Below are 72,089 nucleotides of genomic sequence, written 5' to 3'. Positions count from 1 at the left end.
TAAAACCCAACCATAGCATTAAGATATATTGGTCCCCCTTCAATCCCGTATGCATCAATTTCTTTGCTAGGCTGAAGCTTCTGTCACTCTTGCCCTCCAATACATAGTCCTATCAACATACAACTAACCCTATGGTGTGATCCACGTGCGCGCTCATATGATGGGCACCAAAGGACAGCAATATAACCACAAGCAAATTAAATCAATCATAGCAATTCATCAACCACCGATAGGACAACGAAAATCTACTCAGACATCATAGAATGGAAACACATCATTGGATAATAATATGAAGCATAGAGCACCATGTTCAAGTAGAGGGTACATCGGGTTGCGGGAGAGTGGACCGTTGTAGATAGAGGGGGGGGGAGGTGATGGAGATGTTGGTGAAGATGGCGGTGATGATGATGGCCCCCGATGGCGTTCCGGCGCCACCGGAAGAGAAGGGGAGAGGGGGCCCCTTCGTCTTCTTCTTCCTTGACCTCCTCCCTAGATGGGAGAAGGGTTTCCCCTCTGGTCCTTGGCCTCCATGGCGTGGGAGGGGCGAGAGCCCCTCCGAGATTGGATCTGTCTCTCTGTCTCTCTCTGTTTCTGCGTTCTCCGTCTGCTGCCCTTTCACCGTTTCGTATATAAATGGAGATCCGTAAGTCCGGTTGGACTGGAATCTTCGCCGTGATTTTTTCCTAAAAATTAGCTTTCTTGCGGCCGAAGAAGGGCATCAACCGCCTTACGGGGAGCCCACGAGGGTCAGGGGCGCGCCCAGGGGGTGGGGCGCGCCCCCCTGCCTCGTGCCTCCCTCGGGCACCGTCTCGCGTGGATTTTTCTTCCGGAATTCTCCAAATATTCCAAAAATATTCTCCGTCCGTTTTTATCCCGTTTGGATTCCATTTGATATGGGGTTTCTGCGAAACATAAAACATGCAACAAACAGGAACTGGCACTGGGCACTGGATCAATATGTTAGTCCCAAAAATAGTATAAAAAGTTGCCAAAAAGTATATGAAAGTTGCATAATATTGGCATGGAACAATCAAAAATTATAGATACGACGGAGACGTATCAGCATCCCCAAGCTTAATTCCTGCTCGTCCTCTAGTAGGTAAATGATAAAAAAGATAATTTTTGATGTGGAATGCTACCTAGCATAATCTTGATCATGTATCTAATCATGGCATGAATGTTAAGACACGAGTGATTCAAAGCAATAGTCTATCATTTGACATAAAAACAATAATACTTCAAGCATACCAACCAAGCAATTATGTCTTATCGAAATAACACGCCAAAGAAAGCTCATCCCTATGAAATCATATAGTCTCGCTATGCTCCATCTTCACCACACAAAGCATTCAAATCATGCACAACCCCGATGACAAGCCGAGCAATTGGTTCATACTTTTTAACGCGCTTCAGCCTTTTCAACCCTCACACAATACATGAGCGCAAGCCATGGATATAGCACTATAGGTGGAATAGAATATGATGGTGGGGGCTATGTGGAGAAGACAAAAAGGAGAAAGTCTCACATCGACGCAGCTAATCAACAGGCTATGGAGATGCCCATCAATTGATGTCAATGTGAGGAGTAGGGATTGCCATGCAACGGATGCACTAAGAGCTATAATTGTATGAAAGCTCAAACTGGAAACTAAGTGGGTGTGCATCCAACTTGCTTGCTCATGAAGACCTCGGGCATTGAGGAAGCCCATCATCGGAATATACAAGCCAAGTTCTATAATGAAAATTTCCACTAGTATATGAAAGTGATAACTCAAGAGACTCTCTATATGAAGAACATGGTGCTACTTTGAAGCACAAGTCTGGTAAAAGGATAGTAACACTGTCCCTTCTCTCTTTTTTTCGTTTTTTTCTTTTCTTTTGGGCCTTCTCTTTTTTTTGGCCTTTCGCTTTTTTTCGTCAGGAGTCTCATCCCAACTTGTGGGGGAATCATAGTCTCCATCATCCTTTCCTCACTGGGGCAATGCTCTAATAATGATGATCGTCACACTTTTATTTACTTACAACTCGATACTAGAACAAAGATATGACTCTATATGAATGCCTCCGGCGGTGTACCGGGATGTGCAATGATCTAGAGTAGCAATGCCATCAAAAAACGGACAAGCCATGAAAACTTCATGATAGCTATCTTACGATCATGCAAAGCAATATGACAATAAATGCTCAAGTCATGTATATGATGATGATGGAAGTTGCATGGCAATATATCTCAGAATGGCTATGGAAATGCCATAATAGGTAGGTATGGTGGCTGTTTTGAGGAAGATATAATGAGGCTTATGTGTGATAGAGTTTATCGTATCACGGGGTTTGGATGCACCGGCGAAGTTTGCACCAACTCTCGAGGTGAGAAAGGGCAATGCACGCTACCGAAGAGGCTAGCAATGATGGAAGGGTGAGAGTGCGTATAATCCATGGACTCAACATTAGTCATAAAGAACTCATATACTTATTGCAAAAGTTTATTAGCCCTCGAAGCAAAGTACTACTACGCATGCCCCTAGGGGGATAGATTGGTAGGAAAAGACCATCGCTCGTCCCCGGCCGCCACTCATAAGGAAAGCAATCAAAGAACACCTCATGCTCCGACTTTGTTACATAACGGTTCACCATACGTGCATGCTACGGGACTTGCAAACCTCAACACAAGTATTTCTCAATTTCACAATTACTCAACTAGCACGACTCTAATATCACTACCTTTATATCGCAAAACTATTGCAAGGAATCAAACATATCATATTCAGTGATCTACAAGTTTTATGTAGGATTTTATGACTAACCATGTGAATGACCAATTCCTGTCATCTCTCTAAATAGATATAAGTGCAGAAAGAGAGTTTAATTCTTTCTACAAAAGATATGCCCACGCTCTAACAAGTATAAGTGAAGCAAAAGAGCATTCTACAAATGGCGGTTTTCTATGTGAATAGAAACAGGCAATCCAAACTTCAAATGATATAAGTGAAGCACATGAAGCATTCTATAAAGCCATACTCAAAAGATATAAGTGAAGTGCAATGAGAATTCTATAAATCAACCAAGGACTATCTCATACCAGCATGGTGCATAAAAGAAAAATGAAAACTAAATGCAAAAGATGCTCCAAGATTTGCACATATTGCATGAACGAAACGAACCCGGAAACATACCGATACTTGTTGAAGAAAGAGGGGATGCCTTCCGGGGCATCCCCAAGCTTAGACGCTTGAGTCTCCTTGAATATTTACTTGGGGTGCTGTGGGCATCCCCAAGCTTGAGCTCTTGCCTCTCTTCCTTCTTCTCACATCGAGACCTCCTCGATCATCGAACACTTCATCCACACAAAACTTCAACAGAAAACTCGGTAAGATCCGTTAGTATAATAAAGCAAATCGCTACTCTAAGTACTGTTGCAAACCAATTCATATTTTGTTTTGGCATTGTGTCTACTGTAGTTTAACTATTCCATGGTTTAATCCACTGATATAAATCAATAGTTTCATCAAAACAAGCAAACTATGCATCAAAAACAGAATCTATCTAAAACAGAACAGTCTGTAATAATCTAAACATTCACCATACTTATGATACTTGAAACATTCTGCCAAAATGAGGAAAAATAAACAATCTGTATAGCAAGACAGTGCAAAAAGAATCAGAACCGTTTGATGTTCCAGTAAAAAATTAAAAATCACGCACTACAGCCAAAGTTTCTGTACTGCATCGTACAAACCAACAAACATTGTAAACATCCTAAAGGCAAACCTTGGCACATTATTTTTATTTTTAAACTCTATAAAATAACACAACAGAAATAAATGACTCTCTAAAACTTCCGGGTTGTCTCCCTGGCAGCGCTTTCTTTAAAGCCATTAAGCTAGGCATATAGTGCTCAAGTAGTGAATCCACCAGGATCCCAAGGTATATCAAAGCCAATTTTAATTAGCAATGATTTGGCATTTAGTAATGAGCACAAAGTAACATATATCATGTAATGACTAAGTCTAACTCTCTTCCTATGCATCGGCATGTCATAAAAGAACAATTCATGCACACATAGTAAAGGCCAATGCATAGTATAAACAGTTTCTTGCAATTTTATCATGTGGGAAACATAGAGAGGTGGAAATATAGTTCCTCTCTCATAATAATTGCAAGTAGGAGCAGCAAGCACATGCATATTATATTCATCAAAATCATCATGTGTATTAGTAAAAGGCAACCCATCAATATAATCCTTAATAAGCACAAACTTCTCCAATATAGTGTAGTTTGGAGAATTCAAAAAGATAATAGGACTATCATGCGTGGGTGCAATAGCAACAATTTCATGTTTAACATAAGGAACTATAGCAAGTTCATCTCCATAAGCATCATTCATATTGGCATCATGGCCACAAGCATAGCAAGCATCATCAAAAAGGGGTATTTCAAAAGAATCAACGGGATCATAACAATCATCATAGCAATCATCCTTCGGTAAGCACGAAGGGAAATTAAACAATGTATGAGTTGAAGAGTTACTCTCATTAGAAGGTGGGCACGGGTAGCTAATCCGCTCTTCCTCCTTTTGTTCTTCGCTCTCCTCCTCATCGTTTTCATCAAATGAGCTCACATTTTCATCAATTTATTCTTCCATAGACTCCTGCAAAATATTAGTCTCTTCTTGGACAGCGGAGGAGTCCTCAATATATGGTTTAACATAGGCATTAGAAGCATAATTATCATAACAATATTCAAGTATGGCAAAATTTTCAGACTTGTAAAGAGTAGCATCATACTTTTCAATCAAAGAAGCAATTTCATAAGCACCCTTAAAAGCAACAAATTCTTCGATTTGTTGAACATCATAGTAACTATAAACACCCTTAGCATACGAAGATACGGTTCCATTGTCACTAAACTCACATTGATAGGGAAGGTATTTCTTAGGGTTTTCAGAACAACAAGTAAAATCATATATTTCACATAAATTCCAAGCATAGCATTGCAAGCGATGAATTTGACCCAGTAAAAGTTTCCCTTTTTCAGATATATGGTGCCGCACATAACAAGCATGCTCATCTAAAGATTTGCCCTCAACTAAGCTAGTTGGGGTTTTAGCACGAGCACATAGGGATCGAAGATGATCCAAGTAATAAGCTTAAGGAGTGTGGTAGATTTTGAGTGGTTCTTCAACCATTGGTTCAGTAGGTACAACTAATTTTTTTGGTATTTTGCATTTCCTACCCATAACTAAAGATAGAAAACAACTAAGAACAACAAATAAAAATTACTTAGTGATAAAGCAAACAAGCACACACGAGAATATTCACCCCACGCTATTGCTCCCCGGCAACGGTGCCAGAAAAAGGTCTTGATAACACACAAGTATAGGGGATCAATTGTAGCCTGTTTCGATAAGTAAGAGTGTCGAACCCAACGAGGAGCTAAAGGTAGAACAAATATTCCCTCAAGTTCTATCGACCACCGGTACAACTCTACGCACGCTTGACGTTCGCTTTACCTAGAACAAGTATGAAACTAGAAGTACTTTGTAGGTGTTGTTGGATAGGTTTGCAAGAATATAAAGAGCGCGTAAATAAAAAGTAGGGGCAGATTAGATAAAGACACAATAAAGTTAATATAGCGAGTGTGGAAAAGTGGTGGTAGGAGTTGTGAAATTGTCCCTAAGCAATTGACTACTTTACTAGACCGATAGCAAGTTTTATGTGGGAGAGGCCACTGCTAGCATGTCATCCTTGACTTGGAATTCTATGCACTTATGATTGGAACTATTAGCAAGCATCCGCAACTACTAACATTCATTAAGGTAAAACCCAACCATAGCATTAAGATATATTGGTCCCCCTTCAATCCCGTATGCATCAATTTCTATGCTAGGCTGAAGCTTCTGTCACTCTTGCCCTCCAATACATAGTCCTATCAACATACAACTAACCCTATGGTGTGATCCACGCGCGCGCTCATCTGATGGGCACCAAAGGACAGCAACATAACCACAAGCAAATTAAATCAATCATAGCAATTCATCAACCACGGATAGGACAACGAAAATCTACTCAGACATCATAGAATGGCAACACATCATTGGATAATAATATGAAGCATAGAGCACCATGTTCAAGTAGAGGGTACATCGGGTTGCGGGAGAGTGGACCGTTGTAGATAGAGGGGGGGAAGGTGATGCAGATGTTGGTGAAGATGGAGGTGATGATGATGGCCCCCGGCGGCGTTCCGGCGCCACCGAAAGAGAAGGGGAGAGGGGGCCCCTTTGTCTTCTTCTTCCTTGACCTCCTCCCTAGATGGGAGAAGGGTTTCCCCTCTGGTCCTTGGCCTCCATGGCATGGGAGGGGCAAGAGTCCCTCCGAGATTGGATCTGTCTCTCTGTGTCTCTCTGTTTCTGCATTCTCCGTCTGCTGCCCTTTCACCGTTTCGTATATATATGGAGATCCGTAACTCTAATTGGACTGAAATCTTCGCCGTGATTTTTTCCCTAAAAATTAGCTTTCTTGCGGCCGAAGAAGGGCATCAACCGCCTTACGGGGAGCCCACGAGGGTCAGGGGCGCACCCCCTGCCTCGTGCCTCCCTCGGGCACCGTCTCGCGTGGATTTTTCTTCCGGAATTCTCCAAAGATTCCAAATTCTCCGTCCGTTTTTATCCCGTTTGGATTCCGTTTGATATGGGGTTTCTAAGAAACATAAAACATGCAACAAACAAGAACTGGCACTGGGCACTTGATCAATATGTTAGTCCCAAAAATAGTATAAAAAGTTGCCAAAAAGTATATGAAAGTTGCATAATATTGGCATGGAACAATCAAAAATTATAGATACGACGGAGACGTATCACTTGACCATGCCGAACCTACGAACCATGAGGAAGCGATGATGAGCCTAGATTCTGCAAAATGGCTTGAGGCCATGAAATCTGAGATGGGATCCATGTATGAGAACAAAGTGTGGACTTTGGTTGAGTTGCCCGATGATCGGCAAGCCATTGAGAATAAATGGATCTTCAAGAGGAAGACCGACGCTGATGGTAGTGTTACTATCTACAAAGCTATACTTGTCGCAAAAGGTTTTCGACAAGTTCAATGTGTTGAATACAATGAGATTTTCTCACTCATATCGATGCTTAAGTCTGTCCGAATCATGTTAGCAATTGCCACATTTTATGAAATCTGGCAAATGGATGTCAAAACTGCAAAGAGTTGTATCACTGGTGCGCGTCGGTCCTAAACAAACAGTTTAAAACCCCTTTCCGTGACGGCATTTGGAACCGTCGCCAAGTGAGTGTGGGCGATAGGGGGGTCCTTCCCACACGACCCAGAAACCGTCGGGGATAGGGCCCCTACAGTACTCCTACTCGTTTCTGCTTGCATTGCCATCGCAGTCGGTATTCTGTGGTGCTACGTTTATGATGCGTGGCCCATCACAAACGGTTCACTATTATAGAACGTGTATGATGCGCGGCCCATCACAAATGATTCACCGTTAAGAAGATTAGCTAATCGTCGTACGAGTGTCGGACAGGATTACGAAACGTCGGACCATCGTAACATCGTCGTACACGACAACTATCGCATACGCTTTTCTGTGGTGCAATGTTTACGATGCATACTTCATCAGAAACAGTTCATGGTTGCGAATCGTGTATGATAAGGCAACTAACACAAACGTTTAGTTCCCGCACCGTTTGTGATATTGTCTGACATCGCACACGCTTTGCAAACGGCAACTGTGTGCATGCTTGCACACGTTTCCTCTCTATGAACCATCTCGGATTATGGTGGATATCGCAAACATTTGTGTTTTACCAACCGTGTGTGCCGTAACAACCTGGAGAGCGTAATTTCACTGTAATTTAATTGCTGCTTTTCCAAATTGTACCGGATTTGGATTTGAATTTGAATGTATGCTACAACTTTATCCATATCCATCAGGTTCAAACAACCAATGCATTATTCGATTCATAGGTACATATGTTCAAGAATTACATAAGAACCAAATAAAGAATGATGAACCACAGCTGTATACTTGTACTATTAAAGACGGTAAAGAAAGAGGCGAAATATATTCTGGTTGCTGAACAAGGTGAAGCGGAATGCCCATATTGTGCCCTCCTCCATGCAGAAGGCACGCACGACTCTAGTCCAACCCCTTGTGATGGCCGACCGCCCATCCTTCATGGTCTTCATGAAAACATCTAGATAATCATCGTGTTCTGGTAGAAATACTTTAACCTTTGCATGCCCACCAATCATGTAGTTTGAGAGGTTGATACGTCTCCAAGGTATCTATAATTTTTATTGTCCCATGCTATTATATATTCTGTTTTGGGTGTTTAATGGGCTTTATTATACACTTTATTATTATTATTGGGACTAACCTACTAACCCAAGGCCCAGTGCAAATTGCTATTTTTTTGCCTATTTCAGTGTTTCGCAGAAAAGGAATATCAAACGGAGTCCAAACAGAATGAAACCTTCGGGAGAGTTATTTTTGGAACAAACGTGATCCAGAGGACTTGGAGTGGACGTCAAGAAATCAACGAGGAGGCCATGAGGCAGGGAGGCGCGCCTGCCCCCCTGGGCGCACCCCCACCCTCGTGGGTCCCTCGTGGCTCCACCGACCTACTTCTTCCTCCTATATATACCTACGTACCCCGAAACCAACCAGGAGCACCACGAAACCGTATTTCCACCGCCGCAACCTTCTGTACCCGTGAGATCCCATCTTGGGGCCTTTTCCGGTGCTCTGCCGGAGGGGGCATCGGTCACGGAGGGCTTCTACATCAACACCATAGCCTCTCCGATGATGTGTGAGTAGTTTACCACAGACCTTCGGGTCCATCGTTATTAGCTAGATGGCTTCTTCTCTCTCTTTGATTCTCAATACAAAGTTCTCCTTGATCTTCTTGGAGATCTATTCGATGTAACTCTTTTTGCGATGTGTTTGTCGAGATCCGATGAATTGTGGGTTTATGTTCAAGATTATCTATGAACAATATTTGAATCTTCTCTGAATTCTTTTATGTGTGATTGGTTATCTTTGCAAGTCTCTTTGAATTATCAGTTTGGTTTGGCCTACTAGATTGATCTTTCTTGCCATGGGAGAAGTGCTTAGCTTTGGGTTCAATCTTGCGGTGCTCGATCCCAGTGACAGAAAGAGAAACGACACGTATTGTATTGTTGCCATCGAGGATAAAAAGATGGGGTTTATATAATATTGCTTGAGTTTATCCCTCTACATCATGTCATCTTGCCTAATGAGTTACTCTGTTCTTATGAACTTAATACTCTAGATGCATGCTGGATAGCGGTCGATGTGTGGAGTAATAGTAGTAGATGCAGGCAGGAGTGGGTCTACTTGTTGCGGACGTGATGCCTATATACATGATCATGCCTAGATATTCTCATAATTATGCACTTTTCTATCAATTGCTCGACAGTAATTTGTTCACCCACCGTAATACTTATGATATCTTGAGAGAAGCCACTAGTGAAACCTATGGCCCCCGGGTCTATTTTCCATCATATAAATTTCCAATCTATTTTATTTTGCAATCTTTACTTTCAATCTTTCTCATAAAAATACCAAAAATATTATCTTATCATCTCTATCAGATCTCACTTTTGCAAGTGGCCGTGAAGGGATTGACAACCCCTTTATCGCGTTGGTTGCAAGGTTCTTATTTGTTTGTGTAGGTACGAGGGACTTGCGTGTGGCCTCCTACTGGATTGATACCTTGGTTCTCAAAAACTGAGGGAAATACTTACGCTACTTTGCTGCATCACCCTTTCCTCTTCAAGGGAAAACCAACTCATGCTCAAGAGGTAGCAAGAAGGATTTCTGGCACCGTTGCCGGGGATTCTACGCACAAGTCAAGACATACCAAGTACCCATCACAAACTCTCATCCCTCGCATTACATTATTTGCCATTTGACTCTCGTTTTCCTCTCCCCCACTTCACCCTTGCCGTTTTATTCGCCCTCTTTTTCTATTCGTCTCTTTTTGCTTGTTCTTTGTGTCGTCGTGTGTTAGATCGTTAGTCGTCATGGCTAGTTCTTCTATCATTGTTAGTACTCCCGATCACGAAGTTCTTAATTTTAAACAAAGGGAGGGAGAAAATCTAAAAGATGCTTGGTATAGAATTTGCAATGCTCAGAATAGATCTACTCGGAAGGAATCCACTTCTGTTCTTCTTCGCAACTTTTATGTAGGCATCACTCCTTGAAATAGATATATTCTTGATACCATTGCCGGAGGGAACTTCTTGGGTAGCCATACTTTTGATTCTTATAATGCTATGTTAGATTTGTTTGGCTCACCACCTCTTTTGGTTGATGGAACTATTTTAACTTTGGAACATGTGATGCAAAGGCTTGAAATTATTGAAAATAAAGTTGCTACCGTAGAGTTGATTGAAAATTTGGATAAAAATATCCACAACCAAATTACCCAATATGGATCTAGGGTAGGAGTTGCTTTTAAATTTTTTAAAGAAAAGGAACATATAGTTAACGAGAAGATAGATCAAGACTCCGCGAGGATTGATAAAATTGAGGATATTATTACCAACTTAGGGTCCGCCTTTTCTTCCGTGCAAAATACTCCAAAACCTCCTAATGCTAAAATTGCCAAATTGATGTATGTTCCTAAAAATAATGGTGAAACTTCTAGTAAGGAAAATGCGGATCTTAAATCCATAAGTGTTCACCCCGACTTTCTCGCTATCATTAAGGAACCTTTTGCTACAAATGATTTTCTCGATTCTTTGCCTAGGAGTTTGATCATTAATAAAAATAAGGAAATTCCTAAGGGTTATAAGTGTTCAATTGAGAAATTGCTTGCCAAAGATAGCAATACCTAGATCTATCCTTGCCTTTATGCCTAGCTAGGGGCGTTAAACGATAGCGCTTGTTGGGAGGCAGCCCACTTTTATTTTTGTTTCTTGCTTTTTGGTTCTGTTTAGTAATAAATAATTGATCTAGACTCTGGTTAGATGTGGTTTTATGTTTTAATTAGTGTTTGTGCCAAGTAAAACCTATAGGATCTTCTTGGATGATAGTTATTTGATCTTGCTGAAAAAGTCAGAAACTTTCTGCTCACGAAAACAATTGTTAAAAATCACCAGAACGTGATAAAATGCTGATTCCAATTGCAGTAGTTCAATAAACAAATTATCTAGGTCTTCCTATTTTGGTAGATTTTTCTGCGTCACAGAAGTTTGCGTTAGGTCCAGATTACTACAGACTGTTCTGTTTTTGACAGATTCTGTTTTCCGTGTGTTGTTTGCTTATTTTGATGAATCTATGGCTAGTATCGGAGGTTATGAACCATAGAGAAGTTGGAATACAGTAGTTTTAACACAAATATAAATAAAGAATGAGTTCATTACAGTACCTTGAAGTGGTGTTTTCTTTTCTTTCGCTAACGGAACTCTTGAGATTTTCTGTAAAATTTTGTGTTGTGAAGTTTTCAAGTTTTGGGTAAAGATTTGATGGATAATGGAACAAGGAGTGGAAAGAGCCTAAGCTTGGGGATTCCCAAGGCACCCCAAGGTAAAATCTAAGGACAACCAAAAGCCTAAGCTTGGGGATGCCCCGGAACGCATCCCCTCTTTCGTCTTCGTCCATCGGTAACTTTACTTGGAGCTATATTTTTATTCACCACATGACATGTGTTTTGCTTGGAGCGTCTTGTATGATTTGAGTCTTTGCTTTTTAGTTCACCACAATCATCCTTGCTGTACACACCTTTTTAGAGAGACACACATTAATCGGAATTTATTATAATACTCTATGTGCTTCACTTATATCTTTTGAGCTAAACAATTTTGCTCTAGCGCTTCACTTATATCTTTTAGAGCACGGTTGTGGTTATATTTTATAGACATTATTGATCTCTCATGCTTCAATTATATTATTTTGAGAGTCCTTTAGAACATCATGGTAATTTTCTTTGGTTATAAAATTAGTCCTAATATGATAGGCATCCAAGATGGATATAATAAGAACTTTCATATAAAGTGCATTGAATACTAAGAAAAGTTTGATACTTGATAATTGTTTTGAGATATGAAGATGGTGATATTATAGTCATTCTAGTTGAGTAGTTGTGAATTTGAGAAATACTTGTTCTACAGTTTGTGATTCCCGTAGCATGCACGTATGGTGAACCGCTATGTGATGAAGTCGGACCATGATTTATTGATTGATTGTCTTCCTTATGAGTGGCGGTCGGGGATGAGCGATGGTCTTTTCCTACCAATCTATCCCCCCTAGTAGCATGTGCGTAGTACTTCGTTTCGATAACTAATAGATTTTTGCAATAAGTATGTGAGTTCTTCATGACTAATGTTGAGTCCATGGATTATACGCACTCTCACCCTTCCACCATTGCTAGCCTCTCTAATACCGCGCACCTTTCGCCGGTATCATACACCCACCATATACCTTCCTCAAAACGGCCACCATACCTACCTATTATGGCATTTCCATAGCCATTCCGAGATATATTGCCATGCAACTTACCACCGTTCCATTTATTATGACACGCTTCATCATTGTCATATTGCTTTGCATGATCATGTAGTTGACATCGTATTTGTGGCAAAGCCACCTTTATAATTCTTTCATACATGTCACTCTTGATTCATTGCATATCCCGGTACACCGCCGAGGCATTCACATAGAGTCATTTTTTTTCTAAGTATCGAGTTGTAATTCTTGAGTTGTAAGTAAATAAAAGTGTGATGATCATCATTATTAGAGCATTGTCCCAAGTGAGGAAAGGATCATGGAGACTATGATTCCCCCACAAGTCGGGATGAGACTCCGGACTAAAAAAAAGAGAAAGAAAAGAGGCCATAAAAAAGAAGAGAAGAAGGCCCAAAAAAATGAGAGAAAAAGAGAGAAGGGACAATGTTACTATCCTGTTACCACACTTGTGCTTCAAAGTAGCACCATGATCTTCATGATAGAGAGTATCCTATGTTGTCACTTTCATATACTAGTGGGAACTTTACATTATATAACTTGGCTTGTATATTCCAATGATGGGCTTCCTCAAAATTCCCTAGGTCTTCGTGAGCAAGCGAGTTGGATGCACGCCCACTTAGTTTCTTTTGTTGAGCTTTCATACACTTATAGCTCTAGTGCATATGTTGCATGGCAATCCCTACTCACTCACATTGATATCTATTGATGGGCATCTCCATAGCCCATTGATACGCCTAGTTGATGTGAGACTATCTTCTCCTTTTTGTCTTCTCCACAACCACCATTCTATTCCACCTATAGTGCTATGTCCATGGCTCACGCTCATGTATTGCGTGAAGATTGAAAAAGTTTGAGAACATCAAAAGTATGAAACAATTGCTTGGCTTGTCATCGGGGTTGTGCATGATTTAAATACTTTGTGTGGTGAAGATAGAGCATAGACAGACTATATGATTTTGTAGGGATAACTTTCTTTGGCCATGTTATTTCGAGAAGACATGATTGCTTTATTAGTATGCTTGAAGTATTATTATTTTCATGTCAATATTAAACTTTTGTCTTGAATCTTTCGGATCTGAACATTCATGCCACAATAAAGAAAATTACATTGAGAAATATGCTAGGTAGCATTCCACATCAAAAATTCTGTTTTTATCATTTACCTACTCGAGGACGAGCAGGAATTAAGCTTGGGGATGCTTGATACGTCTCCAACGTATCTATAATTTTTTATTGTTCCATGCTATTATATATTCTATTTTGGATGTTTAATGGGCTTTATTATACACTTTTTTTGGGACTAACCTACTAACCCAAGGCCCAGTGCAAATTGCTGTTTTTTTTGCCTATTTCAGTGTTTCGCAGAAAAGGAATATCAAATGGAATGAAACCTTCGGGAGAGTTATTTTTGGAACAAACGTGATCCAGAGGACTTGGAGTGGACGTCAAGAAATCAACGAGGAGGCCACGAGGCAGGAAGGCGCGCCTGCCCCCCTGGGCGCGCCCCTACCCTCGTGGGCCCCTCGTGGCTCCACCGACCTACTTCTTCCTCCTATATATACCTACGTACCCCGAAACCAACCAGGAGCACCACGAAACCCTATTTCCACCGCCGCAACCTTCTGTACCCATGAGATCCCATCTTGGGGCCTTTTGCGGCGCTCCGCCGGAGGGGGCATCGATCACGGAGGCTTCTACATCAACACCATAGCCTCTCCGATGATGTGTGAGTAGTTTACCACAGACCTTCGGGTCCATAGTTATTAGCTAGATGGCTTCTTCTCTCTCTTTGATTCTCAATACAAAGTTCTCCTCGATCTTCTTGGAGATCTATTCGATGTAACTCTTTTTGCGGTGTGTTTGTCGAGATCCGATGAATTGTGGGTTTATGATCAAGATTATCCATGAACAATATTTGAATCTTCTCTGAATTCTTTTATGTATGCTTGGTTATCTTTGCAAGTCTCTTCGAATTATCAGTTTGGTTTGGCCTACTAGATTGATCTTTCTTGCAATGGGAGAAGTGCTTAGCTTTGGGTTCAATCTTGCGGTGCTCGATCCCAGTGACAGAAAGGGAAACGACACGTATTGTATTGTTGCCATCGAGGATAAAAAGATGGGGTTTATATCATATTACTTGAGTTTATCCCTCTACATCATGTCATCTTGCCTAATGCGTTACTCTGTTCTTATGAACTTAATACTCTAGATGCATGTTGGATAGCGGTCGATGTGTGGAGTAATAGTAGTAGATGCAGGCAGGAGTCGGTCTACTTGTTGTGGACGTGATGCCTATATACATGATCATGCCTAGATATTCTCATAATTATGCACTTTTCTATCAATTGCTCGACAGTAATTTGTTCACCCACCGTAATACTTATGATATCTTGAGAGAAGCCACTAGTGAAAACTATGGCCCCCGGGTCTATTTTCCATCATATAAGTTTCCAATCTATTTTATTTTGCAATCTTTACTTTCAATCTTTCTCATAAAAATACCAAAAATATCATCTTATCATCTCTATCAGATCTCACTTTTGCAAGTGGCCGTGAAAGGATTGACAACCCCTTTATCGTGTTGGTTGCAAGGTTCTTATTTGTTTGTGTAGGTACGAGGGACTTGCGTGTGGCCTCCTATTGGATTGATACCTTGGTTCTCAAAAACTGAGGGAAAATACTTACGCTACTTTGCTGCATCACCCTTTGCTCTTCAAGGGAAAACCAACGCATGCTCAAGAGGTAGCAGAGGTAATCTTGAGTAAACTGCTTTGGCAACCTCTGCAAAGGAATAAGATTTCAGACATTGTCATCTAACACAACTCTTTATGGGCAGTAAAAAGAAGGCTCCAGAGTTCTTACTTACCATCCTGCAGTTCGCTGTTGTCTTGGATAAAGTGTAAACAAATAGTTTAATTGCCATCTTTGGACCCATTTTACTAACAATCTTTATCAGCTTCCTCACTTGATGCTGGTTCATTGATATCTCATTGCCCCATACGCAGAAAGGGTCGAAACGCGGATCTTTACCAATGACATATGTACCTAAAAGCACCAAGTTAGTATTAGAAGCTAAACATCAATGGCACAATGATGTAGTACAACACTCTTTTATAATATGTCTATATACATCCGTATGTGGTAGTCCATTTGAAATCTCTAAAAAGACAAATATTTGGGAACGGAGGGAGTATCTTATAACATCCAATATACTCACATATTAGATGAATTAACATCTTATATTATGGGCCGGAAGGAGTTTAGTTCGTTCTTAAAAATTATCTGCTGCTGTACGGGTTATAGTTAGTTTGAGCTAGTTCGGGCTCAAATAGCCCTAAAGTATATCTTAACATGAGGGCTAGTTTGAGCTAGTTGCATCTATAACCCAACCAAAAAAACTAGTATCCAACCCAAGAGGTGCTAATTGGAGCTAGTTCTCCTAGTGCATTTATTGTCAATCTAACCCTGCCATCCAAACAACTCTTTGGATGGAGTTAGTTAAGGGTTAGTAATGAGCTAGAAACTAACTCTAACCTCTAGCTAAGTTGAGTATCCAAACAGGGCTGTGTTGTTGTTGCTGCTGCTCTTCTACGTATATCTAGACATCATTAGAACATTAATGTAACACGCTTCCTTGTTGCTATGTAGCCTAGGATTGCATATTTAGACATTAAGTGCAGTGCATGTTGCTATGTAGCCTCAGATATATTACATATGGCCCTAGTTAACCTAAGAAAAAATGGGTTGCAGATATATTCAGTTAAAAGTCCGATTCAGTGATTAGTCCCTTATCAGTCACCGGCCTATATGGTACCAGCTACGGATATCCTGAAAAGTGAGCAGATATAAGCCATGGGATGAAACTAACCTTGATGGAAAACAGCGGTCGTTCCCAAAATTGTCTTGTGTAGGTACATCAAGAAGCATGCATGTTAAGCACAACAGGCTAAACATCAACCAAAATTACACATGGCAGACAAAATAATCTCCAAAAGATAGCTTCAGTGTGCAGGTTTAAGCACGCTAGTAAAGCAAAACAACTGGAAAGGTGTGCTAACTGCAACAGGCCTAACATTTAACAACAAGCAAACATGGTCATTCAAACTGGTATTGTGTCGGTCTAAGTACACTGGTTATGGTTAAATAAAAATGGAAAGGCGTGTTAACTACAAGATCCAGCAACCAAATGTAGTCATTCATAGTGGTATTGTTGAAACTGGTACTAATGAAATTGAACTGCACAGTTCATACTTGCACATATAGAATATCATGTTGTGAATAACTGGAATAAACAAGGCATACTACGAACAACCAAAGATAGCATTTGAAACTGAACATATGCTAACTACAAACAACCGAACAATCAAAAAACTTTAAAAGAGGCATATGCTAGCTATAACAGGCTTAACAGCAAGCAAATATATGTATTCCTATCGGTATGTTTAAAACTGGATTGATGAAATGTACTGCACAGTACATAATTGCACATATAGAGCATCACATTGTGAACAACTGAAATAAACAAATCATGGATTTCCTCACTTGTCACAGATGGGCTCGTTCCTGTGGGAAGAGCACAGACCCTGGATGCGCTCCATGTTGTCGCAGATGGGCTCCTTCCCCTTGGAAGAGCACGGCTGTAGGGTGCCCTCCCTGATGTCGCAGACGGGCGCTTTCCCCCTTGGAAGAGCATATGGGCTCTTTCCCCTTGGAAGAGCCGGAGAGGGTGCCCTCCTCGTGGTCGCCGTTGATGAGGTCTAACTTGGAAACGGTGGATCCCAAGCCAGCACCGCAGAATGTGTCCTTCAGAAATGACAAAAGGGGCTCGATGGCGATGTAGAATGGCAAATTGTTGACAGCGAGCCAGAGGAGATCAGTGGTGGGGCCATGGATGAGATCGACGGCGGTTGAACCCGAGGGGTTGGGGGCGGGCCACTTAACCTGTGACACAGCCCGCCTCAGGGCGTTGCTGTCGATGACGTCGATGTCGTAGCCGGCGGATGAGACATGCCCGCATACTCTAGCCCGCTGCTTGAGTGCCTGTCGCCAGTAATGGTCGTCAGCTTCCTCGGCGACGTCGGGCGAAGAGACCGCTATACACCTCTTTTGGGCCAGTCGCTCCTCGAGATCCACGGGAAGCGTAGCCGGGAATAGGCTGCGACGCTCTGGAGTGGGGGATGGGGATGGGGATCTGTGGGAAAGGGGGTGTTTGGCAGGCGTCATCTAAGAAACTCAGGGCGGCCTGGGTATGGAGATCGGTGGGTAAGCTGCACGGGCAAATCGGCAAATGTTGACAATGGAGGCCTTGCGGCAGCGGCGGCGTGGACTTTGCTAGGGTTTCGAGCGAGGGAGGGTGTGTGTGTGTGTGCGCGTGCGCACGCCCGAGGAGGTTTTGGTGTGTGTGTGTGGAGGGGGCGCGGGGTGTTTGAGGAAATGACCGGGTACTGAAAATTTTACTACGCGGGAGTGAAATGCCGGGCTATTGAAAATTTTGATGATAGTGCATCAAACGGTCCGGAGATAACAACCGTGTGTTATGAAAAAGAAAAACCCTCGAGGCGGGCAGATATTTTTTATGCAGGCGGGATTGGGAACAAGAAACATCGCACACGGTCCAGAGATAACAACCGTGTGTTATGAAACAGAAAAACCCTCGAAGCGAGCATATATTTTTGAGAGGGGGAGCCTCGTGGAGCCCAATGTACTGTGCAGATGTGTGCGTGACAGGTGCATCGGCGTGCCACATGGTTAGTTTGAGTGAACCATGTCTGTTGCATCATTCGACTTATCTAATGTTCATAAATTTGACGAAAAATGACGCGGGAGAGGGTCAGAACACGAACACACTTGCATGTGGACCAAATTTATGTATCAAAAGGGTGGTTTGATTTTCATAATACCAAATGCAACTTTGATGTGGCACCTCTCTCGCAAAGCGCACGGTATTGCTTGCTCCCACCCTCTCATGTCGGCACGAAGGGAATCCTAAGCTATGAATGCATGCCCCTCCCCCTCGACCGAGGTTCACCTAGCAAAGTGCGAAGTAGCTAGCAGCCCCCCTCCTCCCTCGTGTCGGCACGAAGGGAATCCTAAGTTATATATGAATGCATGCCCCCGCCCCCTCAACCGAGGTTCACCTAGCAAAGTGCGAAGTAGCTAGCAGCCCCCCTCATCCCTCGTGTCGGCACAAAGGGAATCCTAAGCTATATATGATTGCATGCCCCCCAACCGAGGTTCACCGTAGCAAAGTGCGAAGTAGCTAGCAGCCCCCTCCCTCGTGTCGGCACGAAGGGAATCCTAAGCTATGAATGCATGCCCCCCAACCGAGGTTCACACCTAGCAAAGTGTGAAGTAGAGTAGCAGCCCCCCTCCCTCGTGTCAGCACAAAGGGATTCCTAAGCTATGAATGCATGCCCCCCAACCGAGGTTCACCTAGCAAAGTGCGAAGTAGCTAGCAGCCCCCCTCCCTCGTGTCGGCACGAAGGTAATCCTAGCTAAGCTATGAATGCATGCCCCCCAACCGAGGTTCACCCTAGCAAAGTGCGAAGTAGCCAGCAGCCACCCCTCCCTTGTGTCGGCACGAAGGGAATCCTAAGCTATGAATGCACATGCCCCCCCCCAACCGAGGTTCACCTAGCAAAGTGCGAAGTAGCTAGCAGCCCCCCTCGTGTCTGCACGAAGGTAATTCTAAGCTATGAGCTTGCCCCCTCCCCCCCCAACCGAGGTTCACCTAGCAAAGTACGAAGTAGCTAGCAGCCCCCACCCCCCCTCGTGTCGCCACGAAGGGAATCCTAATTAAGCTATGAATGCATGCCCCGCCCCCAACCGAGGTTCACCTAGCAAAGTGCGAAGTAGCAACCCCCCCCCCCACACACACACACTTTCAGTCGGCGGGCCAGAGAGGCATATATCTCACCAAGATGGATCGTAAAACGGACCAAGAATAATCCACCATGGTCGTACAACCTCTCTCTTGTTGTTGGTCAAAATGATGTCCGTCCATGCGACCCCGGAGATGGCTAGCTCGCCAATAATCACGCAAGTAGCTAGTCCCCGAAGACAACCACTACATGCGTGTGGCCCAAACATATGTATGGAGAGGTGTGTTTTTGAGTAACAATGAACAACTTTGATGTGGCACCGTGATTTCGAACTAGAAATCCCCACACTGAGTGAGGGTTAGGTTGACGATGCATATGTATGTTACACCACACTTCAAGCCAACGACGGGGATTCATATATGCATGCATGCGTGCATAGTATATGCGCTCAAACTTAATTAGGTCTGAATCTCACCATGACCTATACTACGATAACACTAACCAAATGAAGAATCCGCCATGGTAACCTATCTTGTTGTTCGTCAAGGTGATCATGGATGTCCACGCGGGCCCACGAATATATAGGCTTGTCGCCGGTAACCACGCGAGGGAGTGTATCGTTCGAAGGCAACCACTACATGCATATGTATGGAGGTGATGCGTGCATGCATGTTTGAATACACAACATTGATCTGGCGCATGTGTCAAAAATCGTACACTAGCTCCCCACACAGAGCAAGATCGATTCATGATGGTGTCGTTGTACTAGCCACTTCGACTCGATGGGAGGGATTCATGCATACACATGCATATGTGTGTGCTCAAAGTGTATCATGCATGTCATCCCAGAGCAAAAATAATAACCCCCTCCTAAGTCAAATTAACCTCTCTTGTTGTCAGGCAAAAAGAAGTGATGGACCAAGCGGGCCCACAGATGGAAAGCATCGATATCGCTGATAACCGCTTAAGTGGGTGCGAGAGGACAACCACCACCGCTTTGAATGTGGGCCAAACATATATATGTTGAATACCCAAAATGCACAACTTTGATATGCCACATGCCTCAAAAACCGTAAACCATGCACCCACACAGAGCGAGGTTCATATCAAGCGTACTACATATGATGGTCCCCTTCCCCCCTCTTCACCGCATACTATATGCTCCTGCCGTAATATATGTACAACCCAAAAGAATCCTCGTCGATGGTGAAATTAATTAACCTCTCCCGACGTAGGTCAAAGTGATGCATGCATGCATGCATCGACGATGGCCTCGTGGGCCCACAGATGGAAGCGTCACACGTGAGTGTCCTAGCTAGGATATATATGCATGTGGCCCAAAAAGGTGTTGTGTGATGTTTGAATAACCAATTTCACAATTTTGAAGTGGCACGTGCCTCGGTAACCAAAAAGTCCCGACACTGAGTGAGGTGTACTTGTTCACGGACGCATATGTATAGTATATATGCTAGTCCCCTCCCACCTCTTCGACGCGTACTATATACCACCATAACACAAACAAAAAAGATTATACCTTGCTGGCCAAATTAACCTCACTGCCGGCTGTTCGTCAAAGTGATGGACGACGACCTTGCGGGCCCATAGAAAGCGTCACACGCGAGTATCGAGTGTCGTGTAGGACAACCATCGACTGCATGTGGCCAAAACATTTATGTATGAAAGGGTTGTGTAATGTTTTAAATAATGATTTCACGACTCTGATGTGGCACCAGCCTGCCTAACAAAACGGCCAACCACACGGTGGCTCACAACTCATAGTGTCCTGCGAGCCACCCGCCACCCCCAGACGCACACACCCACACACACACCGCGAATCCACCGCAACTACGATGCATGTTAAATTAATTGTCCCGCGGTGAACATACATGTTACCAAAGGAGGGACGTTTTAATTTCAAACAATTCACATAGATCATTAAGACGTTTTAGTACATTGATTGATTGGTTTTCTATGGGTATAATGTGCAAAAATCAAATTTGAGCTACATGCACACGTGACAGTGCACCTAAATGGATTGCAAAAACACATGTGTCTCACTGGGTGCATGTGTACTCCCCCTGCAATAATTTTCAAACATTGAGAATCTTGATTTTTAAATTCTAGTACATCCAAAACTTATTTGAAGTTCATGAAACTTATCGTGTTGTCATATGGACACCAATACAAAGTGGCATTGTACCTTTTTTGTCAAATATGAGACCAGTTTTGATGTAATCATTATCTAATTACAGACGGAAGATTATTAATAATTGGGAACCAATATCCCAAACGAATTATTTATTCGAACCGTGAGCGTTAGACCAACAATGAATACGTGCCATGCTTCGTTTAAGCAATAAAGCGGAAGCATTAATCATCCAAATAGAAAAACAATATACGTGCCGCCGCGCGACCCGTGTGGCGTGCGAGCAGCCGTGAGTTGACGAGACGCATGTGAGCAGTCCGCCGCGCAGGCAGACGGGGAGGCGTGCGTGCAGGTGTGTGAATTGACGGAGGCGTGCTCGCTGCGCAGTGTCATCGGGAGGCGTGCGAGTAGCTATGTGAAACTTTGGTAGGCATGCCAGCAGTCCGGTGCGTAGGCTCACCGGGAGGCGAGCCATCGGTTTGACCGCCGCCCGCCTCTCTCCCACAACTCCCACTACTCCAAATTAATGGTGCGCCCGAGCGGCCGCACCCCCATCCTCGCTACGCACACACAATCCTCTCTCTCCGCCTTGCAACCTCGATGCCGCTCTCAGTCCTCAAAGTCGTCAGTGTATGAGGATGCCACCGAAGCGCCCCATCGGAGGGAGTGGCGATGCCGGGTCTGCTAAAGCACCGGAGAGATAGAGACAGAGGTTGCCGTCACCACCGGCGAGTTATCGCTGCACCCTGACGTCATCGATGGCGTCGAGCTTCCACAGCCGGAGGCGGAGTTCCACACCGACTCCGACGACCACTCCGGTGATGACTCCGACAACCACTCCGACGACGACTCCGACTCCGACGGACAGCTGGTTAGTCTTCTATACCCATTTATGTGTCAAATAGATCATAGGGTTTCTCTAGTTACTCATGCCTCCCCCTTTTTGGAATAGAAATCCTATGGTTATGTTCTCCCAATCCATGAAATCTGAGTAAGTTTCGTTAGATCCATGTAGTGTATTGATTGTTTGAATGGTACAGGTGATAAGTGATTAGTTGTTTCATCTGTGCAAATGATTTCTGCTAGTAATCCAACTAGGTTTAGTGTTCGTGCTAATAATTCCTAGCCAGGACTTGACAATTGATTTTGAATGACCTACATATGTTTGTGCCATTATTTTCTTCAAGATTGGTCTGTACATAGATGACTGTGCTTAAAAATCGAGCCATAATATCTGAATATGTATAAATAAATAGCCATAAATTCCTAATCCTACTTCACGGCATGTAATCAGTGATTTGATGCCACATTTGTTTTACTATATGTATATGTGCTGTCTGACGATGTGGACAGCGAGGATGAAGATGCCCAGAGGAGGTACAAGAGGCGAATCCTGAGGGAGCTTTATGCGGGAATGCATAACAGGCATATTAGGCCCTAGAACGACAGCTAAGGATGCCCATTTTGCAACCACAAGATTCATGATGCGTATCTAAGTGTTCTTGCGCATGCAAGAGGATGGGTCGTTGGCTCCTTCAAGCAGAAATATTCTCGCAGGGTGGCGCACGGCGCGTACGCCGAGTACCTGGAGAAGCTTCAGGATCATGCCGGCCGCATGTGAGATGAGATGTGGGATGGATGGAACTATGTACGCTTGAGTATGCTTAATGATGGTTGAACTATGTACTTATGGTTGAACTATACTGATGGACGTGTACACTTATTATCTATGTCTGAATATGTTAAATTTTTTGCCAAATTTTGGTAAAAATTACAACGGGGGACCAACAAACCAGGACGGAGGTAGTACGTCAATCACACATGGTTCCCAAAATTGGAAACGTGTGCAATCACACACGGTTCGCTCTAGCAAACCATCGCCCCCAAAATTCTTTGTGGGACAGAAAAACCTCACCACCCAATTCAAAAAACAAAACCCTCACCATCCCCACGTCACAAAAACCCTCACCCCGCCCGCCACCCACCTCGGCCCCTCCAGTACGTTCTCCATTCACACCTGCACAAGCCTCTCCGCGTCTATGCCATGGCACCGCCTATCGCGGCAGTAAATACTTAGCTCGACGCCTGCCGCCGCCGCCAGGCTGCCGGCACAGCCCACCGCATTTCGCCACTTCCGCTTGCCGCCGCCAATCGCCATTGACTTTCTCGACGCTGCTCGCGGTCGACCCAGCTCCGGTCGGTTGGGGACTCTGTCGTTGAAAGTGCTAGTTATCGACTAGAGGGGGGTGAATAGGCGATTTTTATGAAAGTCTTCAAAACATGGGAGTTTCGAAGACAAACGATAGAAATGAACCTATTGACATGCAGCGGAAGGTAGACTACACTAGACAAGCCATAGTCTAGCAAGTAATGAAGCTAAAGCACGAAGACTATTAGCAGCTAGGTCGTATGGATCAAGATGGAAGATAGTATGAAGCCAAACAACAATAGTCGTCACCCACTGAAGTCAAACAGATAAGACAAGCAAGCAAAAGACTTCACGAAGACAAAGTGTAAATAAGTGAAGGAAGAGATAGAACCAGTTGCTTAGTGAAGACAGTGATTTGTTGGACCAGTTCCAGTTGCTGTGACAACTGTACGTCTGGTTAGGGAGGCTGAGATTTAACTCAGAAGACCGCGTATTCACCTTATTCCCCTTGAGCTAAGGACACCTAGTCCCCGCCCAATCACTCTGGTAAGTCTTCAAGGTAGACTTCCAAACCTTCATAGACTTCGTTCACCGGCAATCCACATTGACTCTTGGATGCTCAGAACGCGACGCCTAACCGGCTGGAGGATTCACAGTCCTCAAGTGTAACAAGTCTTCAGGTCACGCAGAGAGAAAGACTTCAGTGATGCCAAACACTCTTTGGGCTCTGGGTGTTTTGGGCTTTGTCCTCGCAAGGATCTCTCTCGCAAATGCTTCAGAGGTGGGTTGCTCTCAAACAACAAAAGCCATGTACTAACTCTGAGCAGCCACCAATTTATGGTGTAGGGGGTGGGCTATTTATAGCCACTCGGCAACCCGACCTGATTTGTCCGAAATGACCCTGGGTCACTAAGGAACTGACACGTGTTCCAATGGTTAGATTTCAAACACACGCGGAAGCTTAACTTGGGCTACAAGTAAAGCTGACTGATCCGACTCTGGATAAGATTTGCTCTCATTGTCTTCGCTCGAAGACATAGGATTTGGTTGAGCGTCACTTCAGTCACGCTGACTTTGTTCACTTGGACCCCACTTAACAGTACGGTGGTTCCTATGACTCAACAAAGAAGAAAAGGAAACTACGAAACAGCTATGTCTTCGCACTCCATAGTCTTCACGTAAATGTCTTCTCGAGTCATAATCTTCGTTGTGAATATCTTCACATACCACCATTGTCTTCAATGTCTTCACACATTTTTAGGGGTCATCTCCGGTAGGTAAACCGAATCATTGAGGGACTACTACCTGTGTTATCCTACAATTCTCACAAACACATTAGTCCCTCAACCAGGTTTGTCGTCAATACTCCAAAACCAACTAGGGGTGGCACTAGATGCACTTACAATCTCCCCTTTTTGGTGATTGATGACAAACTGGTTGAAGTTTTCAACGGGGATAAAAGTATGTGAAATTATAAAGGATTAAGATATTGTCTTCATAAGTAGCAAAAAGGCTCCCCCTGAAGATGCGCATATAAGTATTTTGCTTTGAATGCAAATGCACATGGCAGGTTGCACTTGTGGAGATCCTCTTCAACTAATGAAGACAATTCATCATGCATGAAAGGATATAACGAAGGTAATGGCATGCACAATGAAAATGGACGTCTGCGAAATGATTTCATGCGGGATTTATCATCGCACATGCGGAATTTATCGTCGCATCATAGAATAGCAGAAAAAGTAGCAGACGACCATCAAGTTTAAGTGTTACAACTCAAAGAACCAAATGTATCAAAAGCGAGAGTTGTAAGCACTTGGCAAAATTATAGCAACCACCCATATGGACCCGCTTGAAGACTATCAACTCATATGCTTCTCCCCCTTTTTTCAGTAAGGACCAAAAAGGTTTGAAGACATAGAGCGTCTACTCATTCCCATGAGGAGTAGGTGAAGCAGCAGGGTCGTCGTTGAGGTTCGGTGGTGCAGAAGAACTTGGTGCAGTGTCGAGGTGCGGCAACGTTGTAGTTGGCGAAGTAGCACCATCTTCATCATCAATGACTCTTGCATTGATAGTTGCCGCAGAGGAGGAGTACTCAGAATCTTCGAGTGAGGGAGTTCGACGCAAGACAACATTCCTCGGAGGAGTGGAATCAAACTTGAATCTCTCTGTGAAGCCTACGAAATGCGGGCGACGCTTTTGGAGAGGGAGTTGGCTGGGCCACAAAGTCGTCATCATCAAGCACCGGAGTGGTGACTTGAGTTGGGGGAGTACTTGGTGATTGTTCTTGACGGGGGGGGGGGGTCTTGAGGGTGATCAGCCCATGAATCATCCTGAGCAATTGGCATCAAAGGACGACCAATGCTGATGAGTTCGTTGTTCGTGAGAACAGGCGATGATACCATTGGGTGCTCAATCTGAGGAAGGACTTCATCATCATTTACATTGTCTTGGGGACCAATGTCTTCAGCTGTGGTGGTGTCAACAGCTGGATCTCCTTCAGCTTCAGGAGCCATTGTGGTAGCAGGCTCGTGAACTAGTAAACGATGCTCTTGGTGTACAGATGCAGGACGAGCAACAGAGATGGGCTCGACAACAAGGGGCTCTGTGGGAGCAGCCCGATCTTTCGTCTTTGTCTTTCTCTTCTTGGTCGGTGGATCATCGTCAGTGGTGTTCTTGTTCTTGCGCTTTCGGGCTTTGGCTGCCCTTATTTTCTTAAGTTCTGAAGAAACTGTGGGGACCTTAGGCTTCGAGCCTGTCATACTAGCAGGGAAGACAATTTGAGGTGCTTCCTGCCTTGATGCTTCAGCTTGTGCCACAGCTGGCTTCTTCTTCTTGGCAGCCATCTTGGGGTCAATGCCAGGACGCCCAAGTGCCTTGCGCTTCTCTGCTTCATTGTGAGCTTGAACACATTTTGCAGCGGAGAGCTTCATACGTTCTCTTGATCCTTTTGCTGCTTCGCGTTTCTGTTGAAACTGCTCTTTGAGGTCATGTAGTATCTGCTTGAAGTTTTGAACATCAGCCACGCTGAGCTTCTCCATGTGCTTCTTGAACTGAGCCTTCTCATAGTCGATTTTGTTCTTCAATTCAACAATCTTCTGAGCCAAAGCCAGCTCATTTGCAATGGCTCCATGGAAGGAGACACTGATGCCAATTGGAAGCTGAAGATCATCGATCCTGAGGTTCGGATTTTCAAACCACTCATCAATGAAGTTATTCAATATGTCCACGTCAAAGAGGGGCAAATCGTTGAAGATTTCCGCCTCTTGCTTGCTCTTTATCAGCAGCTCAAGAGCATCATCGCTAAGATCTTCGTCACTTGATAGATCAATGGCTTCGTTCTCATTCCTCAGAACGGCAGCTGGAGTCAGTGCTTGACCAGAACTCTTGACAATTTTCTTCTGGGGCTTCTCTGTCTTCTTGGAGACACGAGAAAGATCTTCAGAATGCACACTTGGTGCAAGAGGAGCAGTGGCCAGAGGCTTCGCACGCGAAGCGCTTGGTGCAGGAGCAGGTTTCGAAGCCTTTGGTTTCTTTTGCTTTTGTGGCTTCGGCGGAGCAGGAGCTTCATCAGAATCAGCATCATCTCTAGACTGATCCACTGTGGCCTTCTGAGCGGCGATGTAGGAGAGAAAACCATCAAAGTTGTCGAAGGGGCCGATGACATTGGGATTGGCATCACGTGTGCCATCAGCCCTAGGAGTAGAAGGACCAGGATTGAAGTTGCATCCGAGGCTCTTCTTGTTCTTTACTGCACAGTCCTTGGCAAACTTGTAGTTGCGCTTGAACAAACTATCTTCACGACACCATAACAGAGATGATGGGTCGGCATCAGCAGGCTGTGGTCCACGGACCATGCAAGGGTAGAAACCCTAAGCAATAGCTTCAAATTTGGTCTTGGGTTGAAGATTTCTATAGAGAATATCTCCCCAAGGAAGCTTGATGGCATTCTTTTCAGCATATTCCTTGGTGACGAGTTCAAAAGCACCTGCCCGTGAACCAATGATTGGCCAACGATTCTACGCTACCTCAAACTGACGGATTCTGTCCGTAAACGGGCGCCGTCCGGTCTCTTTTGCGATAACGTAGGCAGTGCGCTCAAGGCAGTTGATGCATTTGGTCCGTCCGGTCAAATGTAAACAATTTTTTTGCCACAAAAACTTTGCATACAATTTTACAACCAAATAAATAACATAGTATCCTAATAATAAATAGTTTTACAACCAACTAAAAAACACAAAGTTTGTACTTGAACCATTGCTCGGCCCAATATCTTCGAATCCATTGGATTCGTGTTTTGCGTTGGCCATAGCTCTCTTCATGATCAGTTTTGTATAACTCATAGAGATCTCCAGGCAAATCCATTGAGGTGCCCCCGTGGCGCTGGCTGCCTCCCTTCCTTGCTGACTTTTCTGTGGCCATGTAGTTCAAACTGAATGGCTTCAAAACTTGCAAAGGCTTCCGTCTGCTGGTCAGACAAGAACTAGCTTCGGGAGAATTGATGTGATGCTGTAAGAATTCTGCAAATGAATGCAGACTATGAGAACCAAGGGATTCTCCCACGGACATGTACCTGTGACAACATTAGAGACGCGAGGGAAGGGGAAGAGTTCATATGCATTCTCAGAAGATTTTGAAGATAAATTAGTTTTGAAGACATTGACCTCATAGCGCGAAGACATTCACTTATATGTTAGGAGTTGGTTCCAGATTTGTACGAATCCAAGAATAGGTACAAGTGAGGAATCTAACTATGTGTGTAGCATAAGTGAATATACTAGGCGTGTTATGAGATGCAGAATAGGATAAATCCAAGTTTGTGGGGATAGAAACCACTTTTGGTGAAAAAGGATGAATCTATCGGATCAAAAAGGCAGTAAAAGTGAGTTTTAATTACCACACGAAGAACTGCTAGACGGAGTAGAGAGGAGGCCAAGCAGTTCAATCTTCCGTGCCCTAACTTGGCGATGGAGGACACCTACGGCGACAGCGGAGAAGACGAGGTCCGCGGCCGGCGTGAGGACGGCGTCGGTGAGGTCACGGCAGCTAAGCGCTTCATCGCCGGCGTCGTCGGGAGCTAGCGGTGGCGCTAGGGTTTGTGCGAGGTGGAGAGGTGGAAGAAGTATTTTGACCGCGATGTGATGTGTATTTATAAGGAAAGGGACAGCACAACGCAATTACAGAGGTGTCCCTGGCGGTTCACATCTGAGGGACATGTGGCGAACATGCAACACATTGGAAGTTGTTCCATGTTCCCACGCACGCCTGGACTGTCAGGTGGTCGTTCCGGCTTCTCCGGGTGTCAAGCAATAAGGATAAAGCTTTTAAAACAGATTCGATTTTGTCTCTGTATCTTCTGCAGACAAGGACGCAGAGAAGACATTCGACGGTTTCAATAGAATGCATATGATTTGGATAGATAGAATTTGAGGTAGAAGCATAGAAGAGGTTAGGGTCCGATCACATTCACTTAGTCCAAAAGATTCAAACGAGAAGACATAGCTATAAGTGAATGTTGTAGAGGACAGAACACAAATATATGTATATACCTTAGTAAGACCAAATCAACAAAGTGAAGATCAACATGAAGACAAATCAATGTTGAAGATAAATCAAATGCGAAGACATAGCAAATATAACGCCAAGAGAAACACTTCAAACAAAAGTTTGGTGGTGGCGTTACCCACCGTATAGGAAGTATTAGACCCAGACACGGCGCACAATTATCATGGCGCTCCGAAGTCAAATTCCGCATTAATGGATTCACACTTAGAGTGCATGTCTTCATTGATTGAAGATATACATTATTTCGTGTGTTGCGCATCTAAGTCATCAACATGCATAAGTGTTAGGATGTGTGCCTAATCACAGGACATTTGAGGATTCCAAGATATTTAGCTCACACCGCAACTTGCAAAACCTTTTCTCATCCAAGGGCTTTGTGAAGATATCTGCCAATTGCTCTTCAGTGTTGACGTGAATGATATCAATATCTTCCTTCATGACATGATCTCTGAGAAAGTGATGACGAATTTCAATGTGCTTTGCCTTCGAGTGCTGAACTGGGTTGTTGGCAATCTTGATAGCGCTTTCATTGTCGCAGTAGAGTGGTACTTGTTTCAGATGGATGCCATAGTCCTTGAGAGTTTGCTTCATCCATAGAAGCTGAGCGCAGCAAGATCCAGCAGCAATGTATTCAGATTCAGCTGTGGAGAGCGATACATAGTTCTGCTTCTTTGAAGACCAACAGACAAGTGATCGCCTCAGAAAGTGACATGTGCCTGATGTAGACTTGGGATCCACCTTGTCACCAGCATAATCAGCATCCGAGAATCCAACTAGATCAAACTCTGAGCCCTTTGGACGCCATAATCCTAGTGTTGGGGTGTAAGCCAAGTATCGAAGAATTCGCTTCATAGCTAAGTGATGCGATTCCTTTGGTGCCGCTTGGAATCGGGCACACATGTAAACACTAAGCATGATATCTGGCCTAGATGCACATAAATAAAGTAAAGAACCAATCATGGAGCGGTATACATTTTGATCGAACTCTTTATCATTTTCGTCAGGACCCAGATGACTTTTGGTTGGCATTGGCGTCGTGTAACCTTTGCAGTCTTGCATTCCAAACTTCTTCAGGCAGTCTTCGAGGTATTTCTCTTGAGATATAAAGATGTCGTTGCTTTGCTGACGAATTTGAAGACCAAGGAAGAACTTCAGCTCACCCATCATGGACATCTGATATTGCTCTTGCATCATGTGTCCAAACTCATCACTGTATTTCTGGTTAGTGCAGCCGAAGATAATTTCATCCACATATATTTGGCACACAAACAGTTCACCATCATATGTCTTCATGAAGAGTGTGGGATCCAGGGAACCAGGTTTGAAGCCTTTGCTCTTCAGGAAGTCTTTGAGTGTGTCATACCAAGCACGAGGGGCTTGTTTGAGGCCATACAGTGCCTTGTTGAGCTTGTATACCATATCAGGATGTTTTGGATATTCAAAGCCAGGAGGTTGTGCAACATACACTTCTTCTTCAATCTTGTCGTTGAGAAAGGCACTCTTCACATCCATTTGATACAAAAGGATGTTATGATGATTTGCATAGGCTAGCAGTATGCGAATGGCTTCAAGCCTAGCCACAGGAGCAAATGTTTCATCGAAGTCAATCCCTTCAACTTGAGTGTATCCTTGAGCAACGAGACGAGCCTTGTTTCTGACAACTTGACCATGCTCATCTTGCTTGTTGTGATATATCCATTTGGTGCCTATTATGTTGTTCTTGCGAGGGTCAGGACGCTTGACTAATTCCCACACATTGTTCAGCTTGAACTGTTGAAGCTCTTCTTGCATAGCTTGAATCCATTCCGGTTCCATGAAGGCTTCAACAACTTTATTGGGTTCAGATATTGAGACAAATGCAAAGTGCCCACATAAATTTGCTAGCTGTGTTGCTCTTGAACGAGTGAGTGGACCAGGTGCATTGATGCTATCAATTATCTTCTCAATCTGTACTTCATTTGCAACACGAGGATGAACTGGACGAAGATTTTGCTCTTGCTGATCATTGTGTTCATTTGGAGGATTGGCTTCAGGCTGAGCATTGTCTTCAGGTTGATTAGGCGCAGAAATGATAAGTTCTTCTTCAGCCTGAGCTTCAGATGGTATGATTTCTCCAGTTCCCATGAGCTTGATGGACTCACTAGGTGGAACTTCATCTAGCACATTTGGCAGGTGCTCTCTTTGTGAGCCGTTAGTCTCATCGAACCGCACATCTACAGTTTCAACCACTTTATAGTGAAAGAGGTTGAAGACTCTGTAGGAGTGCGAATCCTTTCCGTAACCAAGCATAAAACCTTCATGTGCTTTCAGTGCAAATTTTGAAGTGTGATGTGGATCCTTGATCCAGCACCTAGCACCAAATACTCTGAGGTAACTGACATTTGGCTTCTTACTAGTTAGGAGTTCATAGGATGTCTTCTTCAGAAGCTTGTGAAGATAAACACGCTTGATGACATGGCATGCAGTATCAATGGCTTCGGGCCAGAACTTTCTTGGATTCTTGTATTCATCAAGCATCATCCGAGCCATCTCAATGAGTGTTCTGTTCTTGTGCTCCACGATGCCATTCTGCTGAGGTGTGTACGGAGTTGAGAATTCATGAGTGATGCCCAATGTGTCCAGGTAAAGGTCGAGGCCGGTGTTATTCGATTATGTGCTGTTGTCACTTCTGATATGCTTGATCTTGACACCATAGTTCGTCATGGCACGGTTGGCGAAGCGTGTGGAGACATCTTGAACTTCAGTCTTGTAGAGGATTATATGCACCCATGTATATCTTGAATAATCATCAAAAATGACGAAGCCATAGAGACAAGCAGTGGTAGTGAGAGTAGAGTAGTGAGTAGGGCCAAATAAGTCCATGTGTAGCAGCTCGAAGGGTTGAGATGTCGTCATGATTGTCTTCGAGGGATGCTTGGCCATTGTCATCTTTCCAGCTTCGCAGGCACCACACAGATGATCTTTCTTGAACTTGACGCCCTCGATGCCTACGACGTGTTTCTTCTTTGCGAGAGTGTACAGGTTCCTCATGCCAGCATGCCCTAGCCTTCGATGCCAGAGCCAGCACTCTGAAGCTTTTGCTAGAAGACATACAGCTAGCTGTGGTCCTGTTGAGAAATCTACCATGTACAAATCATCTTTCCGATACCCTTCAAAGACTAGAGACTTGTCAGATTCCATTAGAACAAGGCAACGATATTTTCCAAATATCACAATCATGTTCAAGTCACAAAGCATTGAGACAGACATTAAGTTGAAACCAAGGGATTCAACAAGCACTTTATCCATGTGCTGATCCTTTGAGATTGCAACTCTACCTAGACCCAATACCTTGCTTTTACTAGTGTCAGCAAATGTGATGTGGCTCTTGTCAGATGGACGTAAGGTTGAGTCCATGAGAAGACTTCGATCACCAGTCATATGGTTAGTGCATCCACTGTCCATAATCCATTCTGAAGCATGTGGTGTCATACCCTACAGTACTGTTAGGGGGATAGGCTTCACCAAGAGTATTGTGAAGCATAAACATTTGACGGACAAGAGGATTATCAAAGCTCAGATCAATGTTAGGACTGATAGGATGATTGGCAAGCGATTCAGGAACAAAATACATAGTAAGACCATTTGGGCATTTTATCTTGTGCCCCACAAGATGTTTTAGGTCCCCAGAAATAGCATCGGACGCCTTTGATTTCTGGATGGAGACCTTTCCCTGCAAAAGAGAGTTAAGTTTTCTTAACCACCCACATTTTCAGGGGTGGCTTCGAAGCAATGAGTCTAAGTGCAGCATCTGAGAACTTCGGCTTTGGAGCCCTAGCAAGTAGCCTTGCAGGAGATGAATAATACTCATGCGAATAAGCAGAAAAGTTCTTAGTTTTATGAACATAGCGGTTTGAAGAAACGCACTCATATTCATACATCTGAGTATGATTCCCCTGCAAAACATTAGCGTTAGGGTGACTCGGGTGAGTCCTCTGTCTGTACGAAGCCTTTGGGCCATATGAAGCCTTTGGTCTGGTGTTTGTATTCTTCCCTTGTGGTGTCATGATGACATTCATAGGAAGATTCTCAAGACAACTTTTGGGTACCCAGATCTTCTTCACAGGCGGTCCATTCCTGCAGTTAGTACCAATATACCTGGCAAACACTTCACCAGTCTGATTCTTAAACAGTTTATAGTTTGCATCAAAGGATTCATTAATGACAATTGGGTTAGCACAAGTCAAGCCAGATAAGGTGGATGGGTCCACTGAAGGTCCCTTTGCAGCAACCCATGTGGTTTTGGGGTACTGCTCAGGCTTCCAGTAAGAACCATCAACATTCATTTTCCTCTCGAACCCAACACCCTCTTTCCTAGGGTTTCAGTTCAGAATCTGCTTTTTGAGGACATCACATAGTGTCTGATGCCCTTTGAGACTTTTGTACATCCCTGTCTCAAGCAATGTCTTCAACCTAGCATTTTCGTCAGCAATAGCAGTGGCATCCTCGGCAGAGGGGTTAGTTACCACATTAACAGTTGAAGATATTGCAACAGTAGCAGCAGTTGAACATTCAGCAACAGAAGTAGCGTTATCACGCTCAAGGCATTTTAGACATGGTGGTTCAAATCCTTCCTGAGCGGGACTGATCTGTTGAGCGCGAAGTGACTCGTTTTCTTTTTGAAGATCTTCATGAACTGCTCTCAATTTCTCAAGTTCTTGCTTCCTTTGAAGATAATCATAGGAAAGCTTTTCATGAGTTGTTGACAATGTTTCATGACGACTTTCAAGTTCCTCATACTTAACATGAAGATTTTTTATGTCTTCAATTAAGGACTGAGATCGGGTCATTTCCGCGTCCAACAGGTCATCGCTTTTGTCTAACAGTTTTTGAATATGTTCCATAACTTTCTGTTGTTCAGTTGCAATTTTAGCAAGTGTTTTGTAGCTGGGTTTGGATTCACAATCAGGGTCATCTTCACTTGATGTTTGAAAGTAAGCATTGCGTGAGTTTACCTTGGCACCACGTGCCATGAAGCAGAAGGTGGGAGCGGAGTCGTCCTTGTCATTAGCATCAGCGTTGGTGACGGAGCCATTGTCTTCAGTGTTGAAGATGGACTTGGCAACGTAGGCTGTAGCTAGAGCCAGACTTGCAACGCCAGAGTCGGACTCCTCCTCAGACTCCACCTCCACCTCCTCAGAAGCAGACTCCTCCTCTGAATCCATCTCCTTGCCAACAAAAGCACGAGCCTTGCCAGATGAGCTCTTCTTGTGTGATGAAGAATTGGAAGAAGACTTTGAGGACTTCTTCTTCTTCTTCTTGTCATTAGAATCATATTCCTTGCTCTTCTTCTTCTTATTGTTCTCATTGTCCCACTGCGGACACTCAGAGATGTAGTGTCCAGGTTTCTTGCACTTGTGGCATGTTCTCTTATTGTGGTCATGAGTAGAAGCTTCATCATTTCTTGAGTTGGACCGTGAAGACTTTCTGAAGCCTTTCTTCTTAGTGAACTTCTGGAACTTCTTCACAAGCATAGCAAGCTCCTTTCCAATGTCTTCAGGATCACCAGAACTGTAGTCAGATTCTTCTTCAGATGAGGAAACAGTCTTTGCCTTCAAAGCGCGAGTTCAACCATAGTTGGGACCATAGATGTCTCTTTTCTCAGATAGCTGAAACTCATGTGTGTTGAGCCTCTCAAGTATGTCAGATGGATCGACTGTCTTGAAGTCAGGGCGTTCTTGAATCATCAGGGCTAGGGTGTCAAACGAGCTGTCAAGTGATCTCAGGAGTGTCTTGACGATTTCATGCTTTGTGATCTCAGTGGCGCCCAGAGCATGAAGCTCATTTGTGATGTCAGTGAGGCGATCAAACGTGAGCTGGACATTCTAATTGTCGTTTCTCTTGAAGTGGCTGAAGAGGTTGCGAAGGACACTGATCCTTTGATCTCTCTGGGTTGAGACGCCTTCGTTGACCTTGGAGAGCCAGTCCCAGACTAACTTTGACGTTTCCAGAGCACTCACACGGCCATACTGTCCTTTGCTCAGATGACCATAGATGATGTTCTAGGCAGTAGAATCCAGTTGAACGAACTTCTTGCCATCAACAGGGGTGACACCTTCACCAGTCTTGGGAACGTCGTTCTTGACGACATACCATAGATCGACATCAATGGCTTCAAGATGCATGCGCATCTTATTCTTCCAGGAGGGGTAATCAGTGCCATCGAAGACAGGGCACACAGCGGAGACTTTGATTATCCCTGCAGTCGACATAGCTAAAACTCTAGGTGGTTAAACCGAATCACACAGAACAAGGGAGTACCTTGCTCTGATACCAATTGAAAGTGCTAGTTATCAACTAAAGGAGGGGTGAATAGGCGATTTTTATGGAAGTCTTCAAAACATGGGAGTTTCGAAGACAAACGATAGAAATGAACCTATTGACATGCAGCGGAAGGTAGACTACACTAGACAAGCCATAGTCAAGCAAGTAATGAAGCTAAAGCACGAAGACTATTAGCAGCTAGGTAGTATGGATCAAGATGGAAGATAGTATGAAGCCAAACAACAATAGTCGTCACACAGTGAAGTCAAATAGATAAGACAAGCAAGCAGAAGACTTCACGAAGACAAACCGTAAATAAGTGAAGGAAGAGATAGAACCAGTTGCTTGGTGAAGATAGTGATTTGTTGGACCAGTTCCAGTTGCTGTGACAACTGTACGTCTGGTTAGGGAGGCTGAGATTTAACTCAGAAGACCGCGTCTTCACCTTATTCCCCTTGAGCTAAGGACACCTAGTCCCCGCCCAATCACTCTGGCAAGTCTTCAAGGTAGACTTCCAAACCTTCATAGACTTCATTCACCGGCAATCCACAATGACTCTTGGATGCTCAGAACGCGACGCCTAACCGGCTGGAGGATTCACAGACCTCAAGTGTAACAGGTCTTCAGGTCACGCAGACAGAAAGACTTCAGTGATGCCAAACACTCTTTGGGCTCTGGGTGTTTTGGGCTTTGTCCTCGCAAGGATCTCTCTCTCAAATGCTTCGGAGGTGGGTTGCTCTCAAACGACAAAAGCCGTGTACTAACTTTGAGCAGCCACCAATTTATGGTGTAGGGGTGGGCTATTTATAGCCACTCGGCAACCTGACCTGATTTGTCCGAAATGACCCTGGGTCACTAAGGAACTGACACGTGTTCCAACGGTCAGATTTCAAACACACGCGGCAGCTTACCTTGGGCTACAAGTAAAGCTGACTCATCCGACTCTGGATAAGATTTGCTCTCATTGTCTGCGCTCGAAGACATAGGATTTGGTTTTGCATCACTTCAGTCACTCTAACTTTGTTCACTTGGACCCCACTTAACAGTACGGTGGTTCCTATGACTCAACAAAGAAGAAAAGGAAACTATGAAATAGCTATGTCTTCGCACTCCATAGTCTTCACGTAAATGTCTTCTCGAGTCATAATCTTCGTTGTGAATATCTTCACATACCACCATTGTCTTCAATGTCTTCACACATTTTTAGGGGTCATCTCCGGTAGGTAAACCAAATAAATGAGGGACTACTACCTGTGTTATCCTGCAATTCTCACAAACACATTAGTCCCTCAACCAGGTTTGTCGTCAATACTCCAAAACCAACTAGGGGTGGCACTAGATGCACTTACAGTCGTACTGAGGGTTCTTTCTCATGGACGACAAGGTAACTAATTTAACGAGATATTATCTCATCTCTTATCCCAGTTCATCTGCCTCCTTTAATCACCCGGCGGAAATCGCCATGAATTCATTTTTATTGGAGCTGATTTGAGGGTTTTCTTTTATTCATAGAATGTACAGTGCGCCGATACTTCAAGACTTCACGACCGCCGCCAGAGATCCCATCTCATCATACCAGATAACTTGAGGACGCGCGCGGTATGTTCAATCTCACCCTAAATTGGTTGGCATGGCCTACTTTCCTGAACATATTCTAAATATTGCTACATTTGGATAAAAGGTGCCACATGCACCATATACGTCAAAGGGGATTTTCCCCCTCTTCTTTCTATATTAGGCAAATTAATGATGTATTGTTCTTTCGATTACTCTCATATTTCCATGACATCATGTTTACCCTATCTATTTAATTATAGACTTTTGTCCTTTGATTTCAACTATTGTACAGTTCTTTCAATTTGGGCCCATATTTGCATGTTACCATATTTTCTTTAACAACCCTACCATTTTCTACAGGACATCCCTCGCTATGCAACAGATTATGTAGTGCACAATTTTTTCCTTTACATACATCAAGGCTCCACGAATGTCATACTGCGCACAAACCATGGATTTACAATCGTTGCTACTGTAAGACTTGATGAACGTGGTGACTCCTATTTTGGCACTGGCTTTTGGAATGAATTGCAAAGTTTTATGTACTGAAAGCTGGCACTAAAATTGCACTGCACATAGAAGGGCCTGGTCATGAGATATATGCTAACTTCCCCGACAAAATCATCCATCCAGACTTTGTTCGAAGTAAGTTTTCTTTTCAACTATCTGCATATGTTGCCTTACCCAGCAATGTCAAATGAATTGTGTAGTATTTAAGCAACCAATTGTTATTCCCTTATCTTACTATATTCCTACCTAATAACTTCTAGTTACCAAACACTTTTCTATTGCCCTGTTTTAACTAAATATTCCCTGTACTCCCATTTCTATCAGAAAGCGCCGCTGACAAGGAGACTCCGAAGGTGGAGAACGGGGCTGCCAACAAGCGGAGGCGGGGCGAGCTAGAACCGCAAGCGACTCCAGCAGGCCTAGACTTAATCAGCAGACTCCCCGATGATATGTTGAGAGTCATCATCTCCCTCCTCCCAATCAAATATGGGGCGCGGACAACCCTCCTTTCCCGGCGGTGGCGCCCCCTATGGAACTCCAGCCCTCTCGAAACACGTAACAGACACATCTAAGTCTAACATACTTCCTATGCATAGGCATCTTATAGGCAAACAAATTATCATAGCAAGCAAAAACTAGCATATGCAAGGAAGAGGAAAGAAACAATAGCAATCTCAACATGACGAGAGGAAATTTAGTGACATGAAAATTTCTACGACCATATTTTCCTCTCTCATAATAATTACATGTAGGATCATAAGCAAATTCAACAATATAGCTATCACAAAACATATACTTAACACGATCCACATGTATGCAAAGTTGACACTCTTCCAAAATAGTGGGATTAACATTAACTAAAGTCATGACCTCTCCAAACCCACTTTTATCAAAAATACCATAAGATTGAACATTCTCCAAATATATGAGATCTAAAGTTGGCACTCTTCCAAACCCACTTTCAATATTATTGCAAACACTATTATCAATCTCATATTCATCATGGGGCTTAAATAAATTTTCAAGATCATAAGAAGAATCACCCCAATCATGATCATTGCAACAAATAATAGACATAGTAAAACTAGCATCCCCAAGCTTAGGGTTTTGCATACTATTAACACAATTGGCATTAAGAGAATTTATAATAACATCATTGTCGGAGTAAATGGCCACGGGTAGCCTAACCGACTGCCCCTGGCTCTTCCAAAAAATTATCAGGCCTTTGGGCCTTCAAGCATTTCAAGAATTGGGCCGCCTTCCCGGGCCGGCTACTTCTGAAGCCGACTCTCAGAAGGCGACCCAGCCTTAGCAACCTCCCCCCCAAGATAACCACGGGATGGCCGACTCCCCAGAGTCGGCCATGAAGAACGCCGACTCCCCAGAGTCGGGCACGAGGAGCGCCGACTCTAAGAAGCCGGCCAAGACCGCACCTACCAAAACTACACCCACGTAACGGTGACAAGACGGGGTGTGGCCAAAGTGCGGCCCACTACCCCCGAAGCCCGAGGCAGGCATGGCCACAGGACGCCGTACGGGACGGCCGTCTCCCGTCCGGCTCGGCACTGTAGCCATGCTGGCCTCAACGTCACCCACGACAGACGCCAGTACGGCCCACGGCGGCGGGCCCCTTTAGCCAGAGAGAGAGGTGAAGGCGGCCCGGCCTCCCCCAGCCGGCCAAGGGCGTAGCCGGCCCCCTGAAGCCGGCTACCCCCTCCCTCGAAGCATGTGCCACATTAAGGAGACAAGATGAGGTAAGGCTACAGTGAGAGCCCTCGGGGCGGCACACTGTAGCCACGCTTACCTCGACGGAGCCCTCGTCATCAGGGACGAGGCTACAGTAAGCAGCCGCCGACAAGACCCTAGGCGGTGGGGCCAGCCTGTCGACCAAGAGGCCAGCAGCCGGCGGGACCCACCAGTCGGCGGGCCCAGAGCGCAGACACTGACGACTGGGCCCCGCGCCCAGCCGGATTACAATTGTACCCCCGGGGGTAGGCCTATATAAACCCCCCGGGGCACCCATGCAAAGGGTTGGCTTCTTAGCATTACACACACACCATAGAGAGAGGGAAGCAAGAGCTAGCCTTGCTCTTCTTCTCCCTTGAACCAAGCAGCTCTAGGAGCATTTGTAGCTACTCTTTCTGATCTAGTGATCATGCGGAGACCCCGCAGAGCAGGACTAGGGGTGTTATCTCCTCGGAGAGCCCCGAACCTGGGTAAGATTCGCCGGCGTGCATGTCTTCGCCTCATCCCGTTTCCAGGCACCGGCGACGTCTTACTGGCACCCACTATGATAAGCCATCCATTGGCATATGTCGCACCTACCACCCGACATTTGGCGCCCACCGTCAGCGTGCCGCACAGCATCATCACCGACAACGGCACAAACTTTGCCAAAGGAGCACTGGCACGTTTCTGCGCGACGCAGGGCATCCGACTGGACTTAGCGCCCGTTGCCCACCCGCAGTCAAACGGCCAGGTCGAGCGAGCAAATGGACTCATCCTCTCCGGCATCAAGCCCCGACTGGTTGTGCCACTGGAGCGGTCGGCCGGCTGCTGGCTTGATGAGCTGCCGGCTGTCCTCTGGAGTCTGCGCACTACACCCAACAAGTCAACCGGCTTCACTCCGTTCTTCCTTGTATATGGTGCCGAGGCTGTCATCCCAACCGACATCGAGTTCGACTCGCCTCGGATCACCATGTACACGGAGGCGAAGGCCAAGGAAGCAAGAGAAGACGGCGTCGACCTACTAGAAGAAGGCCGGCTGTTAGCACTCAGCCGGTCCGCCATCTACCAGCAAGGGTTGCGCCGCTACCACAACCGAAAGGTCAAGCCAAGATCCTTCCAAGAGGGCGACCTTGTGCTTCGACTGATCCAGCAAACAGCCGGCCAGCACAAGCTCTCGGCCCCTTGGGAAGGCCCCTTCGTCATCAGCAAGGCACTCAACAACGACTCCTACTACTTGATCGACGCGCAAAAACCAAGAGCACGCAAGAGAGATGACTCAGGCAAGGAGTCGGAGCGACCATGGGACGCGAACCTCCTGAGAAGATTTTACAGTTAAAAGCAGTATGTATCATGCTACCCTTTTGTATTAAGTACAAACCAACAGGCCCCCCGAGCGGTACTCGGGGACTGCCTTCATTTATCTATGAATGACGAGTGTCATATCCATGAATGTACAATTACATTTGATTTCTTGTCTGGCACCGGGTTCGACTAGTCGGCCCGGGGACTGGCCGCCTTGAGCTATATTAAAAGTTCTACCTGAAGTCAGACAAGTAGTGTGCCGGCTCCCGAGTCCTCTCTTGTTGAAAGTCGCAGCTCGAAGAACCGATTGTCCGACTAGCAAGAGCCAAGGCAGAAAGGATGCCCACATGAAAAACGGCTAAGGACTAAACGAACTTATATAGCAAAAAGACGGCCTCCAACCACGCTTGCCAGCTGTCAGAACAGCCGGTTGGCCGGCCTCTCTAAACACTTAGCTCTAATCCAACAAAGCTAGAGTACTTGCCCTCCCAATTGGCCAAGCACACTTCCAGCCACAGATTGCAGAGCAGCTGTCTGATTGGGGAGGCGGCAACCAAGGGAGGGCGGCAAAGGAAACAGCAGAAGGATGAAAAGCAAAGAACGAGGAAAAGCCAAACATATGCATAAGTCATATATACATATAAAGCCCTCAACAGGCCGGCATCGACATAGTTCGAATACACCCTGGGTGGAATTGTGTAAACTTAACAGAGTATTGTTCCAAAAGTGACAAGACAGGAACACAAGAGATAGCAGACTAGACTAAAGGCGCGGTGCGGGAGCCGGGTTGGTCGGTGGAGATGGCATCGCTGGCTGGAGGAGTGGCCGGCTGGCGGGTCTCGGCTTGGTCACCACCGGTGGCAGGCGACGCACCCACGCGTGACGTGGTGCTGGAGGTGCGGTCAGGCTGAGGCTGGCCGGCCGCTCCACCATCCGGCCCGGCGTCTTCACCCTCCTCCTCCTCCGGCTCGCCCTCGTCGCTGGAGTCGATCTCCTCCGCCGAGTCTTCACCGTCTGCCGGGTTCAGCCCGAACCACTCCTCCGGCTGGGCGACATCGTTGTCATCTACCTCAGGGGCAAAGACGCTGGTGTCGGTGTAGTCGGCGATCGCCGAAGCCCGCCGGATGATAGCTGGCCGCGCCGGCTCCAGCTCCGTGTCGGCTTGCTGCCGCCAGGTAGCCAGCTGGTCCAGACTCAGGCCGGGGTACCAGGCCTTGACGAACTCCAGCGCCCGTCTGGCGCCGGACCGAGCTGCCGAGGCCTTCCAGGCTTCGAAGCGACCGACCGCCACCTCCAGCCAGTCGGCAGTCCGACTGGGGGTGCGGGGAACCACTACGCTGGGCCAAAGGGCGGCCAATACTTGCGCCCTGGCACACTGAAGCCGGCGGAGCAGTCGGTGAGCCGGCTGGAGACGGGCCTGGATCGCCAAGAGCTGCTCCGCCAGCGCTTGGTGCAATCTCGAAGCCAGCCTGCCTTCGCGCTTGGCGGCGGGCCTCGATGATCTGGTTGGCGGCGGTAGAGTAGTCAGGGAAGTACTCTGTGCAAGAAAGAAAGAGAAAGAAGAGAAAACACCAAGTCAGAAAACGAGCCAAAAGTGGCAGACGGCAAGAAAGGACGAAGAAGTAGGCGGCTTACCGTCAACCAGATCTTCGATCTGACCATAGCCTGTGATCAGAGTCTGCCTTGCTTCAGCCCAGCCAGCCGCTTCTGTCCCGTACTCGGCCTGGAGGGCGGCTTCGCGGTCCTGCACCGCCTTCAGAGCCGCCTTGTGGCCCTCCTCCTGGTCGGCCAACTTCTTGGCCAGGCGGTCGCGTTCCTGCACCAAGGCGGCAAGCTCGGCCTCCTTGGCACGAAGGGCAATCTGAGACTCTCCCAGCTGTGCCCTCAGACCGGCGTTGGCCGCTGCAGAGACGGCAGAAAAAGAAGAAACAATAAGAGGAAGTCGTCAAGGAAGATCTGACCCAACTGCTCAGCAGTCGGCCCGAATCTCGGGGACTATACCCAGTGGGTGCGCTAACGCGCCCCCATGGAAGAAACCAAGATCAAGAAGAAGCAAGATAAGAAGCCTAACCCGGATGGCCGCCCGCGTCGCAAGGAATTCGTCGGTGTATTGCCTCAGCGCCGTAGCCTGGGCTTGGAGCCGGGTCCGGACGTCCTGCGCGGCCACGTTCATCACGGCCGTCCATCCGCCCGGCGTCCACCCTGAGGTGGCGCTGGCCACCTCCACATCCTGGGCCGACGAGCAGGAGCTCGCGGCCGGCTACGGCTCCGACGCCGCCTTCTGTGGCTCTGACGCAGCCTTCCCCGCGCGCCGGCTCGGCGGCATCCGGACCGCCAGCTCAGTCCTCGCGGCCGGCTCGCCCCCCGCCGACTGCGCAGGCGGCAGATCAGGCCGGCCGCCTTGAGCCGCCCCAGACGGCGGAGTCGGCACCGGCGCCCTCTCCAGGATGACGACGTCGTCATCCCTCTCCAGCCCCGGCTGGTCGCCGCCGGCCTCTTCTGGCGGGGGCTCCGGGGCCCCGGGCGCTGCGACGCGCAGTGGGGTGACCAACAAGGCCCCCTCCGCCATCGCCGCAGCTGCAGCCTCTGCTTGGGCCTTGGCTGCGGCGTCGGCGCACGCCTTCGCCGCCTCCTCCTCCTGCGCCGCCTGGGCGGCGGCCGCCTTCCGCGCCTCCCGCTCCTCCCGCACCTCCCGCGCGTTCCGCTCCGTCGCCGCCTGAAGGTCGGCACAGGGGTCCACGCGGCGAGTGGTGCTCCCAGATCCCCTTGGTGACTCAACGACGGAGGCGGCAGCCGCCCGCTCGAGCGACAACGGAGCTCTGGTTGTTTGGAGAAAAAGACAAGGATTCAGGAACCACCAGAGAAAAGAAAAAAGAGTACACGTAGGAGTTTGAACTTACGCCGACACCGTCTGCGGTTGCTTCACCGTCTTGCGGAAGCGAGCCGTCTTCGCGGCCGCCTCCTCCTGCCTGGTCGCCGCCACCCCGCCCTGGGCTTCTTCGTCCGACTGCCGAACAAACCTGCGCGGCCCGACGCTTTTGCCCGCCGCCCCGAGCAGGCGGTGCAGCGGAGGAACCTGCACCGCGGCCAGACGCCGGCTGACGGCGCGGGACGACTTCGGCCTCGTCGTCATCCGGCCAGTCGTCGAAGCCGACTCCATGCCCGGAGCCGCCTGCTTTGCCGCCGGCTTGGCCACCACCCGGCTCGGTGTTGTCGTCCATAGCGGCCGCCCCCAAGTCGGGGTCCTCCAGATCGTGCTCCGTCCGGTCGGGGGCGAATCGGCGCTCCGCGTCCGACCCGCCTGCAGGCCGAAGAAGAGGGCTCTGTCGAAAACAAGCCGACTAATCAGAATCGGCCAAAAGGAACTCGGCAACAAAACTGAGAGAAGAAGAAGAGACAAGGAGAACATACCGTAGGCGGCGGATTGGCTCGGCAATATGGCTCCTTGCCGAACTGCCACTCTTCGGAGAGTTTGCAGTTCGCAAGGTAGTTCACCATATAGGCCACCTCGTCGTGCGGCATGTCCTTGGTACACATCCGGCTCGGATCGAGCTGGCCACTCATCTGACAGATCAGATGAGGGCGGCTCTGGAGCGGGAGTACCCGGCGCGTGACGAAGGCGGCCAGCAGGTCAGACCCCGACAAGCCCTCCGACTGGGTCATCGCTCGCACTCAGGCGACGGCTGCGGTTCCAGCCGTCGTCAGCGTCACGGCCCGGTAGGACCACTGGGGCCGCCTGCCCGCCGGTGGGCCGGCTACGTAAGCCGGCAGATTGACGTAGTCGCCCTGCGGGGCAACGTTCTTCACATAGAAGTATGACTTTTGCCATAGCTTCACCGACTGGATCAGCGTGATGATGGGGAAGGGGTTGTCGGCAGCCACCCTCCGCATCGCGATGAAGGCGCCAGTCTGAGCCGGCACGCCCTGCATGTGCGTGCCCAGCTTGGACTGGAAGAACTCCCCCCAGAGCTCGAGGGTAGGGAGGACGCCGAGGTAGCCTTCGCACAAGGTGACGAGGGCAGACAGCAGCACCACCGCGTTCGGGGTGAGGTGGTGCGGCTGGAGCTGGTAGAACTCGAGCCAAGAGCGGAAGAAGGCGCTCACGGGCAGGCCGATGCCGCACAAGAAATGCGAGCGGAAGACCACCCGCTCGCCCTCCCGCGGCTCCGGCGCAATCTCCTTCGCCGGAGCGAGACGGACCTCCACCTTGTCCGCGCCGGGCAGCCGCCGCGTCTTGCGGAGGAATTCGACGTGGTCCTCGTGGACGTTGGAGCTGTCCCAATCCCCGCCGTACTGCTCCATGGCAGGAGGCATGGCGAAAACGAGTGCGGCGGCGGAGGAACGAGTGGTGGAAGAGCGCGGCGGCGAGGCGCTGTTGCAAGAAACGGCAGGAGGAAGAAGACGGTGGAAGGAGGAGGAGCGTGCGAGAGCCTGCCGCTCTCCCTATCCCCCTACTTATAGCTTCGCGAGGTGAAGCCGGGGAGGCCGGACGTGGGGTGAGACGTGGGATTAACTGCACCCACTCCCCCCACGCCTCGCGATTATTACACCCTAAAGGCATGCCGAAACCGCCGCAGGGAGACGTGCGGGCGGTTTCGGGCTACAGAGGATCCACGCCTGGGCCCGGGCGTGGGCGTGGCGGGCCCCCGCCCTGCGGCGACGTCCCGTCGCGCGCGTGGGCTGGCAGGCTTTTTAGCCAAGAGAGGCCACATGGTTCGCAGGCGGCAAGTGGCCGGCCCGCGGCCCGGGCACGCGCTGGCGAGCTCCCGCCCTCCGACTCCAAATTTTTTGGCCAAGACGGCGCGCCTAACCAAAGCCGGCTCCCAGCTGCCGGCTTGTCAAGATAGGAAACTGATCGAGCTTCTCAACTCCTACCCAACCTCGAAGCCCAATCAGCTTCGGGGACTACTGTCGGAGTAAATGGCCACGGGTAGCCTAACCGACTGCCCCTGGCTCTTCCAAAAAATTATCAGGCCTTTGGGCCTTCAAGCATTTCAAGCATTGGGCCGCCTTCCCGGGCCGGCTACTTCTGAAGCTGACTCTCAAAAGGCGACTCAGCCTCAGCAACCTCCCCCCAAGATAACCACGGGATGGCCGACTCCCCAGAGTCGGCCATGAAGAACGCCGACTCCCCAGAGTCGGCCACGAGGAGCGCCGACTCCAAGAAGCCGGCCAAGACCGCACCTACCAAAACTACACCCACGTAACGGTGACAAGACGGGGTGTGGCCACACTGCGGCCCACTACCCCCGAAGCTCGAGGCAGGCATGGCCACAGGACGCCGTACGGGACGGTCATCTCCCGTCTGGCTTGGCACTGTAGCCATGCTGGCCTCAACGTCACCCACAACAGACGCCAGTACGGCCCACGGCGGCGGGCCCCTTTAGCCAGAGAGAGAGGTGAAGGCGGCCCGGCCTCCCCCAGCCGGCCAAGGGCGTAGCCGGCCCCCTGAAGCCGGCTACCCCCTCCCTCGAAGCATGTGCCACATTAAGGAGACAAGACGAGGTAAGGCTACAGTGAGAGCCCTCGGGGCGGCACACTGTAGCCACGCTTACCTCGACGGAGCCCTCGTCATCAGGGACGAGGCTACAGTAAGCAGCCGCCGACAAGACCCTAGGCGGTGGGGCCAGCCTGTCGACCAAGAGGCCGGCAGCCGGCTGGACCCACCACTCGGCGGGCCCCAAAGGCCGGCGGAGAAGCCGGCGAGCGCAGACACTGACGACTGGGACCCGCGCCCAGCCGGATTACAATTGTACCCCCGGGGGGTAGGCTTATATAAACCCCCCGGGGCACCCATGCAAAGGGTTGGCTTCTTAGCATTACACACACACCATAGAGAGAGGGAAGCAAGAGCTAGCCTTGCTCTTCTTCTCCCTTGAACCAAGCAGCTCTAGGAGCATTTGTAGCTACTCTTTCTGATCTAGTGATCATGCGGAGACCCCGCAGAGCAGGACTAGGGGTGTTATCTCCTCGGAGAGCCCCGAACCTGGGTAAGATTCGCCGGCGTGCATGTCTTCGCCTCATCCCGTTTCCAGGCACCGGCGACGTCTTACTGGCACCCACTATGATAAGCCATCCGTTGGCATATGTCGCACCTACCACCCGACAATCATTGCAATCATGCTTTTCATCGAAGGAACTACCAAGTATGGGTGCAATAGCAACAATCTCATGTTTACATAAGGAACTATAGAAAATTCGTCTTCATAAATATTGGCATCATGGCCACAAGAATAGCAAGCATCATGTTCATCAAGGGATATTTTAATCACATCATCGGAATCATAATTATCTATAGATTCATGCATATCATTATTTTCTTCAAAAGCAACGGTCATTCTTTCAATAAATTCTTTGACATAGACATTATGAGCATAGTTTTCATAGCAATATTTAAGTATGTCAAAATTTTCAGATTCGTAGAGAGTAATATCGTACTTTTCAATCAAAGAAGCAACTTCATAAGCACCCTTAAAAGCAACAAATTCTTCAATTTGTTCGATATCGTAGTAACAATAAACACCCTTTGCATAAGAAGATAAGATTTCATTATCATTAAACTCATATAGGTAGGGGAGGTGTTTTTTAGGGTTCTTAGGGCAACAAGTAAAATCATAAATTTCACAAAGATTCCAAGCATAACACAGCAATCTGTTTATTTGATCCCATACGAGTCTTCCTTTTTCAGACAAACGGTGACACACAAAATGAGCATGCTCATCTAAAGATTTCCCATCAACTAGGCTAGTTGGGGTTTCAGCACGAGCGCATAAGGATTGAAGATGATCTAAGTAGAACACTTTAAGTGGATCCATATCAATAGATTTTTAGCAAGCAAAGATGCAAGCAAATAGAAGGCACATGGTAACACAAGAAAACAATAGATCTGCCGAGAAAAAGGCAAACGAAAAAGAAGGCGAATAAAATGGCAAAGGTGAAGTGGGGGAGAGGAAAACAAGAGGCAAAGGGCAAATAATGTAATGCGAGGGATAGGAGTTTGTGATGGGTACTTGGTATGTCTTGACTTGACTTGACTTGGCGTAAGCCTCCCCGGCAACGGCGCCAGAAATCCTTCTTGCTACCTCTTGAGCATACGTTGGTTTTTCCCTTGAAGAGGAAAGGGTGATGCAGCAAGGTAGCGTAAGTATTTCCCTCAGTTTTTGAGAACCAAGGTATCAATCCAGTAGGAGGTTACACACAAGTCGCCTAGTACCTACACAAACAAATAAGAACCTTGCAACCAACGCGATAAAGGGGTTGTCAATCCCTTCACGGCCACTTGCAAAAGTGAGATCTGATAGAGATAATAAGATAAATATTTTTGGTATTTTTATGATATAGATTGGAAAGTAAAGTTTGCAAAATAAATAACGGAAGAAATAGTAAATTGATAAGAAAATAATATGATGGAAGATAGACCCGCGGGCCATAGGTTTCACTAGTGGCTTCTCTCAAGATAGCAAATTCTACGGTGGGTGAACAAATTACTGTCGGGCAATGATAGAAAAGCGCATAGTTATGAGAATATCTAGGCATGATCATGTATATAGGCATCACGTCCGTGACAAGTAGACTGAAATGATTCTGCATCTACTACTATTACTCCACACATCGACCGCTATCCAGCATGCATCTAGAGTATTAAGTTCATAAGAACAGAGTAACACATTAGGCAAGATGACATGATGTAGAGGGATAAACTCAAGCAATATGATATAAACCCCATCTTTTTATCCTCGATGGCAACAATACAATACGTGCCTTGCTGCCCCTGCTGTCACTAGGAAAGGACACCGCAAGATTGAACCCAAAGCTAAGCACTTCTCCCATGGCAAGAAAGATCAATCTAGTAGGCCAAACCAAACTGATAATTCGAAGAGACTTGCAAAGATAACAAATCATACATATAAGAATTCAGAGAAGAACCAAATATTGTTCATAGATAATCTTGATCATAACCCACAATTCATCGGATCTCGACAAACACACCGCAAAAAGAATTACATCGAATAGATCTCCAAGAGAATCGAGGACAACTTTGTATTGAGATCCAAAGAGAGAGAAGAAGCCATCTAGCTAATAACTATGGACCGGAAGGTCTGTGGTAAACTACTCACACATCATCGGAGAGGCTATGGTGTTGATGTAGAAGCCCTCCGTGATCGATTCCCCCTCCGGTGGAGTGCCGGAAAAGGCCCCAAGATGGGATCTCACGGGTACAGAAGGCTGCGGCGGTGGAAATATGGTTTCGTGGTGCTCTCGGATGTTTTTGGGGTATATGAGTATATATAGGCGAAAGAAGTAGGTCGGTGGAGCCACGAGGGACCCACAAGGGTGGGGGCGCGCCTACCCCCTGGGTGCGCCTCCCTGCCTTGTGGCCGCCTCGTTGCTTGCTTGACGTCCACTCCAAGTCTCCTGGATTGCGTTTGTCCCAAAAATAAATCTCCCGAAGGTTTCATTCCGTTTGGATTCCATTTGATATTCCTTTTCTGCGAAACACTAAAATAGGCAAAAAAACAGCAATTTGCACTGGGCCTTTGGTTAGTAGGTTAGTCCCAAAAATAATATAAAAGTGTATAATAAAGCCCACTAAACATCCAAAACAGATAATATAATAGCATGGAACAATCAAAAAAATTTGATACGTTGGAGACGTATCAAAGAGATAGCCCGGCGTCTAGCAGCCGGCTTCATTATGGAAGTGTTCTTTCCAGAATGGCTTGTCAACCCAGTCCTTGTACTAAAGAAGAACAACAAATGGCGCATGTGTATCGACTATACCAGCCTCAACAAAGCTTGCCCCAAAGATCCGTTTGCCTTGCCTCAGATTGACCAAGTGATAGACTCCACAGCCGGATGCGAGCTACTGGGTTTTTTGGATGCCTACTCAAGATACCACCAGATCAAGTTGAACCCGGCCGACCGCCTAAATACCGCCTTCATCACACCATTCAGAGCCTTCTATTACCTGACCATGACATTCGGCTTGAGAAATGTCGGTGCCACATTTCAGTGTTGCATGCAGAAGTGCCTCCTCAAGCAACTCGGTAGAAATTCCTACGTCTATGTAGATGATACTATGGTGAACACAGAGAAGCGTAATACCCTCTTGGAAGATCTCAAGGAAACTTTTGAAAATCTGCACCGTTTTCAGATCAAGCTCAACCCAGAGAAATGTGTCTTTGGAGTGCCAGCCGGCCAGCTCCTTGGCTTCCTGGTCTCAGAGCGCGGCATTGAGTGCAACCCTGTAAAGATCAAAGCCATCGAGAGGATGGAGAGACCAACCAGACTGCGAGACGTCCAGAAGTTTACCAGCTGCTTGGCATCCATCAGCCGCTTCATCAGTCGCTGGGCAAGAAGGCTCTTCCCCTGTACCAGCTCATGATGAAGACCACTCACTTCGAGTGGAACAACAAGGCGGACGAGGCCTTCCTCCAGCTCAAGAAAATGTTGACCACACCGCTTGTTCTGGCCACCCCGGCTGCTAAGGAGCCCATGCTTCTCTACATCGCCGCCACCAACCGGGTGGCCAGCACAGTCATGGTGGTAGAACGCCAAGAAGACGGCAAAGCACTGCCAGTCCAGAGGCTTGTGTAGTACTTGAGCGAGGTGCTGTCAACCTCCAAGCAGAACTACCCCCATTACTAGAAGATGTGCTACGGCGTGCACTTTGCCGCCAAGAAGCTCGAGCCATACTTCCAAGAGCACCCCATCACGGTTGTCTGCACTGCCCCGCTCGCCAAGATCATAGGCAGCAGAGATGCATCAGGCCGGGTGGCCCAGTGGGCCATCGAGCTGGCCCCCTACACCATCTTCTACCAGCCTCGCACCGCCATCAAGTCCTAAGCACTGGCCGACTTCCTCGTAGACTGGGCCGAGACCCAGTACCTGCTGCCAGCTCCGGACTCCACTCATTGGCGGATGCACTTTGATGGCTCCAAGATGCGCACTGGCTTGGGAGCCAGCATCGTCCTTACCTCTTCCAAAGGCGATAAGCTCAGATACACATTGCAAATCCACTTTTCAGCCTCCAACAACGTGGCCGAGTATGAGGCGCTTGTACACGGACTCCGGCTGGCCAAAGAACTCGGCATCCGCCAGATCCTGTGCTACGGCGACTCGGACTTGGTGGTCCAGCAGTCGTCTGGCGACTGGGACACTAAGGATGCAAACAAGGCAAGCTACCGCTTCCTCGTCCAGCAGCTCAGCGGATATTTTGAAGGGTGCGAGTTCCTTCACGTACCAAGAAACAACAACAAGCAAGCAGATGCCCTGGCACGGATCGGCTGCACCCGGCAAGCCATACCAGCCGGTGTCTCCCTTTAGCGCCTCCTCGAGCCGTCTATCAAGCCTTCGCCGGAATCAGAGTCTATCTTCGTGTCGGCCGCCCCCGGAGCGGTCGGATCCGACTCGGGGGCTGCAACAGTCGGCCCGGGGACTTCGGCAAGCGGCTCGGGACTGCAGCAGCCGCACCCGGCCCGGGGACTTCAAAACCCAGCCCCGGGGCTCCGGCAGTCGGCCCGGGGACTTCAAAACCCGGCTCGGGGGCTGCAGCAGTCGGCCCGGGGACTCCAACAACGCAGCAAGCGGCGGCTGATCCCAACCCACCGCCTCCCAACCCAACCGCCCTAGTACAAGTGGAAGTGCTGATAGTAGACGAAGTCGAAGCACCATCATGGGCGCACCCCATCCTCAATGTCCTGGTGAACAGAGAGCTGCCCGCTGATGAGATCTCGGCCCGACAAGTGCAGTGCCGGGCATGAGCCTACACGATAGTAAACAGAGAGCTTGTCAGACGCAGCGTGACTGGAGTCTTCCAACGCTGCTTGGAACCAGAAAAGGGCAAGGAAATCCTCAAAGATATCCACCAAGGCGAGTGCGGCCACCACGCGGCCTCCAGATCCCTTGTCGCCAAAGCTTTCCGCCATGGTTTCTTCTGGCCGACTACTTTGGAAGACGCCAAGGACTTGGTCAAGCATTGCAAGAGATGCCAGAAATTCAGCTCCAAGCAACATCTGCCGGCTTTTGCACTCAAGACCACCCCCTCACTTGGCCCTTTGCCGTGTGGGGGCTGGACATGGTGGGACCATTCAAGACAGCACGCGGCGGCATGACCCATTTGCTTGTCGCCGTAGACAAGTTCACCAAGTGGATTGAAGCAAAGCCAATTAAGAAATTGAATGGTCCGACTGCTGTGACTTTCATCGCAGATATCACCGTCCGGTACGGTGTACCACACAGCATCATCACCGATAATGGCACAAACTTTGCCAAAGGCGCCTTGGCCCATTTCCGCACAACGCAGGGCATCCGACTGGACTTTGTGTCTGTTGCCCATCCGCAGTCAAACGGCCAAGTCGAGCGAGCAAACGGCCTCATCTTGTCCAGCATCAAGCCCCGACTGGTCGAGCCTCTGGAGCGCTCGGCCAGCTGCTGGATCGATGAGCTGCCGGCCGTCCTCTGGAGTCTGCGCACCACTCCGAACAAGTCAACCGGTTTCACTCCTTTCTTCCTCGTGTACGGGGCTGAGGCTGTCATCCCAACTGACATCGAGTTCGACTCACCTCACGTCACAATATACACGGAGGAGGAGGCGATGGAAGCACGAGAAGACGGTGTCGATCTGCTGGAAGTGGGCCGGCTGTTGGCACTCAGCCGATCCGCCATCTACCAGCAGAGCCTGCGCCGCTACCACAGTCGGAAGGTCAAGCCAAGATCCTTCCAAGAGGGAGACCTTGTGCTCCGGTTGATCCAGCGAACAGCCGGCCAGCACAAGCTCTCGGCCCCTTGGGAAGTCCCCTTCATCATTAGCAAAGCTTTGGCAACGACTCCCACCTCATCGACGCACAGAAGCCCAGAGCACACAAGAGAGATGACTCCGGCAAGGAATCAGAGCGCCCATGGAATGCAAATATTCTCCGAAGATTTTACAGTTAATGCAGTATGTACCATGCTACCTTTGTATTAAGAAGCTAAGACATCGGCTCCCTCGAGGAGCACTTAGGGGCTACCCTTTTATCTATATGATAAGTTTTTATGCCTATGAATGTGTTATTTCATTATGCCGCCTGGCACCAGGTTCGACCAGTTGGCCCGGGGGCTTGCCGCCTTGTATTATGTCGGTGCTACCTACAGTCGGACAAGTAGTGTGTTGGCACCTAAGCCCTCTCTTGCCATAGGCCACAGCTCGCAGAGCGACTATTTTGCTGGTAAGAGTTAAAGGCAGGAAACGGTGCCCACATGAAAAAATGGCTAAGGACAAAAGCGCTCACATAGGCCAAGCCGGCTCCTCGCCTCGCCGACCGGCTGCTGAGCAGCCGGCCGGCTGGCTTCTTACTTAATTTGCTACGTTCTAAACGGCCAAAGTACTTGTCCTCCGAAACGACTAAGTACTTGACCCAGCCATAGTCCGCAGAGCGGCTATCTGGCTGGCATGGCGACAGCCAAGGGAGGGCGGCAAAGGAAAAAGCCAAAAGAACAAAAAGCAAGACAAGTCAGAATTTGGCACAAGCACAACTCGTGCGAGAGTTAATTTACACACCAAAAGGCCCTCAGCCAATATTCAACAGAATTTGAATACACCCCCAGCGGGTGGAACTGCACGAATTTAACAAGTTTGTTCAAGAAAATACAAAAGCAGGAATAGATAACATTGGCAGCCTAGGCCAAAGGAGCAGCAGGCGGATCCGGGAGGCTGGTGGAGTCGGCGGCGCCGGCTGGTGGAGTGGCCGGTTGGCGAGTCTCGGCCTGGTCAGCATCGTTGGCAGTCGGCGCGGTCACGCGCGGCTCATTGCCCGAGGCTCGATCGGGCTGAGGCTAGACGTCCGCTCCGCCTTCCAGCGCGTCGTCTTCACCATCCTCGCCCTCCTCATCTTCCTCTTCATCACTGGAAGCGATCTCCTCTGCCGAGTCCTCGCCGTCCTCTGGGTTCAGCCCAAACCAGTCGGTCGGCATCTCGGCGCCCCGTTCGTCCAGCTCAGGGATGAAAATACCGGTGTTGGTGTACTCGGCAATCGCCGCCGCGCGTTGGGTGAGCGCAGGCCCCACCGCCACCAACTCCTCGCTGGCTTCCTGCCGGAACGTGGCCAACTGGGCTAGATTTAGCCCAGGATACCACGCCTTGACGAACTCCAAGGCCCGTCGTGTGCCAGCACGGGCCGCGGAGCCCTTCCACGCCTTGAAGCGGCCAATCGCCACCTCTAGCCAGTCGGCCGTCCGGCTGAGGGTGCGCGAGATCTGAGCATCCGGCCAGAGGGCGGTCAGCACATGGGCTCCGACACGCTGCAGGCGGCGGAGCATCCGATGGGCCGACTGGAGACGAGCTTGAACGGCGAGAAGCTGCTCGCCGAGGGTCCGAGGGGCGTTGGGCGCGATTTCTGCACCAGCCCGCCTTCGCTCTTCGCAACGGGCCTCGATGGCTTGGCTGGCAGCAACGGCGTGACCAGGGAAGTACTCTGCACAAGAAGAAAAAAGAAGTATGAAGCCAGAGGCCGACTCATATGACAGTCGGCAGATGAAAGAAAGGAAAGGATAACCCACCGTCGAGCATGTCCTCGATCTCGCTGTAGCCGTCGGACAGAGCTTTCTCCCTCTCGACCCACTTTGAGCGCTCAGTCTCAAACTCGGCCTGGAGGGCGTCCTCCACCCCCTTGAGCTTTTCCAGCTCCGCCTGGTCCGCCAACTTCTTGGCCAGGCGGTCGTGCTCTTCGGCTGCCTTGCGGCACTCCTCCTCCTTGGCGCACAGCGCGGTTTGGGCTTCGCCCAGCTGCTGCTGCAAGGTGGCGTTGGCTCCTACAAGGACGAGAAATAAAAAACAATCAACAAAGAAGAAAAGTGGTTGCCGAGAGATCGGGCCCGACTGCTCAGCAGTCGGCCCAAATCTCGGGCGCTACACCCAGCGGGTGCGTTGACGCGCCCCCGCAAGAGAGAAAAAACAGAGGCTTACTCCGGCTGTCGGACAAGTCAGCGGTCCGCTTGGCTAGTTCCGAGACCTGGGAGTTGAAGGCGGCCGCGCGGATGTTGTGGTAATCCTGCAACAAAGACAACAGAAGAAAATAAAAAGTTAGCACTCGGAACTAACCTTTAAGTTCCGAGCCGCCTGCTCAGCAGCCGGCCGGGAACTCGGGGGCTACACCCAGTGGGTGCGCTGGCGCGCCCCCACGGAAGATTGCAAGAGTTGAAAACAAAGCAAAGGAGCGTACCCAAACAGCTGCTCGCGTCGACAGGAACGCCTTCGTGTACTGTTGGAGGGCGGTGCCTTGGGCCTGAAGCTGGGCCTAAACATCGTGCGCAGCCTTGTTTAGCACACTCGTTCCGCCCCAGGCGTCCATTCTGGCGAGACGGTGCTGGTGACCTCTGCATCTGGGGCTGACGAGCTTGCGGCCTCGATCTCCAGCGGCCGCGGCGCTGAGACCGCCTTCGCCGCATGCCGGCGCACCGGAGTACGGACCACCGGGGTCACCCCCACCACAAGCTCGCCACCGACTGGTAGCACCTACGGCGCCTCAGGCCGACTGGTCTGAGCACCGGCAGTCAGCATGGGCGGGGTCACTTCCGCCTCCACGATGATGGGGTCACCCGCTCCCCTCTCCATGGCCGGCTGGTTGTCGACGGCCCCTCCAGTTGGCGCCTGGGTCTCTGGCGCCGGTGGCGCGAAGCGCAGGGGGATGGTGAGTTGTGGAGCTTGCAGAGTCCGGCCGCGTGCGGCTTCTTCCGCTTGCGCTTTGGCGGCCACGTCTGCCTGCGCCTTGGTCGCAGCATCGGCCTGAGCCTTGGCCACCGCGTCGGCCTCCTCCTGCGCTGCCTTGGCCGCGTCCGCCTTCTCCCGCTCCGCCCTCTCCCGCTCCTCGCGCGCCTCCCGCGCATTCCACTCCGTCGCCGCCTGGAGCTTGGCGCGCGGGTCCACGCGGCGGGTGTCGGCGGAACCTTGTAACATCCCAAATTTTCAATTTGGAATGTTATACATAGGTCATTCATGCATAACATATTTTATTGCATTTTCGTTTCGCGATCCTCGAAATCCTAAGCAACTCAAGGACCCACGGAGAGAGTTGGGGATTTCACGTTTTTCATATTTGAATTTTATCAAATATTGAAACAAGGATCATTTTGGTTTTAAATAATTTTTCTCTCCGAAAATATTTCGTATTAAAATATATGAGGACGTAATATGAATTCTCCAAAATAAATGAAATATTGGAGGAAAAATATTAAAATCAAATAAATAAATTTTATTTGGATTTTTATTGCAATTTTATTTGAATTAGGAAAAGTACGCAATTTCCAAAATTGCATTAGAGGCCCAAATAAATGTTCACTTTATCCGGCATATTTTTAGAGGGCAGGGAAATTTTATATTGGGATTTTTGGAGTCCGTTTAGTATTTCTTTCGTTAGTTTTTCTGCGCTAGGACTTATTTAAAAAAAGTTCGAACCGACTTACTGGGCCATGTCCGGCAAGGACACTTGGACCGGGGCTTTATAAGCCGCGCCCCCGAGGCCCAAGTCGCCCTAGCCCCGTCGAAACCCTAGCGCCGCCCGCCGCCTCCACGCCATTGCGGTCCCGCCGCGCCGCCGCCGACCCCGCTCGCCGCCGCCGCCTTGCCGCCCCGCGCCCGACCCGCCGGAGCCGCGCCGCCTTCCCGCCACCGCCTCCCCGTCCGTCGCGGGAGGTAGCCGCCGCAGCCGGTTTTCGTGAGAAAACCGTTCGGTTTTCTTTTGAAACCCTAGATCTCGTTTTTTTATTAGATCGGTTTTTCCGTCGGTTTATTAATTTAGCGGACGTTCGTCCGTACGTTCGTTTTAACGAACGCTGTTCACCCGTTAGTCGCAGACAGCGAACGTTCGTTCGTTAGCCTGTTCGTCAGTTTTTCTTTTTCCAGGGTTTTTCCGCGACTATTTTCGATCGAGATTTCTGCCCTGATCTTCGTTATAGTTTATCTTTTCGCTCGTTTATCGGAACCAGGCGATTCAAGCGCCTAGATCTTCATCTCGAAACCCTCTTTCTGTTTAATAAACTTGAACAAGATTTTGGTACTGTAAAATATGACTTTAGTCCAGATTAGTAATCGGACCTTGTTTCTTTCGCAGTTTGAGTTTCGTTGCTCCGTTTGATTTGATTCTTTTTGCAAACCGGAGTTCTTCAGTTGAACTTTCTGGTTAGATCTTCTTATTTGAGTTTTACCCGTGCATCTTTGCTTATGTATGCTATTTTTTGTTTGCGATAGACTTCCCGGAGTGCGAAGCATGCTACTACGAGTCACTAGGTTTTGCGGATCGTCGGCAAGGCAAGTAACACATTGATCATACTCTTTTCATACCCAGTTTTTATGCATTAGTTACAATCCTCAAACATTGCATGATTAGGATGTGGTTAACTTGTGGGTATTGGGAAGTAGATGATGAGGTAGAACCTATTGCCTTTTATTATCAAACCCTTCGGAGTTACTTCTACGTTATGCTTATATTGCCATGCTATGCTCGTAGACGTGGATTGGGTTTGAGTGAATCCATGGCAGATGTGAGATTATTAATTAGTGGTTCAATTTAAGGTGGCAGTTTTAATACACATCTGGATGGATTGTTGGTTTTGGGCACCTGGGGTTATACCAGTGTTGTCCTAGGAGATCCCGGGGTTATACCGTGTGATCATCCTATGGTCCGCCACCAAGGCTCAAAGGGATCATAAGATTATTCATGCTAGAAACTTCCGTGTGCAGCCACAAGCCATTATGGGCTCTGGCATAGTTAAGTATGTTGCATGACCTCTTCGAGTGGTAGGCTAGCAGATGTAGGGGATGTAGGTTGGTACTGTCTGCCCGGGGTTAGAGTTAATGCTTCTGAAAGACTGTGTCTCGGTCATCCGTTTCTCAAACACCATGAAGTGCGAGAAATCCAACGGAGGAGATCGAGTCTTGTGGGGAAAAGTGCGCAAACCTCTGCAGAGTGTACAAACTAATCATGGTTAGCCGTGTCCCCGGTTATGGACATCTTGAGTATCTGGTACTTGAATTATTGGTTTGATCTCATCACTCTAAAATAATTTGTTGGGTTGATAATTAATTTCTAATTGGGATTGAGATGGGGATACCACTCTCAATGTTTCAACCACCATGATAGTTAAATAAAATATATTCCTTTGTTGTAGGGGAAAATTGGCTTTTCGCAAAAAACATATAACCTTAGAGCCTCCACCGGCCATATATGCATGTAGTGATAGCATTTATCTGTTCATTGCTCTACTGTGTTATATTGCCAGCATATTCCATGTGCTGACCCGTTTTCGGGCTGCAACGTATCATGTTGCAGACTTTTCAGACAAGGAGTAAGGTGCGATACGTCGTTTGTCATGCACTCAGCTATGCCGTTGGAGTTGATGGACTCACTTTATCTTCCAAGTCTTCCGCTGTTATCGTATTAGATGGGCTTATGCCATATCTATTGTAATAAGTTCTCTTTTGAGACATTCGATGTAATAAGTGTGTGATTGCTACTCTGTTATAAATCCTTCGAGTACTGTGTGTGTCAGCATTACCGATCCAGGGATGACACTGAACACAGAGATTTGACCGTCTGAGGTCGGATCGCAACAAGATGGTATCAGAGCACACACTGAATGTAGGACACGACCACTAAGAAAAACCATAGGTCACTCTTCTCTACTCATTTCTGACTCCTCTCCATTTTCTACTCTTTAGGATGGCAGACTCGAGGAACAAGTTTGCACAACCGGATGAAGACACACCCTTTGGATGACACTTGAAGGAAATCACTAGGTACCTGAACATCGGAATACCAAGCTTCACCGGGACCTACACCGCCACTTTACCAGAAGAGGAGCAATGGATGATTCGAGTTCAAGCTCCAGGAAGGACATTCACGCCAACACTGAGCCAATAGAGTTTTCCTTCGATGCACCCACCTGGAGTCTAGGAAAAAGCATGCCAGCCCACATTGCTATGGGACGTATTGGAGAAATCTACAAACAGGAGCTGAAGGACACTATCTACCAGATATGTGGGCGCCGAGATGAGCAATGGGAGATGATCAGCACCAGGAAGGACAGGTCCATTGCAGCTTTCATCCAGGAGTTAAACCAGCACATTCGACGTCAGGAGAACCAGATGTGCTCAAGCATGTTAGATTTGAAGAAGGCGATGACTAGGATCACCGAGCTAGAAGAGGAACTCAAGTCTACACACGATGGATATGAGGAGGAGATGACGATACTCGTGGAGAAGAATGACGACCTGATAAGAAAGATAGGAGTATTCTTGGGCGACCCCGCGCCAGGAGGAGAAGACGACGAACCCAAGGAAATTCGTTCTGAAGACTACATCATCATCGACGACACCGACTCCGACCCTGATGGTAGTGATGATGATTATGAAGACGAAGCTGGAGCAGATATCATGGAGTCTTCCACCGATCAAAATTTCTAGAATGACCACCATATGATTAGTAGTCCTGTCCCATGTATATAGTAGTAGTCCGAGCACTTTGTAACGTTAGTTCTAGACCGTTTGTATGCCCTTGCTTGATTGATTGAGTGTTATGATTGTGTTTGTCTCATGTGCATATGGGTAGTGCTTTCTCACTAGACCTCATTTATATTCTAATCTCTCCCCTCTAAACCCATCAGATGCCTCCGAGACATGACACCGGATTTGTCTTCCCACCGGAGATCACCCAGTTGATCCAGCAGCAGAATGCCTTGATGCAGATTTTAGTCCAGAACCAAGGCAACAACAACAACAACCCACCGCCACCACCTCCAGCTGACAACTTAGCCCGCTTTCTAAGGTTGCAGCCACCGGTGTTTTCTAGTAGCGCCGAGCGAATAGTTGCGGATGACTGGCTACGCAAGATTGGAAGGGAGTTGACCACCGCTGGATGCACAGATGCTGAGAAGGTGCGTTTTTCGCACACCAATTGGATGGGCCAGAAACATCATGGTGGGAGAATTATACAGCCACTTTTCCTATAGCCAATATCACTTGGGATCAGTTTCAGCAAGCATTCCGCATAGCCCATGTCTCAACTGGAGCTATGAGCATGAAGAAGCATGAGTTTCGCAACTTGCGCCAAGGAAATCGTACTGTGGCTCAGTACGTAGAAGAGTTTAGTAAGCTATCTCGTTATGCCCCTGATGATGTGGCCACAGATGCCGCGAAGCAGGAGAAGTTTATGGAAGGGCTAAATGATGAGATGAGCATGCAGTTGATGGTGGCAACATTTAACAACTACCAGGAGCTGGTAGACAAGGCTCTTATGATGGAAGGTAAACAACAGCAGATTGAGAGCCGCAAGAGGAAGTATGGACAAGGGAAGTACAATTCAGGAGCTCAGCAGAAGCCTCGTTTCACCCCGAACTCAGGAGGATTGACCCATAACCATGGAGGCCACACTCACAATGGAGGAAGTACGTATAACCACAGTGGCCCCAAGAATGGAAACGGGAATGGAGCAGGCAGCAATCGAAACCGCTCTAACCCGCCAAGAAGGATCAAAGTCACATTACATGTTTCAAGTGCAGGAAGACTGGGCACTACGCCAATGATTGTCCAGAATTGAAGAACGGAAATGGCAATGGAAGCACTGGGAAGAAGCCCAACCCTTTCAACAGGGAAAAGTGAACCACGTGAACGTGGAGGAGGTTGAAGAACAGCCTGATGCAGTTATCGGTAAGTTTTTGTTTAAGTCATTTACTGCCCTTGTTTTGTTTGATACTGGTGCATCGCATTCATACATTTCAAGGGGATTTGTGGACAAGTTTAAGTTACCCACCTTAGCCCTTAGGACACCCTTGCTAGTAAGCTCACCCGGTGTAGAGTATATGGCCAGCCGATGGTGTGATCGGTTACCCTTAACCATTGGTAGCCACGTTTTCCCCTCAGACCTAATAATTCTAGAGTCACAAGGATTGGATGTTATTCTGGGAATGTATTGGTTATCGAAGTATGGAGGAAACATTGACTGCGCTAGTAGGTCTATTCTACTCACCACCCCGGAGGGAAAAAGGATCAAGTATGTATCTAGGCATGCGCCTAGGAGGACTCAAGTAAATTCTCTCACGGGAGTTGTTCAGGAGGAAGTGCCTGTAGTGAAGGATTACCCAGATGTATTTCCAGAGGAGTTACCAGGCATGCCGCCAGATCGAGACATCGAGTTTTTGATAGAGCTATTGCCAGGCACCGGACCAATATCAAAGAGACCGTACCGAATGCCCACAAATGATCTGGAGGAGATTAAGAAGCAGATTAAAGAGTTGTTGGAGAAAGGTTACATTAGACCAAGTTCATCACCATGGGGAGCCCCAGTGCTTTTGGTTGAGAAGAAGGATGGATCGTTAAGAATGGTTGTTGATTATCGTGCGTTGAATGAAGTGACGATCAAGAACAAGTACCCACTGCCGATGATCAATGATTTGTTCGACCAGCTGCAAGGAGCTAAAGTGTTTTCAAAGATCAATCTGCAATCAGGATATCACCAGCTGAAGATTCGAGAAAAGGATATACCTAAAATAGCTTTCACCATGAGGTATGGGTTATATGAGTATACGGTTATGTCATTTGGACTGACTAACGCCCCTGCCTATTTCATGAGTATGATGAACAAGGTGTTCATGGAGTTCTTGGATAAGTTTGTCGTGGTGTTCATTGATGATATCTTGGTATACTCGAAGAATGAAGAGGAACACAAGGAGCATTTGCGTTTAGTTCTCGAGAAGCTCAGGGAACATCAGTTATATGCCAAGTTTAGCAAATGTGAGTTTTGGTTGAAGGAAGTTGGATTTCTTGGACATGTTATATCGGGAGAAGGTATAGCAGTGGATCCCACCAAGGTCCAGTCAGTCACTGAGTGGTTGGCACCCACTTCAGTTGGAGAGATCCGCAGTTTTCTTGGACTCGCGGGATACTACCGGAGATTTATTGAGAATTTCTCCAAGATTGCGAAGCCTATGATGGCATTGTTGAAGAAGGACACCAAGTTCCATTGGACTAAAGAATGTGAAGCAAGTTTCCAGGAGTTGAAGAAACGTTTGACTACAGCCCCAGTGTTGATTCTGCCGGATATACGCAAGGATTTCCAAGGTGTATTGCGACGCCTCTCGCTTAGGACTTGGAGGAGTACTTATGCAAGACAGAAGAGTTGTTTCATATGCCTCACGACAGCTTCGACCGCTTGAGTTGAATTATGCCACGCATGATTTGGAGTTAGCAGCCGTGGTGCATGCGCTCAAGACCTGGAGACATTTTCTTATTGGAAACCGTCGCGATGTGTACACGGATCACAAGAGTTTGAAGTACATTTTTACCCAGAAGGAGTTGAACCTCAGGCAAAGGAGATGGTTGGAGCTCATAAAGGATTATGATATGAAGTTGCACTATCATCCAGGAAGGGCCAATGTCGTAGCAGACGCTTTGAGCCGGAAGAGTTATGTCAATACCCTCGTAAATGGAGGATTGCCAAAGGAGTTAGCAGAAGATCTCAGGGAGCTACGTTTGGAGATAGTCCCTCGAGGTTTTGTTGCAGCATTGGAGGTTCAGTCAACATTATTGGGAAAGATTCGAGAAGCTCAGAAGGATGACAAAGAAATTGCTAAAATAAAGGAGAAGATGAGTGATGGAAAAGCCAAAGGTTTTCGTGAGGATGAGCACGACATCTTGTGGTTTGAGGACCATGTTTATGTGCCCAATAATGCAGAGATAAGGAAGTTGATACTTCAGGAAGCTCATGACTCGCCATACTTGATACACCCCGGAAACACCAAGATGTATTTGGATTTGAAGAAGCATTTCTGGTGGACTGGAATGAAGAAGGATATTGCCGAGTATGTAGCCGTATGTGATGTATGTAGAGAGTGAAGGCGGAACATCAGAAGCCAGCAGGATTACTACGGCCTATGCTGTTACCCGAATGGAAGTGGGACAAGCTTGACATGGACTTTATCGCCGGATTGCCCAGGACCCGATCGGGATATGATTCTATCTGGGTAGTAGTGGATCGTTTGACCAAAGTAGCCCACTTTATCCCAGTGAAAACCACCTATACCAGTGCGAAGTTGGCCAAGATATATATGACCAGGATCGTATGTCTGCACGGAGTTCCGAGGACCATCATATCAGATAGAGGAACACAGTCTACTTCAAAGTTTTGGCGCCAACTGCACCAGACTTTGGGTACCAGGCTGGAGTTCAGTACAACTTTTCACCTGCAAACAGTTGGACAGACTGAGAGAGAGTCAATCAGATTCTAGAGGACATGCTGAGAGCTTGTGCGCTAGATTATGGACCTAGTTGGGACGATAATTTGCCCTACGCAGAGTTCTCATACAACAACAGTTACCAGGCCAGTTTGAAGATGGCACCTTTCGAAGCTCTGTATGGAAGAAGATGCCGAACACCATTGATGTGGGATGAAGTTGGAGACCGTCAGTTGTTTGGACCAGATTTGATTAAGGAGTCTGAAGAGAAGGTTAAGCTGATTCGAGATAGACTGAAGGTAGCTCAGTCCAAACAGAAGAGTTATGCAGATTCAAAATGCAAGGAGGTAGCCTATGAAATCAGAGACAGAGCATATCTGCGAGTGTCGCCCTTGCGAGGAGTTAAACGTTTTGGAGTTAAGGGAAAGTTAGCCCCGAGATTTGTAGGACCTTACCGTGTTTTGGAACGCATGGGAGAGGTTGCCTATAAGTTGGAGTTACCCGAAGGAATGTCAGGAGTTCATCATGTGTTTCACGTTTCCCAGTTGAAGAAGTGCCATGCAGAGATGGCCGATATTCCTTTGAGAGATACAGTGCCCCTGGAAGCAATTCAGTTGGATAGGGATTTGACATATGAGGAGAAACCTGTCAAGATTCTTGAGTTTGCCAGCCGAGTTACTCGTAGCAAGGTTATCAAGTTTTGCAAAGTTCAGTGGAGCCACCATACCGAGGAGGAAGCCACTTGGGAACGAGAGGATGATTTACTCAAAGACCACCCACACCTATTTTCTAGCCAAACCGAATCTCGGGGACGAGATTCATCTTAAGGGGGTAGGTTTGTAACATCCCAAATTTTCAATTTGGAATGTTATACATAGGTCATTCATGCATAACATATTTTATCGCATTTTTGTTTCGCGATCATCGAAATCCTAAGCAACTCAAGGACCCACGGAGAGAGTTGGGGATTTCACGTTTTTCATATTTGAATTTTATCAAATATTGAAACAAGGATCATTTTGGTTTTAAATAATTATTCTCCCTGAAAATATTTCATATTAAAATATATGAGAGGAGATAATATGACTTCTCCAAAATAAATGAAATATTGGAGGAAAAATATTAAAATCAAATAAATAAATTTTATTTGGATTTTTATTGCAATTATATTTGAATTAGGAAAAATACGCGTTTTTCAAAATTGCATTAGAGGCCCAAATAAATGTTCACTTTGTCCGACATATTTTTAGAGAATGGGGAAAATTTATTTCGGGATTTTTGGAGTCAGTTTAGTATTTCTTACATTAGTTTTCCTGCGTCAGGACTTATTTAAAAAAAGTTTGAAACCGACTTACCGGGCCGTGTCCGGCTAGGACACTTGGCCCGGGGCTTTATAAGCCGCGCCCCCGAGGCCCAAGTCGCCCCATCCCCGCCGAAACCCTAGCGCCGCCCGCCGTCGTCGCGCCGCTGCCGTCCTGCCGCGCCGCCGCCGACCCTGCTCGCCGCCGCCGCCTAGCCGCGCCGCCTTGCCGCCACGCGCCCGACCCGCCGGAGCCGCACCGCTGATACGTCTCCAACGTATCTATAATTTTTGATTGCTTCATGCTATATTATATTCTGTTTTGGATGATTAGTGGGCTTTGTTATACACTTTTATATTATTTTTTGGACTAACCTATTAACCGGAGGCCCAGCCCAAATTGCTTTTTTTTTGCATATTTCAGAGTTTCGCAGAAAAAGAATATCAAACAAAGTCCAAACGGAATGAAACCTTCGGGAACGTGATTTTCGGAACAAACGTGATCCAGAGGACTTGGAGTCTACATCAAGAAATCAACCAGGAGAGCATGAGGCAGGGGGCGCGCCTACCCCCCTGGGCGCGCCCTCCACCCTCGTGAGGCCCACGTTGCTCCACCGACGTACTTCTTCCTCCTATATATACCTACGTACCCCCAAGCCAACAGAAGCATTCACGAAAACCTAATTCCCCCGCCGCAACCTTCTGTACCCGTGAGATCCCATCTTGGGGCCTTTTCCGGCGTCCTGCCGGAGGGGGCATTGATCACGGAGGGCTTCTACATCAACACCATAGCCTCTCCGATGATGTGCGAGTAGTTTACCTTAGACCTTCGGGTCCATAGTTATTAGCTAGATGGCTTCTTCTCTCTCTTTGGATCTCAATACAAGGTTCTCCACGATTCTCGTGGAGATCTATTCGATGCAATCTTCTTTTGCGATGTGTTTGTTGAGACCGATGAATTGTGGGTTTATGATCAAGTTTATCTATGAAAAATATTTGAATCTTCTCTGAATTCTTTTATGTATGATTGGTTATCTTTGCAAGTCTCTTCGAATTATCAGTTTGGTTTGGCCTACTAGATTGATCTTTCTTGCAATGGGAGAAGTGCTTAGCTTTGGGTTCAATCTTGCGGTGTCCTTTCCCAGTGACAGCAGGGGCAGCAAGGCACGTATTGTATTATTGCCATCGAGGATAACAAGATGGGGTTTATATCATATTGCATGAGTTTATCCCTCTACATCATGTCATCTTACTTAAAGCATTACTCTGTTCTTTTGAACTTAATACTCTAGATGCATGCTGGATAGCGGTCGATGTGTGGAGTAATAGTAGTAGATGCAGGCAGGAGTCGGTCTACTTGTCACGGACGTGATGCCTATATACATGATCATACCTAGATATTCTCATAACTATGCTCAATTCTATCAATTGCTCAGCAGTAATTTGTTCACCCACTGTAATACTTATGCTCTTGAGAGAAGCCACTAGTGAAACCTATGGCCCCCGGGTCTATTCTCCATCATATTAATCTTCCAACAATTAGCTATTTTTATCCTTTTATTTTACTTTGCATCTTTATTATAAAAATACCAAAAATATTATCTTATCATATCTATCAGATCTCACTTTCGTAAGTGACCGTGAAGGGATTGACAACCCCTTTATTGCGTTGGTTGCGAGGTTTTTATTTGTTTGTGTAGGTGCGAGGGACTTGAGCGTGGCCTCCTACTGGATTGATACCTTGGTTCTCAAAAGTTGAGGGAAATACTTACACTACTTTGCTGCATCACCCTTTCCTCCTCAAGGGAAAACCAACGCAGTGCTCAAGAGGTAGCAAGAAGGATTTCTGGCGCCGTTGCCGGGGAGGCCTACACCAAGTCAAGTCAAGATTTGACTCCCGACAATGAGCCATTTCTGGCACCGTTGCCGGGGAGTCTACGCAAAAGTCAACATACCAAGTACCCATCACAAACTCTTATCTCCCGCATTACATTATTTGCCATTTGCCTCTCGTTTTCCTCTCCCCCACTTCACCCTTGTCGTTTTATTCGCCCTTGCCTTTCCATTCGCCTCTTTTCCGCTTGCTCCTTGTTTGCTCGTGTGTTGGATCGCTTGCTTGTCACGATGGCTCTACATAGATTTGGTGATCTTCACCTTAAAAGGTTAGAAGAGATCGAAAGCAACGTTAGGAGTTTTATGACTTTACAATTTGAGCATAATAATTTCTTTAGGAACGAGCTTAAGGAACAAAAAAGCTTTATGGGTTATATGAATAAAGAGCTCGATGATATGTCTAAAGAATTTTATGGTTTGAAATCTCAGATTGCTCATCTCGAAAAATTAATAGCTGAAGTTTCGGATAAGCAGGCCACCTTAGTTAATAAGATGGCCGCTAAGCCGGATTTTTTTTATGAGAATAAAGATGAAGATCTAAAAGTTATTGATGTGTCCCCTATTAAATCTTTGTTTTCCAATATGAATCTTGATAATGATGGGACTGAATATGAGCCACCTTTACCTAGAAGGCGTCCCAAAAATTCTGAGTTTTTAGATCTTGGTGCAAAAAATGGTAAAAGTGGGATTGAAGAGATCAAAACTCTAGATATTAATGAACCCACTATTTTGGATTTCAAGGAATTTAATTATGATAATTGCTCTTTGATAGATTGTATTTCCTTGTTGCAATCCGTGCTAAATTCTCCACATGCTTATAGTCAACATAAAGCTTTTACTAAACATATCGTTGATGCTTTGATGCAATCTTATGAAGAAAAACTTGAGTTGGAAGTTTCTATCCCTAGAAAACTTCATGATGAGTGGGAACCTACCATTAAAATTAAAATTAAATATCATGAAAGCTATGCTTTGTGTGATTTGGGTGCTAGTGTTTCCACGATTTCAAAAACTTTGTGTGATTTGCTAGGTTTCCGTGAATTTGATATTTGTTCTTTGAACTCGCACCTTGTGGATTCCACCATTAAGAAACCTATGGGAAGAATTAATGATGTTCTTATTGTTGCAAATAGGAACTATGTGCCCGTAGATTTTATTGTTCTTGACGTAGATTGCAATCCTTCATGTCCTATTATTCTTGGTAGACCTTTCCTTAGAACGATTGGTGCAATTATTGATATGAAGGAAGGAAATATTAGATTCCAATTTCCGTTAAAGAAAGGCATGGAAAACTTTCCTAGAAATAAAATTAAACTACCATATGAATCTATTATGAGAGCCACTTATGGATTGCCTACCAAAGATGGCAATACCTAGATCTATCCTTGCTTTTATGCCTAGCTAGGGGCGTTAAACGATAGCGCTTGTTGGGAGGCAACCCAATTTTATTTTTAGTTTTTTGCTTTTTGCTTCTGTTTAGGAATAAATCTTTGATCTAGCCTCTGGTTAGATTTGTTTTTATGTTTTAATTAGTGTTTGTGCCAAGTTAAACCTATAGGATCTTCTTGGATGATAGTTATTTGATCTTGCTGAAAATTCCAGAAACTTTCTGTTCACGAAAACAATTATTAATAATCACCAGAACGTGATAAAATATTGATTACAATTTCAGAAGATCAATAAACAAATTTTCTAGGTCTTCCTATTTTGGTAGGTTTTTTGGAGTTCCAGAAGTTTGCGTTAGTTACAGATTACTACAGACTGTTCTGTTTTTGACAGATTCTGTTTTTCGTGTGTTGTTTGCTTATTTTGATGAATCTATGGCTAGTAAAATTGTTTATAAACCATAGAGAAGTTGGAATACAGTAGGTTTAACACCAATATAAATAAATAATGAGTTCATTACAGTACCTTGAAGTGGTGTTTTGTTTTCTTTTGCTAACGGAGCTCACGAGATTTTCTGTTAAGTTTTGTGTTGTGAAGTTTTCAAGTTTTGGGTAAAAGATTTGATGGATTATGGAACAAGGAGTGGCAAGAGCCTAAGCTTGGGGATGCCCATGGCACCCCAAGATAATCTAAGGACACCAAAAAGCCAAAGCTTGGGGATGCCCCGGAAGACATCCCCTCTTTCGTCTACTTCCATCGGTAACTTTACTTGGAGCTATATTTTTATTCACCACATGATAAGTGTTTTGCTTGGAGCGTCTTGTATGATTTGAGTCTTTGATTTTTAGTTTACCACAATCATCTTTTCTGTACACACCTTTTGAGAAAGACACACATGATTCGGAATTTATTAGAATACTCTATGCGCTTCGCTTATATCTTTTGAGCTATATAGTTTTTGCTCTAGTGCTTCACTTATATCTTTTAGAGCACGGCGGTGGTTTTGTTTTATAGAAACTATTATTCTCTCATGCTTCACTTATATTATTCTGAGAGTCTTAAACAGCATGGTAATTTGCTTAAATTGGGAAATTAATCCTAATATGCTAAGTATTCAAGACTAGTAAAAACTTTCTTATGAGTGTGCTGAATACTAAGAGAAGTTTGATGCTTGATCATTGTTTTGAGATATGGAGGTAGTGATATTAAAGTTGTGCTAGTTGAGTAGTTGTGAAATTGAGAAATACTTGTGTTGAAGTTTGCAAGTCCCGTAGCATGCACGTATGGTAAACGTTATGTAACAAATTTGAAACATGAGGTGTTCTTTGATTGTCTTCCTTATGAGTGGCGGTCGGGGACGAGCGATGGTCTTTTCCTACCAATCTATCCCCCTAGGAGCATGCGCGTAGTGCTTGGTTTTTGATGACTTGTAGATTTTTGCAATAAGTATGTGAGTTCTTTATGACTAATGTTGAGTCCATGGATTATACGCACTCTTACCCTTCCATCATTGCTAGCCTCTTCGGTACCGTGCATTGCCCTTTCTCACATTGAGAGTTGGTGCAAACTTCGCCGGTGCATCCAAACCCCGTGATATGATACGCTCTGTCACACATAAACCTCCTTATATCTTCCTCAAAACAGCCACCATACCTACCTATTATGGCATTTCCATAGCCATTCCAAGATATATTGCCAAGCAACTTTCCACCGTTCCGTTTATCATGACACGTTCATCATTGTCATATTGCTTTGCATGATCATGTAGTTGACATCGTATTTGTGGCAAAGCCACCGTTCATAATTTTTCATACATGTCACTCTTGATTCATTGCCTATCCCGGTATACCGCCGAAGGCATTCATATAGAGTCATACTTTGTTCTATATCGAGTTGTAATCATTGAGTTGTAAATAAATAGAAGTGTGATGATCATCATTCATAGAGCATTGTCCCAATAAAAAAAGAGAAAGGCCAAAATAAAAAAAGGGAGGCCCAAAAAAAAGAGAGAGAAAATAAAAAGGGACAATGCTACTATCCTTTTTTTCCACACTTGTGCTTCAAAGTAGCACCTTGATTTTCATGATAGAGAGTCTCTTGTTTTGTCACTTTCATATACTAGTGGGAATTTTTCATTATAGAACTTGGCTTGTATATTCCAACAATGGGCTTCCTCAAATGCCCTAGGTCTTCGTGAGCAAGCAAGTTGGATGCACACCCACTTAGTTTCTTTTGTTGAGCTTTCATGCATTTATAGCTCTAGTGCATCCGTTGCATGGCAATCCCTACTCCTTGCATTAACATCAATCGATGGGCATCTCCATAGCCCGTTGATTAGCCGCGTTGATGTGAGACTTTCTCCTTTTTTTGTCTTCTTCACATAACCCACATCATTATATTCTATTCCACCCATAGTGCTATATCCATGGCTCATGCTCATGTATTGCGTGAAGGTTGAAAAAGTTTGAGATTACTAAAGTATGAAACAATTGCTTGGCTTGTCATCGGGGTTGTGCATGATGAGAGCATTCTTGTGTGACGAAAATGGAGCATGACTAAACTATATGATTTTGTAGGGATGAACTTTCTTTGGCCATGTTATTTTGAGAAGACATAATTTCTTAGTTAGTATGCTTGAAGTATTATTGCTTTTATGTCGATATTAAACTTTTATATTGAATCTTTCGGATCTGAATATTCATGCCACAATTAAGAGGGTTACATTAAAAATTATGCCAAGTAGCATTCCGCATCAAAAATTCTGTTTTTATCATTTACCTACTCAAGGACGAGCAGGAATTAAGCTTGGGGATGCTTGATACGTCTCCAACGTATGTATAATTTTTGATTGCTTCATGCTATATTATATTCTATTTTGGATGATTAATGGGCTTTGTTATACACTTCTATATTATTTTTTGGACTAACCTATTAACCGGAGGCCCAGCCCAAATTGCTGTTTTTTGCCTATTTCAGAGTTTCGCAGAAAAAGAATACCAAACGGAGTCCAAACGGAATGAAACCTTCGGGAACGTGATTTTCGGAACAAACATGATCCAGAGGACTTGGAGTCTACATCAAGAAATCGACCAGGAGAGCACGAGGTAGGGGGCGCGCCTACCCCCCTGGGCGCGCCCTCCACCCTCGTGGGGCCCATGTTGCTCCACCGACATACTTCTTCCTCCTATATATACCTACGTACCCCCAAACCAACAGAAGCATCCACGAAAACCTAATTCCACCGCCGCAACCTTCTGTACCCGTGAGATCCCGTCTTGGGGCCTTTTCCGGCATCCTGCCGGAGGGGGCATTGATCATGGAGGGCTTCTACATCAACACCATAGCCTCTCCGATGATGTGTGAGTAGTTTACCTCAGACCTTCGGGTCCATAGTTATTGGCTAGATGGCTTCTTCTCTCTCTTTGGATCTCAATACAAAGTTCTCCACGATTCTCGTGGAGATCTATTCGATGTAATCTTCTTTTGCGGTGTGTTTGTTGAGACCGATGAATTGTGGGTTTATGATCAAGTTTATCTATGAACAATATTTGAATCTTCTCTGAATTCTTTTATGTATGATTGGTTATCTTTGCAAGTCTCTTCGAATTATCTGTTTGGTTTGGCCTACTAGATTGATCTTTCTTGCAATGGGAGAAGTGCTTAGCTTTGGGTTCAATCTTGCGGTGTCCTTTCCAACTGACAGTAGGGGCAGCAAGGCACGTATTGTATTGTTGCCATTGAGGATAACAAGATGGGGTTTATATCATATTGCATGAGTTTATCCCTCTACATCATGTCATCTTACTTAAAGCATTACTCTGTTCTTTTGAACTTAATACTCTAGATGCATGCTGGATAGCGGTCGATGTGTGGAGTAATAGTAGTAGATGCAGGCAGGAGTCGGTCTACTTGTCACGGATGTGATGCCTATATACATGATCATACCTAGATATTCTCATAACTATGCTCAATTCTATCAATTGCTCAGCAGTAATTTGTTCACCCACCGTAATACTTATGCTCTTGAGAGAAGCCACTAGTGAAACCTATGGCCCCCGGGTCTATTCTCCATCATATTAATCTTCCAACACTTAGCTATTTTTATTGACTTTTATTTTACTTTGCATCTTTATTATAAAAATACCAAAAATATTATCTTATCACTTCTATCATATCTCACTTTCGTAAGTGACCGTGAAGGGATTGACAACCCCTTTATTGCGTTGGTTGCGAGGTTTTTATTTTTTTGTGTAGGTGCGAGGGACTTGAGCGTGGCCTCCTACTGGATTGATACATTGGTTCTAAAAAACTGAGGGAAATACTTACGCTACTTTGCTGCATCACCCTTTCCTCTTCAAGGGAAAACCAACGCAGTGCTCAAGAGGTAGCAGCCGCCGCAGCACCGCCGTCCCGCCACCGCCTCGCCATCCGTCGCCGGAGGTAGCCGCCGCCATCTTCCTATTTGAGTTTTACCCGTGCATCTTTGCTTGATTGCTTATGCATGCTATTGTTTGTTTGCGATAGAATTCCCAGAGTGCGAAGCGTGCTACTACGAGTCACTAGGTTTTGCGTATCGTCAGCAAGGCAAGTAACACATTGATCATACTCTTTTCATACCCAGTTTTTATGCATTAGTTACAATTCTCAAACATTGCATGATTAGGATGTGGTTAACTTGTGGGTATTGGGATGTAGATGATGAGGTAGAACCTATTG

This window comes from Aegilops tauschii, chromosome 1, assembly GCF_002575655.3.
Source record: "Aegilops tauschii subsp. strangulata cultivar AL8/78 chromosome 1, Aet v6.0, whole genome shotgun sequence".
Classification (NCBI taxonomy): Eukaryota; Viridiplantae; Streptophyta; class Magnoliopsida; order Poales; family Poaceae; genus Aegilops; species Aegilops tauschii.
The sequence above is the reverse complement of the archived record's forward strand: the minus strand, read 5'-3'. Positions refer to the sequence as shown.